Source organism: Amphibalanus amphitrite, unplaced genomic scaffold (genome assembly GCF_019059575.1).
Source record: "Amphibalanus amphitrite isolate SeventyFive unplaced genomic scaffold, NRLGWU_Aamphi_draft 001946F_arrow, whole genome shotgun sequence".
Classification (NCBI taxonomy): Eukaryota; Metazoa; Arthropoda; class Thecostraca; order Balanomorpha; family Balanidae; genus Amphibalanus; species Amphibalanus amphitrite.
The window spans coordinates 1-72089 of record NW_024883439.1 but is presented as its reverse complement, the minus strand read 5'-3'; the positions used below and the strand labels follow the sequence as shown (position 1 = coordinate 72089).

Sequence of the window (72089 nt, the reverse complement as noted above, 5' to 3'; positions counted from 1 at the left end):
GACGTCAAGATGTTGACACAATAAACATTTTCCTCATTTCCCGAATGCCATGATGATGCCAAAACGTCGAAGAAGCAATCATCCGAATGACAATGTGTGGATGCAGGGGCATAATTGTTTCCCCAGAACGGCAAACCAGCTTCCATTTACCTGCGGTACACATCTGAAATTACTCCTGTCAAAGCCATAGCCATGCTATTTCTCTGAAGGTGAAATTCAAAGCAGATTGGCGGTACCGTGATTGAATAACATGATTACTTGGAAGGCCTATATGACTCTTGAGAAAACTATCAGCATGTTTTCCACGAACGGATTTCCTGTTGCTGTTGCTGATTGCGAATGGAATCCAGCGTGATTTCCTACAAAGTACTAATAAAAATATTGGGAAACAATGCGAATTTATTGATAAGTGTGCAAGGGCATTATAGCCATATTCTGGAAAGATTGGCATTGATTGGAAAAAGATTGGAAAGAAGAAAGAAAATAGAGTCATGTTGCAAGTTCGCCACGTCGAGATTACCATGTTCAACAGTTGCACCGTTTCGGACAAAAAAGTTGATATCTACATGGGAACAAAAATATAAGTCAGTACGTAAGTAGGTACATAAAAATACTAGTACATTTTAAAAGTAAAAATCTAACCTCTTCTTTGAATCGTGCCAATTGCCAGCGTGTCCACTGTCCAATGTCAGTATCCTGTAGCGTGTCTACATGTTTGAATGTAAACAATATTGGTTTATTGTTTTATCCACGCCCCAAAAAGAACCCGTTGAGGATACCGCTACCATTTATATTCCAAAACCAGAAGCCGTGCTTATGTTTCATCACTATTCGTGGCTTATCTCTCTCAACCAAAGCTTTTGTTTGTGTGCCACCTCGGCAGCGCTTTCTGTGACTTTTGCAGGGCGCGTTTCGGAGGCCATCCTTCAGAGAAGCAGCGCAGCGGACCGCTCGGGACGCGATCCTGCAGGCCCGCGGGTGGCAGATATAGATCTGAGCTCTATATTGAGTCGGCCGGACCGGCCCGGCCGGCCGGCAGCCGCTCAGCCGCTCTGGGTCTGATTTGTGGCGCCGCTGGCGGGGATCGATTGCGGCGCGCTGGTGACAGTCGCGCCGCGCCGACTGCAGGCGCAGCAGAGATGAACAGAGCGGCCGAGAGCCACCAAAAGGTGAGCGCTAAGCTTGAGAGCAAAGATCGCAGAGTGGGTCGACGATCCCATGTATGACAGCAGAGCAGCAAATTTGGCACAATCGAGTTCGGGCTTCGCTACATAAATTAGGCATTGATAGCGTTGCAGTTGCAAAAACCGAAGATACTGAGGTAATGACGTGCTTTGTAGTAAAAGTTGCAGTTCACCATGGTTACTGGATAAAGCAGGGGTTATGTCTCATCTATCTTTTTTTTTTCTCGTTTCAGATCTGAAACCAACTAATGTATGCAAAATTTGGCATTAAAAGGAATTCCATAGATGATCGAATATCTATTGTCCACTTACACCAAAATATGACCCGTAATAAACCACCTTGCTTATTAATTACACTGGCGCACGGATCCCGGAACCCACTAGGCCCTAATCTCAAACACGTCAACGGCCAGTAATCCAATGAACGTCGACTAAGGTTTACGCTAATTGGTCATGGAAACACCGAGAGCTATGTTTGGCGCTTATAACACTCAAGAACGCTATAGCGCACACTCTGTCTTTTTTACCAGGAAAGGGGCCGTCATTTGAAACAAGAAACTTCCCTCGTGACTGTTTCGTTGAAGAAACAGCAGAGCGAAAAATGTTCCAACATACCTTTATCCACACAACAGCAACTCGTGGGTACAATAAAGTTATAATCGTACTCGCACAACTTTTACGTATATGTGATCACTGCTCATATACGTATGTAAGTACCGTTTTTAGCAATATCAAAGTTTTAGCATCCTACGCTGCTACCGAAGGGCGCCACATAGTCTCTTTTAGAGGCTGGGAGTGGCACGCCAATTTATGCTTAGCTCAGCCAATCTAGCTGTTTGTTCTCTGTCTAATCCATTCAGAGCCATTTAAGGATGGCCTTCCCTCGCAGGAAACTGAGCTTCGTGTGTGATGTTTTGCACATTAGGGCTCTAAATGGACAAAAACAAAGTACGAGGTGGACCACGTTTTAAGAAATAGTGAAAAATGTGTATTTACAGCAGTAAGAATGAAAGAAACGAGAAACACATCACTAATCAAAACATTCGGTTACCACTTTTGAAGACATGGTGATTATTCTTTCTCTTCGAAATGTTGTTGCAAGGCTTTTTGCTTTGTAGGACGTAGGTATTATCAGTTTTAACCCTCGCCCGCACATGGGGGGGGGGGTGGTTGCCACCCCCCCCAGGCAGTCTTTCTGCTCTGCACTCAACATTTTTAGAGCTAGAAGGCTGATTTTTCGTATAGCTGCTCGTCTATCCTTTCTTGATGTCCACTGAAAATTTCAAGTTTCTGTGATTTTTGGTTTCGGAGATATGACCTTGTTTTTCAGGTCATGTCATGACCCAAATGGCCAATTCTCAACATCTTGCGTTTGCCATGGGCCTTGTGAGCTTTTGACACCCTGATTTCGGCCTTTTTTGCCAGTCTTACCTCCCACCTATCACGGAACATGTTGTTCGACGATGTACAGGGGTCAAGGTCAGGGTCAAGGTCAACCTAGGTCATCTAAGATAATTGCGTTTTAGGCAAGCTGAATTTACTTTTTGTGAAGTTTTTTGACTGAATTTTTGGTAAAAGCTTCTCAGATCATGATTTCATGTGATATGGACCCAAAAACAATCGGTGCACACATCAGTATACACACAGACACACACAGACATACAAACACATATAATTGACCTTGACCTAACTTGACCTGAAATGACCTCAGCAGCAAAATTCTGGTCGGATAGTGTGACAAAGAGGTTCTAGCTGGCTTGGCACCAGAAAACAGCATCGTCATCGGTATTTGATAAGCAGCGCACTTGATATCCAACGGTGACCCAAAACAGCAACATTTTTTAGTTTGACCTGACCTGGAAGGTCAATGACTGACCTGAGAAGGTAAAACTGGGTATCATTGGATTCGTCTCTTCCCAAAGAATCTTTTTGGTTTTTACTGCTAAGCTCTATCTCCAACAGGAACGAAATGGCGCGGGGGGGGTGGCAACCACCCCCCCCCCCCATGTGCGTTCTAGGATGGGAAAATGGCATGTGCGGGCGAGGGTTAAGATTTGCTGGCTGAGCTCACATACGCATTATTTATGTGATTTCTTTATGTGATATTTATGTGAATTCTTATGCTAATGAGTTGTCTTTTTAGATATTTATAGTTTATGTTTTTTATTAACTGCTTATCAGTACAGAAAAATACGACAGTTTTACATCAATAGACTTGAAACAAGGACTCCCTCGGGGATTCCACTAACCATGTATCCATCGTAGGTCCAGCTGCCAAACTTCATGAAGCACGTCTGCTCGTCGAACGGAAAGTACTCGACGTCTATCTCGCAGTAGGACTTGTAGATAGCCGGCGGCTTCCAAACCACCCGGCCGGTGAAGTTGAGGATCGCCTTGGTCATGATGGTGACCTCGTAGTTGCCGTCCGCGCTGCCAGATGGAGAGGAGGGCGGTCAGATCTGTGGCTTACACAATGTTGACCTTACCCGTCTACGACTGGGGTCACACTACGAGTCACACTTCATGAGTCTGACAACAATGACATAATACTTCTAGTTAATGAGCATAGTGTGATAATGGAAAATAATTACAAGATAATTAATTAGTACTGACTGATAAGTAAAATTCTTGACATTGCCTCCAGTAAACGAAGAGCTGATATCAAAGAACTAGAGGAATAAATTTGTTAATAAGCAGATCGTACTACGTTAGTCATCGCCATTTGCGGCTAGCAACTGCATCGATTGTTGGTGGTAAAGTCACCGACACAAATCAGGCTCAGGAATCTTCAAGCCCAGAAAATCATAGATAATAGATTTATGCTATTTGAGATAAGAATTGACCCATTGCGGCCAACATTCCAAAATCACCCGTTGTTGCAGGAGATCGGGGCAATTGCTTATCTCGATACACCAGGGCGGCCAATCGCTCGACGGAAGTGGAAGAGTAATCTCGTCACCCTGTCGTCTCTATCTGCGTCGTGAATGGCCTACCGGAGGCAGCGTTCAGCAGAGATCGGCTCACCGACCCCGTTATCAGCGGACCCAGGCCGCCGGAGATGGAGCGGGCGCCGGCGGCTCCCTGCGGAAGGGTTGGGTCACCGATCTGACGGGACCGATGGACCAACGGACCGCACTGGAGCGGCGGGTCAACGGACCAGAACGACTGATTGGACCGGCCAAGAGGTACCGCAAAGGTATGACATCTTATGGTACACTGTGGATGTCTGGTAGGTACGAAACGAAGTGAGTGGAAGTCTGGTAGACCCGATTAGCAAACGACTTTGTCTCTTTGGCACTGTGCCTTTCGCATAGGCAATATGACGGCGTGGGCGCATGTGCTTATTACTGTACAATATGCATCCTGCCCACTGGTGCTAGTTGCCGATAAACAGTATGCAACTAATAAACAAACTGATCCGAGGATCAAGAGTGGGAACTGAAAGAGGATAGAACGAATTGAGGAAAGATCGGGCCCAATAACGTATAACTGACGAACCGATGGATCAGCGGCTGGTCAGGCCGACAGAGCGGGGGACGACAGCCAACCGGCGCCGGTGAACCAGAGTTGGACCGCAGAGCCGCCGCCGGTGGATCAAAGGATCGGACCACAGAGCCGCCGGCCAGAGCACCAGTGGACCAAAGGGTCGGACCACAGAGCCGCCGGCCAGAGCACCAGTGGACCAAAGGGTCGGACCACAGAGCCGCCGCCAAGTGGACCAAAGGGCTCGACTGCCGCACAGCCGCAGAGATAGCGCATAATGGATGAGCGCAGCTGTCGGTTTTCTCGCCGCCGGCAGAATGGCCGCCGTCCGATGGCGGCCACCGCCGAGAATTGAATTATGGACGGCGCGAGAAAACGAAGAGCCTGAGAGAGACCCACTTGGTGGCAGTCTGAACAGAAGGTGAGCTTCAGAGAGGAAGGTGATCGAGCAGGAATGGTCATAAATGCCGGAAAAGAAATTAGCTTTGGTGTAAGAAGGGATCTGGCAGGGACACTATAGCCTTTACATCCAAATTATATGCATGACACAACCAAAAATTGGGTAGGTATTTTGTATTGCGTAGGTAGGCTTTGCATTACTATGTTTACATAATATGGTCATTGGTCTGTCATTCCATCCATTCAAAACATTCGAAATAATATAATATAGAAGTGCTATTGCTGCAAAGCGGACAAGAAATAAGAAATAGAAATAACGAGGATCCTATTCCCAATACCTTTTGCAATTCGTCTCGGCATTGTAAATACCACCAACATCTCAATTCATACCACGGAGCTGTAGTCGGAGCTGTTCTCAGCATAGAGATCTTATATACATAGAGATGACATGCACTTAAAATCGTGGCGATTCAGTGGGTCTTTTTAAGCAACTTATTTTCAGCCAGTAGCGTGCCAATATGGCTGAGGCATTGTTAGTCTGAAGAAATTATTACGTAGCGAGCGAAGCAAGCGTAGTCTTTCGTAGATTAACGGAAATTTCTGAGTATGAGCGACCGGCCGGCCGTGGTTACGCTTTTGCGAGGCTTATATCTCAGCAACCACTTGACCGATTTATATTCGATGATTTTTCTAGGGTAGCTTCATTCCTTCTACCAAGTATTGGACTTCTCGATGCATGTGGGTGACCGCTTATGCACGTGCCACGTGCAAAACGAAGAGGTGTCAGTTTTGCAATTGTTGCAATATCTTGGTAACTACTTGGCCGATTGCGCTGAAAGTTGGTATGTAGGTAGGCACCCACTAGGCAATGCATATCCATGTGCCACAGTTGGGGTGCTGCCGCACGTGCGCACGTGCAGGGGTCGATTCCAGATCTCGAGAACGGCTGAACCGATTGTGCTGAAATTTGGTACATGGTTAGGGACCAGTTAGTAGGGTGCCGTGCAAAAGTCAGTTGTGACCCATTTTGCACGTGTGCACGTGCAGGGTGCCGCTTTCAGATCTCGAAAACGGCTAGGCCGATTGCGCTCAAATCTGGCACATCGCTAGGGACCGATTAGTCGGGTGCAGTGCACAAGTTAGTTGGAGGTGTCCCTTGCAAATTCGCTTGTCCAAGGCCCACCCTCTCGCTCGCTCCGTTGGTCGCCCCAAAAGGCGTTTTACTGGTTAAAAATATTGCTGTTCTTTCCTGGCTGATTTCATTCCTGAGGGAAGCAATGAAATTTGTAGCATGATTTCATTTTGTGTTTTTATTGAATTCCTTAAAAGCTCGCCTAAAAACATTCTCTCTCATTCAGGCTCTCATCAACCCGGCAGGCGGTGGACCTCCCGGCCACCATCCGCGCGGTGGGGGGGGGGGGACATTTTTTGCCCCCCTCCCGTATCTCCGAAACTACTGGACGGATCCGTAACATTCAAACGATGTTCGATAGCCCTGTCAAATTTGTCGACGGAACTCCAATTTCATTGACCTCGGGGTCACCGATGACGTCACAGGTCAGGTCAAAGATAAAATGTTTCGCGTACGTTAGAAATAGGGCGTACGTTGCCTAGTATATATGTTGCTATTAGGGGTCACTCATAATACCATGTCAGGTCACAGGTCAGGTCATCAAGGGTCAGCACATGAACCAACTTTACTATTTACTAGGGTTGTGCGATGCATGTTTTATGCCCCCCCCCTGACATGGTCCCCCCAAAAAAAGGTTACAGGTCTAAGGTCATTTGGGTCAGGCTCATGGAATTTTCAGGATAGGTTCCTTGAGATTTGGTCAAGTTTGGCGTTTTCGGTCAACCGTCGTGAAAACGGCTATTCTGAACCTTTCTGAGCACGGTACAAGCTCAAATATACTATGTTGCATGTTCCGATTCAATGATACATTAACCCTCGCCGAACCTATTGGTTTTCTACATACGCGCCGGCCGGGGGGAGGGGGTTGGTACGATTTCCCTCGCCGTTTCGCCCCTGATGAAGCTAGAGCGTCGCGGAAAAAACAAGCGTGTGCGCCGTTACAAGACGCAGGGACTGGTACCCAATTTTAAGGTCTCATTAGTCACGTCAAGTGACCAAGGGCCAGGGTTCAGTTTTTCATAGCTTCGCAAAAAACGGTCGGAGAGCCGCGATTTTGGCATCATCGTGTTCGCCTCGCTCAGGCGCGTCGAATGGTATACTTTTTGTTCGGGTGAGGTCAACTTGAGGTGTTGACCTCGCGTCAAGGGCAGGTCAGCTCCCCCAGATCACGAAGCTGGTTGAAAGAGGTCATGCTACATATTACTCGAATCGGCAGGTCTTCCTGAGTTTATTGGTGGCTTTCCCGACTCGCTAACTCAGTTTGATGGGGAGTTATTAATGAAAAACTCTAATGACCCAAGTATATAACTGCGATGAAAACCGTAAGCCTCATGCTAATAATTATATTCAAAATAGGGCCAAGAAAATAAGACATATTGGCCAAACTGAAAAACTGACTTTTGTCAAACCGTCTTACGGTTTTCATTGCAGTTATATTGTAATCATGAGCCTCAAAACCGCGCTTTTAATCATTTGGGTAATTTAATCAATGACCCAAGTGACCATAAATGACGCCACGCAATGTCAACAATGCAAAAGTGAAGCATCGGACCTTGCAAGGCGTGCAAGAAATCACGATTCCATGTGCTGGAGACAGTTTGAGATAGTCCTCAGCGCTAACATAGCAGTTTTCATTTTTCCCCATTGACTTATACCTAATGGTGAGGTCACGTGGCCGACCTGACCTCATGTGATTTTTAGGGAAAATCCGAGATATATGTACAAGTTGTGAGCAGGGCTGCGGAGTCGGAGTCGGAGTCGGAGTCGGTCGGAGTCGACAGTTGTGACCGGAGTCGGAGTCGGAGTCGGAGTCGATTTTAGAACCCCGAGCCGGAGTCGGAGTCGGAGTCACCGAAAATCTGTCGACTCCGCAGCCCTGCTAGGTCTGCGGAGTCGGAGTCGGGAGTTGGAGTCGGTCGGAGTCGACAATTCTGCCCGGAGTCGGAGTCGGAGTCGGAGCTGGTTTTTGAAAGCCGGAGTCGGAGTCGGAGTCGGAGTCGCCAAAAATCCATCGACTCCGCAGCCCTGGTTGTGAGACCTCTGGATGATACTACATCCTGTAAGTTTCATCTCCCTGTGAAAGTTCCTCTGGCACTGACGGCGTTGCGAAGTTGCGACATCTGAGGACTGTGCAGAGGTTCACTTATGACGTCACAGGTCAGTGACCTGACCTGAAAATGCGGTTGGTGTCACAAGATGCGGCTTGGATCAAAGGTCAGTTATGCCAAGTTTCACCTCTCTATCGCCTGCGTCTTCGGAGCTATCGTGAAAACCCCTATAGGGAGGCGGCACCCGCCCTCCCCCCCCCCCCCGTCGGACGGCGAGGGTTAATGATGCATGCAGTACCTTGATACGAGCATAAGGTTAAAACCACGTTAAAACATGCCTAATTTCATTTCAATAATAACGCTCGAAAGCGTCACAGCTAGACAAAAAAGAAAAACTGTACTTAAAAATAAGCGGATGTGAGCACAATCTCCTTGACCGAATCCTTACAAAATGCAAGTCACGGGCCATGGCACCCCAGAAAACCTTGCTTAAAAAGACCCACTGAATCGCCACGAAATCAAGTGCTTTAACATAGGCGTGTCATCTCTATGTATATAAGATCTCTATGGTTCTCAGTGCCCGTTAAATATTCCAGCGGCTGAGCTCGAGGCTGTTCTAGCAAATATTCATAAATCACTCTCATCCTCTTGTCACGCCGGGCGCCTCCAATATTTCCAGACGGAGTTGACAGACACCCACTTACGATTGCTGTTGTGACGAGATATTGGTTTCTGATGCTAGGGAGGCAGAAGTGTAGTGCAAAAATTCGACGTCACTTCATGCATTGCAATTTTACTATTCTGGTAGCACTTCAAGCCTCGTGAATTATTAACAGAATGGCCGCACGCTGTGCAGAGAGAAGTCACTGCGAAATGAAATGACCTTTTGTCCGACCGTGACTGAAGACAAACAGCGGACAGCGGCATTTGCGAGATGTCACACCACTTCACGGGCGAGCTCACTTATTATATAGGACGATGTCGGGAAGCCAGATGTGTTCTGAAGGGACGTGTAGCGTCTGAACCCCGCCATACTCTGACGGGTCCCAGGCCAGCTTGTAGTCGTTCCATTCCTGTGGATGGACGGGGGGGGGGGGTCAATGGCGGTATGCACCTGATATCAACGTCTCCATGAATCCCAAACTTGGATAGGTGCGTTCTGCGATCTCACTACAGATGTGGGTTGGATTTTTGATTTCATTCGATCTCACGGTGATTGATGAAAACTTTAGGATACGACAAGGGGCTCTTGTATGGTCAGCTCAGTGCATCCGCATCCAGCTTTAACAGTCAGTTTGCATCATGTCGTCGAGATCATGTCGAGATGAGTCAACACCCTGGTGCAAAGCATAATAGACTCTGAGTACAAATATTAGTAAACCTCAATTGGCATGTGTTGCCAAATCGGAAATAGCGACAACGTATCTTTTTCAGATGTCACACATATTTTCCTTAGCTGTCAATGTTCAAGATACATTGCTATTTTTGTTGTCCAACTGAGGCAGTTTAATTCAATTGGGCGGATATAAATTGGTTCTTAGGAATTAGATCTGCAACGAACAAATATGGTTTGCGTGCAGACCTTATGTACACTTCCTTCAGAAGTGCGTGTCTCCATACAGCAGCTTTGGAACTTTTTATGTTGTAATTCATTCTTGGGCAGTAAGAAGTTGATGTGAACCTATTTTTTTTTTTTTTTTGAAGTTACAAGTAGATTACAGGTTGCACCAGCTGCTCTCGAAGAAACTCCCCACCCACCCAGGCACGTCACCGAATCAGCCCCCTCTCTCCGTTCGATCGCGCGCATGGTTTCATTCCCGATGACTGGGAGGGGGAGGAGCAGGGTCACCGGCTATCACCCGGTCCGGATCGACACGTGGTGTCAGCGCCTAACGTCGGCAGACGGTCTCAGACGCAGACGTGACCGGCGTGCGGAGACGGACGGCGCCGGGTCTGCCGGGGAGCCGCCAAACACACATCGATCCGACCTCACCACCGCCGCCGCCGCCGCCTCCTCACCACCCGCAGCCGTCAGCCGGCGGCTGGCGACTTGCGAGTCGCGCTCCTAATTGCCTGACCAGCATGGGTGAGTAACTTATAACTTCAATGACAGCTCAGTAACTCATGATCCGATTGCGCTGCGTTCGTGTTTGAAATACTTCCACATCAAGGTGCCAGTTCGTGAATTTTGACGAATCACAGCGAAAGTCGTGTGCTACGACTACACAGAACACATAATGTTGGCCTCATACTCTTATTGTTTTTGTCAGTTAACGTATACCACTAACGTGCATGTACTCGTATATGTTTTGTTACCTATGAGCTTACATATAACGCGATAGCATAGTCGTTAGGTGACGATAAGTCATGCAATCCGTGATACAGCCTCAGGAGACAACGGCGGCACAGTTTCTTACCTGTTCGACCCAGACATTCGTGGTCATGATTTGACTCTTCATGTTCTGAAAAAACGGAAAACAATGTCAGATGGTGGTTACAAATAGATGCGTTTTCAGATAATAGTGTTATAGCCCAAAAGAGACACAAGACGTTTGGCATACAATATTGACATCCAGCCAGACAAGTAAAAGGCTATGCTCGCACCATTTGTACAATCTGAAAAAGTAGAAATTTATTTTGCAGCCATATTACTTATTTTGCGCACAACCGGGGACCTGACAACCTTCTTCGTGTGTGTTTTCGTTCCTATTACTGCGTGTCTTTTATGCCAGCGGTGCCGCTTCCACCAGTCTTCTCGCCATCATCGCGCCCCGTTTTTTACCCCATCGCATTCATTTCCTTTTCTTTCATCGCCTGCCCGCACCCCGCCAGCGACAGAGAAAGGAGTATCACAGGCGAGCGGGCGAGCCCGGGGATTCGGGGGAGATGGGGAGCGCCTCCCACCATCAAACATCAGACCTCGCCGCCTTACTCAGGGAGACACTGCGTGAAACGAGCCGGCGCGAGCCTTTTCGCCCGCCTCCCCCGGGATGTCTCACCGCGCTCTGACTCGTGCCCGTAATACCACCCAGTCTCCTCCCCCTCTGCCCTCGGTTCTCTGTCCTCTCACCGTGCTCAGAGCTCTGTCCCGGATCACTCGTGTAAGGGAGGGGGCGGACAAAGGGCCGCCGGGACCTGATGTGGCCGGGTCAGCACTCAGCAACGGTCGTGGGCGACCCGTGCCAGCCGCTTTGTATCTGCCAAAGGGTGGCCCGGCTGTCAGCGGCGCCGGCCCTCAAACACTGCAAGTATCGCAGGTATTTTTTCATTATTATTATAATCATTACTTTCCAAACAATATACTGAGAAGAGCTAGAGAGTACTCGTAGCCAGCGGTAAACAATGCTTGAAACTATTTCTGGGGCTCGCGATTGGCAGATAACATCTCACCTATATGTTATGACCGTTTTAAATGAATTACAAAAAGTTGATACCTTCTTATCTGACAATTGCATGAAAAGGAAGACGCACAATATGCACAAGGAAGATGCACATGGCGCCTGCTGTGATATTTTGATCTGTAAAAGGTCGCCACGCATTGCTTTGAATCCAAGGAGTGAACTGACAAATGTATCAAAGAACTTCAAAGGATCTGATGATTGGAAGTGGTCTCATGTATGTGAATATCAGGCACGTGCATGAAAATGAAACTTGGATACTGGATAGGTATGATACTATCTGATCTCACAGACTTTGGTCTCGGATCCAACTTAGTCATAGATTTAGCTGTCTGGAGGCATATGCCTGCGCCAAACCACATGGCAGGCGTGCATCCAGCTCTTTTAGACTTAGTTTCATGAGATAGCTTCCTTTCAATAAAAACTGCATTGCAACAAAACGACAACAAACACTTCCAAGTTCCAACTTATGTCCATCAGTCTTCGCTCCTCATATAATGGAAGGCTGTCCCGTTTATTTCATCCCGTGTCTCATCTAAACCGTTTCAGGGCATCGGAGTCGCTGAACCTCCCATCGCTTTGCGTCCGAGTTTCGTAAGGCCGTTTATAGGCAGTTGGCAGCTGCAGCTGCCGGAAGCTGCCGGAAGCTGCCGGTAGCTGCCGGGCCAGCTGTCGGACCTGTCTGGAAAACTTCCGAAGCTGGCGGAGCGGCCCGGAGCGGGCTGTCGCCGACACTCTGGTACCATATTGATCGTCGGCCGGCCGGCGGGAGGTGGGCGCTCGGAGCCGGGCTGCGAGAGCGGCGCCCGAGCTGCCGCAGCCCAGGGGAGCACGCATTGTCACCGACTGGTCACCAGCGCAGCGCCACCGGCTGCAGCCCAACCTTGGGGCGGGGGGGGGGGACTGTGGACCGCAGAGGGATGCAGGGGAGAGGGGTGGGGCGGGGAGGGAGGGCCAGCGAGCTGATGGATTGTCTGGGGGAGCCGGGTGCAGCTGATGGAGCCGCGCCGAAAACTATTAGATTGGTGAGGTGTGATGGTAGGGAGAGAGGCGTATGATCGACTGGTACCCTGAATAATTAAAAATCAACGCTTGTTTTCCGCTAAATTATTGCTTTTTACATTCTTGCGGTTATCTATTGTCAAATATATATTATTTGATCTATTTGTATCAAGTGTCATTGTTCTAAGATTTTCTTATTGACGATTAGATGAAAAAGACTGGAAACTTACAGATCGCATTCCATGATTCAGGATCCAAAGCTGAGCACCAGCTAATGATATGTCGCACTATTCATAACAGCTTTAGTCAGACAAGAAAACGCGTGTTACTTATTCATTGCAACGTGACAAAGGAATTATAAAAAAAAAACATATGGTCGTGGTTGAGGTCAGCTCAATGCCATTGTAATCATTGCACGGCCCAATATCATGTCGAGCCAAGGTTTTGTCTCCCTTATAGATGGCTCGCAGGCTCGCTGAAGGTTGGAATCATACACGTTCAACTATACCAAGCGGTGACTCTTCCAATATCCAAAGGCTTCAAAACTTTTAACTAGTTCCCGTTCTCAACGTGCAAAATTAAATAAGCTTTCTCCAAATACCAATTCTTTTCTGTTCTCACCCGAGTTTATATTGAAATGGCCTAACGTCGTAACTGCAAACTGCAAAGCCCAACCCTTTGTCTGAGCAGTGCTCTAGATGAATGTGGCAGCAGGAGATAAGGTCCAGCTTTCAAATAGACACGAGCCTCCACTTTGAAACTGACATAACTTGGCAGTCTATCAAATATATCCGAGCATGAGTTTCACAAAGTCTGCTTTACACGCTGGCTGCCATTTCCGTGGGCTGCGATCGGACGGATCGCCTGACCGACCAGCCCGAGCTGGGCCGGGCTGGGAACATTGGTCGATTGCTGGCTGAACAAAGTTGGCCAATGGTCGCCCCTCTCAGCGGGGCGTCGGTTCCGACAAGGCCTGGTCTCAGGAACCGAGAGCGCCCCTGCCTGTCAGCTCTGCAGGAAGACGCTGGCTGCGTCCGGGGCGAGGCTGAATAGAGGAGAGAGAGAGAGAGAGAGAGAGAGAGAGAGAGAGAGAGAGAGAGAGAGAGAGAGAGAGAGGGGAGGGAGGGAGATGATTGTGGTGGCACGATGCCGCAGTCTGACTAATGGCAACCACTTAGCTAGCCGGAGATAATTATTGGCAGGGAAGCACTGGTAGCGAATCGTGTAGTAACAACCCAGGACATGACAGGGTAGACACACCGAGCCACCCTGATGCGAAACAAGAAGGCCTATTTAGCAGCTGGCTCTGTACATACATCCATGCATATCTCATCATGTCCGACTGGTTCGATGCAGAACAGACCACTATGGCAAAAATGACAAAAAAGTTGCACAAAGACGGCACATAACCAGGAATGAGTGCCCCACGAAGGCAAAGCAAAGCAGGAGTGGTTAAGTATGGTATGAGCATGGCAGTTGTTTCTCCTGTTTTCTGTATAAGTGTATAATCACCACAGGCAGTAAAGTCAACTTTACTTAACCGTCGCCCGCACATGCCATTTCCCCATCCTAGAACGCACATGGGGGGGGGGGGGGGAGGTTGCCACCCCCGCGCCATTTGGTTTGTGTGTCCCTATTACACGGGATCATGAACTGATCAGCTTTTACCAGAAATGCAGTAAAAAAGTTCACGAAAAGTAAATTCAGCTAGCCTAAAATGCAATGTTTTTAGGTGACCTAGGCTGACCTTTTCCCTGACCCTGACATATGTACATCGTTGAATAGCATGTTCCATGACAGGTGGGAGGTAGGACTAGCAAAAAAAAAAAAAACTAAATCAAGGTGTCAAAAGCTCAAAAGACCCATAGCCAACGCAAGATATTGAGTACCTATTGGTCATTTGGGTCATGACATGACCTGAAGAACAAGGTCATATCTCCGAAACCAAATATCACAGAAACTTGAAATTTTAGTTGACGCTGAGAAAGGATAGAGAAGCAGCTATACGAAAAATCAGGCTTCCAGCTTTAAAAATGTTGAGTGCAGAGCAGAAAAACTACCTGGGGGTGGCACCCCCCCCCCCCCATGTGCGGACGAGGGTAAAAAAGTGCATGCACAATGGTTAATAAAGCCTTGCCGTATCATTAAAAAAAAACTTGCTTGCAGTACCTATTTCTATAAGGTTCTTGACTGTCGCAAGATTCACGGCAAGATTCAAGGTTCAACGAGTTTGACAGTGGTTTCAATTCAACAATAACATATCTCTTCGTGAACCGATTTTGTGTGGGGAACGAAGTCATGTCTGTTGCCCTGCTCCATATTTATACATTTATAAATACCAAGCAATGGCCAATGGTTTGTGTCCGTTTGAAATACAATTATAACTTGACGCATCGATATGAAGTGAAGTGTGAACCGAGCCATTTAAAGTTTCGGGTGACCAAGACTAGCAACAGTGGCTGCTGTTTTATGAGATCAATTTGACAAGGCGCCAAGCAGCGATATCGACCGTAGCTTCCAGTGTTTGAGCTGACCGCGTTCAATGGTGTGAGACCGCCGGGAGAATCCTCTCCCATATTATCCTCGCCGGCTAAGCTCGGGTTTCCGAGGACCCGCTGTTTGGGGATCGATGCCCGAGCACGGTTATTTTTCCGCCGCCCGCTGAGCTTCATCCAGCCACTGCTGTGATCGTTTTCAGCTCCTTAGTCGCGGAGCCACACCGAGCACATCAGCAGTCCAGCTGGCTAAAACAACGAAATTCCTAGGCATCACAGCCTAATGAAAATAAACGCGGACGTGCTCTCTCCGTGTTGCCGTTGATCGCGCTTCTATTGATGTCATTGTTCGAGTTGGCCAGATGGGACCGACAATATAGGCTAGTTATTTCAACAGGACATGCAGACTACAGAGTCAGTCCGAGTAGCGACCATGGAATTCAAACCAGACAACTCATAGGTCACTTGACCCAAGGGTTTAACCCGCGCACCGACGGGGGTCTGCGCCAACTTAGTACCGACGGGGGGGGGCGGATGACCGCCCCCCCCCCTGAGATCTCGAGAACGAAGCAAGATAGCGACAAGCGGTAAACGGCATCGGATACGCACGGTCAAGATTTACAATTTTTACAAAGGTCATTTTCAGGTCAGGTCAAAGATGACGTCACAGGGGTCGAAAAAGTCAAAATGGCGGCGCTGAATATGGAGAGAGTTTTTCTCGAATAACTTTCGAATTAGTCAAGATAGGAACAAACTAAGGGCATCATCGTGATCCTCTCGTCAATCCGCATCGAATGATATATATGTTGACCTCGAAAGGTCAAGGTCAAAGGTTGACCTCAGGTCACGTGACCTCGAGGTCATCATGTATATCATTCGATGCGTCTTGACGAGCTGAACACAATGAGACCATCCACGCGTCTGTATCTTGTTCCTGTACGGAGTTATTGGCCAAAAACCTTTGGTGACCTTTGATGACGTCACATGACCTCACAGCTGCCCAACAGCAAAACAGACCTCAAGGTAGTGAAGATTGATCGTATATGAAGTCATGTATGGTATATGGGGCCATTCCGACCCGTTTTAGTGGTAAAAACAGGGAGTTGATTTTTCCCCCATTGACTTATAATGGGGAGGTCGCGAAATTGACCTGACCTTAGGTCACCGATATCAAAATTCCGAGATATACAAATTGTAGCTACTAATGACCTAATAACATCCTGCGACTTTCAAAGGCCTCCGACATCTACTGTAGCTCTGGCACGGTGACAAAGTTGCAAAAAAGTGACTTGAGGTTGGGTCATTCAAAGTGACCTGGTGACCTGACCTTGAAAGGTAGGAGGTTCAAACTTGCACACCATGTGTAAAATTGATAAGGGAATAGTCATACCAAATTTCGCGGCGCTACGCGCCGCGGTTTTCCCGCTATTCGCGAAAAACCTCAGGGGGGGGCGGATATCCGCCCCCCCCGTCGGTGCGCGGGTTAAACAACGCCAGATGGTCGAGAGCAGGCGATTCCTTTGAAAAGTCGCCTTTCAAGATTTGGCAGAGGCGCTCTGTCTAGCTGAGGAAACTAGACTGGTTTATTGGCACATTTATTCCCGCAGATAAGACCATGCTGACAGCAAATGGCCTCATTATCAAAGGTCATAGATATGTTATCGTTATGCAGAATCCCTAAATGTTCTTGTTCGTGCTGAGTATCTACTGAAGATACCCAAACTATTTGCTCATTAGGCAGCATTGTTTTAACCCGCGCCCGGCTGGGGGTCCTGGATTTCCACGCCCTGCTGGGGGGGGGGGGTGTTCAAACACCCCCCCCCTTCTAACTCGGCTCCTGGGCCACGTAGCGATACGCCGAAGGCGGCGTTCGAAAGAGCGTCAAAAATAATGACGAAATCGCTTCGGTCAATTTTTTGGTCAGGTCAAAGGTCAGGTCACCAGAGGTCATGAAGGTAAAATTTCGCCGATTTCAAGGTCGAATGTCGACAATTTATTTATTTATTTATTTATTTATTTATTGCATGTCTTAGTGGGATCCAACAATGTTGGCTTTTACCGCCACAGTGTCAAAGTACATAAAGGACACGTATATCACACAGTCGTTGAAGCAGATTTCAGAGAACATGAGATAAAAATAGGTATGCCCACGCGAGTGTGATAAAATTTCCAAGAAGCCAACGCATAACTCGGGAACCAATAGAGCTACAGCGCCGCGGAAAAGCGCACTCGATAGCCCTATTAACGCCCTTTCTGAGTAATCTTCTCAGATTTGACCTAACGTCAACGGTTTTGCCTCCAGGGGGTAAAACTGCAAAAATAGCCGATTTTTTTCGAAAATAGTTTTTCTGCAATAACTTTTGACCCAAGCCTTGTACGAGCTTACTTTTACCGGTATCGTGTTCCCCTTGTCAAGACGCGTCGAATGAACTATAACTTGACCTTTAAAGGTCAACTTGAAAATTTGACCTCAGGTCAAGGTCATGACCTGACCGGGAAGGGTCATGTTGCATATCAGTCGATCCGTATCGTCGAGCTGAACACATCTAAGGCGTTTTTATCGCTCTAGCATGCCTCTATCAAAAGTTATTTGCGAAAAACTGTTAGATACCATTCGTGACCTAAGATGACCTCAGGGCATAAACAGGGGCCACGGACACCATTTTCATGTTCAGTGTGTCTAAACCACTTGTAATTCAGTGTTTGGGAGTGTTTATAATGTCCTTCGTCAAAAAGGGGCGCATTTCAATTTTCTCCCATTGACTTATAATGGGGAGGTCGCAAAATTGACCTGACCTTAGGTCATCGATATCCAAATTCTGAGATAAACATTTTGTACATGCTATTGCTCTTAGCAATCGCTGAAAGTTTCAAAGCGATCGGTCACTCGGTGTAGCTTTGACAGACATTGAAACTTTTTATGAGGTGAGGTCACTTCAAGTGACCTGGTGACCTGACCTTGAATGACCTTGGTCTGAAATTTTCACATGTGTAGAATTGATGTATGATAAGGTGTATCAAAAACGGCGGCGTTCCGCGCCGCCGTTTTTGAGATATTCGCGAAAAACCACAAGGGGGGGTGTTCAAACACCCCCCCAGCAGGGCGCGGGTTAATGCACAGAAACCCTGTTATTGCATATCAACATTCAACGCCTTTATAAATTCAGCTTGAATTGGGAGGGCACCGCTTACGTTAAGCACAGCTTGTTCGGGAAAATTCCAAAAACTTGTATTGTCTGATCGAGTAATGTCGAATTGAAAACAGAAAATTCGAGGGCCAACAGTGCACATCAAAATCGGACACCGTCCAAACACTGGCTGGCTGGCACTGGCAGCAATCACCTGGCAATCACTTCATGTTGCTGAAGTACCATATCCATGGTTAGAGCCAGGCGAGGACAAAGCTGCCATACAAGTCAGATTCGTCCACCCATACTGAACGCTATACACGACGAGCAAGCTGCGCTACAATAGTATGACATTGGCTTTTTATGCTCTTTCCATGGCGTTGTCAACGGTTCAGCTGTCCATAGCTCGCCAATCGCCCTGCATGGATCTATATCGCAGCCGGCTGTCCAGTAGTTTTCTCCGCGCTGTCCGCTTCCACACAGACCCGCCCTTTGTCCGAGGACCGTGGGGGCAATGGGGCCAACAAGCTCCTGTCATCTCTCATTTTGAAAATTTAATGGATGGTGACATATTGGATCCTTGGCAAGTGGGCTAAAAATGGCTCCATCGTCCTTGCGAATGCTTTTTGTACACTGGTATGTCAATAACAGCAGATTGAAAAGCACCACTCTGTGCAAAGTCCAAAAGGCTGAAGAAGCCGTTCATTCAAATAGGCGAAAAAAAATGCAATCAAACCAGCGTTTGCACGTAACTATCCTAGCTTCTTTTTTAAGAAGAAGTTTCTTTTTAAGAGAAGCATAGGATATTTTTTAAGTTTAGAAACTTAAAGAATATCCTAGCTTCTCTTTATTCTGGATGACTGGTGTCTGGCAGCTGAAATGGCTTCGGTCACCTTCTAAGAGAGACGGTACGGGTATAGGTACCTTTTAGGTTTATGGGTAGTGCCTCATGGCCCTCTGCCCCGGTGAATCAGTCTTGTCTTTTGTCTTTCAGTGCTTGAGTCAGTCCTCCGGGTCTCCCTACGCTAGTGCATGTGGGTCTCTCAGTTTTGACATCTGTGACTCGGGACTTCCAGTTCCGAACTAAGCCGTGGTCGGTGAGTTTTTTTATGCAGTCAGTGCAGTCGCTCAGTTCCAATGCTATCAGTGACCCGAAACTCAGTTCTCATGCGTGCTGCGAGTGGCCCGTGCATCAGCTCCAATGTCATCAGTGACCAGTGTTCGCCACGGGCCGGGCCAGCCCAACGGGCCATGGGCCGGGCTGGGCTACGGGCTGGGCCGGGCCCCCAAATATCATTAGTTAACGGGCTATGGACGGGCCGGGCCAAGAGCTTTGTGCACTATGGGTTTTGCGACTAATGTCAATTTAAGAAAATTTGGAAACTGATGCAAACAAAACCCACTGGGAAAATACAAAAACTAAACCAAATTTAAGCAATGTGAAAGAAAACCTACTTGATATTGAATTTTGGGAATCTTGAGAATTATCCAATATCACATCATGTCACACATAGGAGGGTTTTCATAAAAATTCCGCAGCCAAAAAGATCAGAGAATCTCTAGCATCATTAGTTTGTAATAAAAGTTAAAATGTAGTCATCAGAATAACTTACTTAGCACTGCAACTCCAAAAACTAAGAAGCCACTCAACAATGATGGGCTACAGGGCTACATTAAGTTTAACACTTATATATGGCGATAGTGAGACAATTCCAACACAGTCTTTTTTCCTTCACCGACGGCTTTTTAACGAACAGAACCTTAAAAGGATACTCACAAAACACACTGTAAGTAACGAGGAACTCTACAGAGTATTTCGCGGTGAAAGCTTCTTGAAATGTCCATAAATTTGTCAAAATAAATCACAACAAACCAGCCCCTTCTCAACAAAATTTGCAATCATGGCGGCGGCTGGCGGCGGCGCTATGTTTATGTGGCGGCATCTAGGTAGTATACACAACAGTATATCAAATAAATACGTTTTTTAAGTAAGTTTCAAGGTGAAAAACAAAATTAAACAAATAAAAAATAAAACCTAAATCACAAAGTCTGAAAACTTGAACGAAAAACAAAACAAAAACTTGATCATATATGTTTTATTATACAATTGGTCAAAATCGCTACCTGCCGCAGCTGCGACAATCAAGAAGTGTTCGCTCATTTTCGATTGATGATGATGATGCGTAAAAGTCGCAAAAGTACCCAATGACATTTCAAGCTTACCATGTTTTCTGCTTACGCTGCTAGCGATATCCATATCTTGAAAAGAGCCTAACATAAAATAGCAAGGAAAGTAGCAGATAGTTGTCCACAGAGATTCGGTTGACACGTGGGCATGAATATCAGTTTTGCTGATAAATGGATGGATTTTCTCTTTTTTTTGGAAGACAGTGCTAAAGTTAGTGTCACCTATTTTGTATGCTTTCTCAGGCTTTTGATATTGCAGCATCTATGGAGTGAATTTAACAGCAAGGTCAATCCCAGACAGATTCATCAATTCCCATAAGTCAAGCTTTTTTTCTGCTGGTAAGTGCTGGGAAGTATAGAGTATGTGGCAAATACTTCCTTCAAGTATGCATTAGAGTCACCAATTATGAATGATAATGTTCACACACATCAGCTTGCAAGATAACTTTACTCATAGAATGTAGTTAATATAATCATGTAAACTTTTTATAGGTGTGTAATCATGACCTAATTGACTGAGGTGCTTGCTGTTACTGTTAAAATTTGTGCCATAGGTGCTTGAAATGATTATATTCATTGAAAAGAAGGGAGTCATGATTGCCATGTTAATATTCATGCAATTTGAATTGTTCTAAAAATAGTGTAATCAATCATGCTTATTATAGCAATAGACTAAGACAATAACTAGATTGCTATTTTTGACGGGCCGGGCCGGGCTGGGCTTGGAATATTTGCCAAGAGCGGGCTATGGGCTGGGCCGGGCTCTGAACCCATGGGCCCGGGCCGGGCTGGGCTGGGGATTTTGGGGCCCGTGGCGAACACTGTCAGTGACCCGTGGTAACTTCACATGTAGCCAATGAACCACACAGCGCAGTAGTTACTAGTTAGTGACCTGTGTCCCTCAGTACCTGAGCTAGTGACCTGTAACTCTCACTCCTCAGTAAACCGTTGACCCGTGCTCTCGTGACCCGTCGGCTGCGTCGGCCGTCGGCGGCTGCTCTTCATCGCCGCGTCGGTCGAACACGAGACCGGTCGATGGCTCGTTTACGGTGGGAGCGCCGGCTCGGTACATACCCCGCCGTCCGGCCTTGCTCTCCATCTGTGTCCGGCCGAGCTGTCCTCATCAGCGGCCGACCATCCGTCGGGCTGCCGGACGCAGCCGCCGGCGAGCCGTCCGTCACCGCCACACCCTCACAGGCGGCACCTCTACTGGCCCACCGCTGAACTGGTGTCAGAGATGGAACGGTGTGAGGTGTAATATACACACGATGGAGCGTGAATGAACGCCCGAGTTGATAAGACAAAGCACCGCATGGGAGCCTATTATTGTTCCAAATAATAGCAATATTTATAGTTGTTATTTGGAATGATTGTAGCACATCATGATAGCGTGAATTATTGCACGTATTATAATACTACTTTTCCATATCAGCTAAGTTTATGCATTGAAATCAGTGTTTGAGCGCTGATTTATTGCGTTAGCGTTATATTCATCCGAAGTTGGACGCACTATTTCCATTAGCTATTCTCATTCAACGTAGGTATGCAGAATGAAACTGGATGGATTTACCTAGATGGGGCAGAGCGCTGAGAAAAGACTGAGGCCCGCATATCAAGGGACGTAGATAAAACGTTCTTAGCATGCAAATGACCTGGCATCGTCGTTCCCTCTTTTATTGTGCACAATCCGTACGAAATGAGATAGTGGAGAGAAACGCGCGTCTTTTTGAACATCATTTGTGAAGTGATATGGCTTCCTCTTGCCACCAGCTCTACCAACAGCACTATGGACAAGTGTCAGAGTAATCTTCTCATGCTTTGTAAATCCGTGGATACGGACTGGAGGCCATCCGGCAGGCAGCATCCAAACGTCATCATTTAGCAGCTCCCACCCAGCCAAATCTATAATTATAATAGTCAGGGGTAGCCAGTAACAGTTGGTAGCATTAGGCCAAATGGGCGCTCAAAAACTACTACCCCATAGGGTTTGCATGTTAAATCGACCTTTTTCAAGCGAGCTCCACACGTAAGCTAAAAGATAAATTGCCAATATTATTGTGGGGAAAGGTAGCCTAAAGCTTCCTCTACAACCTTTTTATCTAGCGTTTTTCGATGCGGAGGCCATAACAGGTCCAAAAAGCATTGGGCGCTGCCCGAGGTACCAAAAGCCCCTCCATGAGGGCACTAGTTCCTGCGCATGCGCACATTGCCTCAACCCTGTACTAGCGTAAGTTAGCGATACTGCTCACGGACTCGATCAGCCAATGAGCGTCCCCGATTACCTTACTAGATGTCGCTAGCATCACGCAAATCCTGCTTGCGAACACATTTTAAGAATGAAACAACTGCGCCACTTCCGCCTTCCATAGATTCCTTCCATCTTAGTATCAACTATAGGCTTTTCAACTAACTTTATTCTAAGTTTTAAACTATGGTTAGTATGTTATTTCTGGTTCATATAATTTAGAAATAACTGCTTTATGAATTTGGCTTTACTCGTCATAATGGAATACTCTATTTATTCCATATTCAAAAAAAACATATTACCTTCCATGTAACTCATCCAGGTAAAATGGGCGCTTTCCGCGTCGTTGGTGTACCCGTTGTTCTATATACCCTGATAATAGTGTACCTCATCTACAGAGTTGTAACTGCAGGGGAATGTGTGTAACTTTGTAAATAAATAACTCATATCTTGCACTAACAGTGGACATCAAAGCAAAGGGAAGATGTATCTCAGTAATAACGTCCAATGAATCACTTTGTAGCGTAAGCCTGACGTCCTCTCAGAAATAATTTTTAGCGAAATTGTAATCAACAGCGACATTCATCACTCCTTGGTACAAATTGGACTCGCATTGTCGCATGGACAGAGGAGTTTGGAGCGGTTACTGTCAAAAGTGCAGACGGCAATCGTCCACTTAGCCAAAAACACATGTAAGGGTCTATGCAGAGTCATGCCAGACTAAAGGCAAGAGTTTGTAATTTGACCGAAATGAAATTTCTAAATTATTTATGCCACATTGCAGGCGGGACTCTGTTATTATAGGATCATCGTAGATGTGGAAGATCTCGCGACGCAAATTCTTGTTTCATTATTTCCCAGTGGCTGGTGGCATAGATTCGAGCCATGTATACGGATGCTAAGTTTGTTTAGAGAAATTCTTCCAGTCGGTGAGAAGACACAAGCATACACACCTAGCATGTCAATATAGAGGTGTGCGCTCAATTCTTGCTTTCTGAATTACTTACATTTTGATCTTCACCTCTGACAGAAACAAAACAGCAGTCCTGAAGAGTAATGAAATGATGAGCCATGAGGCACTAGGCAAGACCTAGGATGTCCTGAGTTGGCTAGCGAAAGCCGAGTCCAATTCTGTTCCATTCGCCCTGATGATTTCTCTGCGGCCTTCGGGTGGTTGCTGTCAATTGAGCCCATCAGCGGGCCAACGAGCCACCTCCGCTGCGAGTCGGCTGACCGTGGCAGCCGGGGTCACCTTCCCAGCCCCACGACCCACGCCACTCACCACGTCAATCAGTTGCGAGAGCCGCAGGCCCATCTTGACGGTGATGGTATCCGAGTTGTTTCCCACCGGCCGAATGAGCCGGTTGTACCTGCTGAGCAGGTCATCGTATAACCTCTTGGCGTCCGGGTTGGCGGTGGCCACCAGCCATAGTGTGACTGCCACCAGGGCGGTCAGATACCTCCGATCGACACACATCGCGCACTAGTCTGCGGCGGCTAGCACCGGGAGGAGACGGTCCGCACGGCCACCTCCTGCGGACACCGGACACGGACACGGACACGGATACGGACACGGACACGGACACGGACACACTGGCGACCGGCGCGTCTCAGCCGGGCTCGGACGGACACTCGGCGACACTGTGACCGTCCGCTGCGTCCAGCCCACGGCGGGGAACACCCATCTCCGGCACGGCCGGCGCCCCGGACCAGCGCTGCAGCCGACTGGCGGCCGCGCGCGCCACCAACGCCGCCGACGCGCCGCCACCGACGCAGCGCCAGCTGTCGGCAGCGACGGCCGTGCTCGATACGCGGCGGCGGCGGCGGCGGCGGCGTGTATCGACACGGAGCGCGGCATTTATCTGCGGCGCGGCCCGGCAGCCCGAGGTGGTCGGCGCCGACTGCCGATGACGGTATTTCGGCACTGACGTCTCCTAATGGCTGACAGGTTGATGAGGCAGCTGATTGGCGTTTCAGAGACTTTTTAGCAGCCATCTGCCAACACAAGAGCAGCAGCAGTGGCCGATTCTCACTTGATGGCTCTGTATGTGTTAACGTTACCTCTGATTCGGTTGAGTAGCACGTATCCTCGAGATTATTCAGCTTCGTTCACAATATCAGCGTAGCTGAATAATAGCCGTTTTCACGACGGCCATCTGGTACACATTTGGTCAGATTTGGTGCAGATTTGGTCAAATTAGGTTCAGTGTGTTTCTTCGTAGCAATAAGCTAGGGTTGCGCTAATTGCTTACATGCCTTCTTTGCCATACTTTTAGACATTATCATCGACTAGAACAATGAAGTGAGCTCATTATTCAAATATATTTGCCGTAATAGAGTTAAGGAACAGATCTGAACAGACCTGGTCAAGTTAGGTGCATTCACCAGATAGCCCGTCGTGAAAACGGCCAATGGTATTTCGGTGCCTTCTTTTCATTGTGACTTCTTTTACTCCTTTGAATAATCTCATCTTGTCTAGCACAGCAACCACTCTGAGTTTTGATCGGTCAGCAGAAGCTGTTCTTTCATTCTACATATCTCTTTTTTTCTGTCTTGAACATCTCATGATAGCAACCTCCATAAATGCATAAAATCGTGTTGTCAAGGCAAATACAATAAACGAATATTTGTCAAATGATGGTTACCTATATCCGATCACAAATGCTTTTAGAAGTTACCGCTAATCCTAATCCTGCATATTTGCTAACACTATTTCTCCCAAATCTGTATAATTTTGCCCACCTGAGGAAATCCTCGCCAGCATCGCCTATTATGATTTCTTCCATCACAAGCCGAACGGTGGCGAAATAAACTTTCTGAAGGTCGGACCGATCATGCGTTCTTCTGGGCCTCATGGATTGCAATGCCCTGCAGGGGCACATAAAACTCGGCTCTGCAGAGCATTGAGCTATAAGTAGCGGTAAGCGACGATTGGAAGCTCGTCAAGGACTACTTCGGTGAATTTTGACATGTGTCTGAGCTTATGTCATCGAATGATTTTTTTGTTGATTTCAACCTGCGTGACGAGAGGATACTGGATACCTAAATCAAGGGATCATTTCAATATAAAAGCATTATGTGGAGCTACACTGCAAGATTTCTCCAAACATGGTTTGTAAGAATGCTTTCGAAATTTATTATTTTTCTATGGGTTTTGTGATGCTGGGCCGGGGCCTCAGGGCACATCACGCTTATCGTACCTACGTCTGGAACTGTATGCGAAAACACATCGCCGTGCGTGCGTCCCGAGCCTGGACGAGGATCTGTGACGAGCCCCTCCTTGGTACTCGAGGCGCGTAATTGGCCGGTGGAGCTACTCGGGCTCGCGCACCCAATTAACTAGGTCCTAGGCAGCCCGACCCGACGGAGAAAACAAATTAATCGAGTCTGCCGCCGGGCGAATGGTAAACAAACGAACTCGGCAGTCCGTGTCCATGTGTCCGTGCCCGTGTGTCCGTGTCCGTGTGTCCGTGTCCGTGTGTCCGTGTGTCCGTGTCTGTGTGTCTGTGTCTGTGTGTCCGTGTCCGTGTGTCCGTGTCCGTGTGTCCGTGTCCGTGTGTCCGTGTCCGTGTGTCCGTGTCCGTGTGTCCGTGTCTGTGTGTCCGTGTCCGTAATGCTATCCAATGTCGATTTCAGAAAAGTTAGCAAAAAATGTACCAAATTATGTTCACCAGCCGTTGCTACCACATGGGTATTTGGTCGTGTTTTGCAACGCATTCGAATCATGTTCCCACCAATAGCTCACTGCACCACCGTTCAGAGCAGTGAGCACGCCGGCTTTCGACTGCTGGTGACCAATTGGCCCTGCAGTTGCTGCGACCCTGTCACGCGGCTGGTGCTATTCACTGCAGCTATTTACTGCACCGTTCACGATGTCGGAGCCAGCAGCGGCGTCCAGCCACTCGGCCAATAAACTGTCCAGCTTTTGGCCAATAAGCTGCCCAGCTTGTGGCCAGACTGCTGCGGCGAGGTCGCGGTCACGGGCAGACTTCTTCGTAAACTGCTACGTGGGTATGACAGTCGCGGTACTCATCAGTGTCTTGGGACAGTGATGATTTCAATCCTTCATTGTAAATGGTTGTTTGATATTTGATAATTGATGATCTAGTAAATTTCTAATCAGACTGAAATAGAGTTACTTCGAATTGATACGGAATTACAAAGTAGATAACGTTTAATAAAATAACGTGATGTGCCGAGATCAGATGCAATATCTAAAATCTACTGCGGAAGATTTGCGCTCATCGAAAACATCTCTCAGGTAATGAAAGAAAATCCAATTTGCATCTGAACAAGCCACTCCTACTGAAGCGGCAAACGCCGGAAGATTTTATTTTTTCCGACTCTGAATTTCAAATTCACGTCTGTCGGCTATTTCATCCCGGTTTAAATGTGCAATCACTTTGTGTATTCGAGCCGAACTCTGGACAAACCCAGTCAAAGTGCCGTTCACCGCCCAATCAGGGCATTGAATGCCTCAGGCGACCCTCTGATGCACTTTCTGTGCCACGGTAAGTGTGTTTACTGTCGTAAATATCGCATTCATGCCACTCGCTGGACAAACAGTGTCGCCATATCTGTCTCAGAGCGGGATCAATCGAGCCTGACAAGAGCCCTGCACTCGGCAATGGCTCGCCGTCCGCGAAAACAACGATATTACTAGACCGGCAGCCACTCCTCTGCGCCCTCCTTGGGCGACGAATTACGGCCGCTTGCTGGCACACAGGAAATCTCCAACAAATGCACCCCATTACCCACCATCGCGGAATTGGCCAACGCTAATAATGGAATTGCATTAGGCAGCGCTGACTCCGAGTTCCGCCGATAGATGGCAGGTCAGTTCCACCGCTAGTCGCCGCCGTTGCCGACGGGCCGTGGTCGCCGTCGGCGGCGACGGCAGCGGCGGCGGTACTGGTAGCGGCAGTGAGCCAGGTGCGGCGGATGACGGCGGTCGAGCTGGCGCGCGGTGACGCCCGGTGACGCTGCTCGGTGACGGCGCGATGTTCGGTGACGGTGGTGTGACCAGCCCCGGGGGGCTGCTGCGGCTGCTGATGATGGCGGCTACCCTCTCGGTGCCGTCGGTCCGAGCCAACCCGGACGCCAAGAGGCTGTACGACGACCTGCTGTCCGACTACAACCGGCTGATCCGTCCCGTCTCCAACTCCACGGAACGAGTTACCGTCAAACTGGGCCTGCGGCTCTCGCAGCTCATGGACTTGGTGAGTGAGGGCGTGGCGAGTTATTGCTGCATGGAATCACAGATCAATTATAAAACAGAACCGCTATTTATTTTGGCATAACTATGTGTAACTGTTCCCTGAAGAAAAAGTAACATTTTGGTATTGACGAAAACCGAGTAAAGATCTGTGATTTCATTTGATCTCTCGACTAAAAGTTTGCTTTGGTTTTGATCTCAAAGAATCTCGCGTGAAAATAAAAGTGGATCAATGATCGTATTTGATCTGAAATCAAGCTCCGTGGAAGCTGTAGGTAGATTTTTTATCATCGTGTTATTGCATTTTGTATCGAAATTGTGCCGTCGTCAATGTGTATTCAGGTTTATCGTTATATCGAGAATCGAGATGTGATTAGATCTTTATCGGTTATTTCTTCTTATGGTACGTTCTCCGTAAGAGTACATATATTCTTCAAAAAATCAAGGCTTTTGCTCACCTGAATACTGCAAACTTTTACGGCATTTTTTTACAATAAGCAAAATTTTGAAGTTATATCAAGCTTACCGAAAATAATATGCCTAATATCCAAGAAGAAATAATAGAGGAAAAAGTAAACAAGAAAACGGAAACGTTACGGCGTGTAGCAAGTACATTGTGCATTCTATGTTGCAAGAAAAACAATATCGTGTGAAGTGATATCGGTTGAACTAAGACTTGCATGTGGCACGCAATCTGGCAATCAGACATGGCTCGTGCGGCGTGCAATCTCATCGGTGGATGATATGCATTGCACAATGTACAGTGCACACTGCGCATTGCCTTTGAATGTTGCATGAGTGAGACATCTATGCTTGTTTGAGCTCGGCTGAATGACCGATAATCAAGTAATCATGGGGATCATTGCATACATCCTCATCTGACCGCGCGACCGACTGCATCCTCATTCAAACCCCCGCACCGACAAGTGATGGCGTGATATTGGTCTCATTGTTCGCTCCTCAGTTAGAGACAGCAGTTATTTTTTTCCCACACAAAACATTTACGGGCTATCATGAAAAGTTGTAGTTTGTCGGACCCGTCCCGTGGTTCGTCTGTCACGGTGTAAGTTGAATTAATTCTCTCTGCAGGTGTGTTGCCGCATCATTGCGTTATTTGCCCTGGATGGGACGGCATGTTATGCCCCTAAATCTCGGTATTTCAGCTCCAGTATGAGCTAGACGAATGGGGTCTGAGTTCGTGCACAAGTGCGGGGTCAGCTTCTACACCTAAAAAAACTGTTGGCCCAACAGAGGTCAAAAAAACTTCCTACTCGCTTACATTGTAGGCGACAGAAGCTGACAGGCACCAGAGACATTTGGTGACAAAGTCACAAAAATGGTGAACACACTGCATCGCGTTTGTTGACGGCGTTTTCGCATACTGCTAGCGAACAGACTAACCAGCCAATCCGCGACGAGAATAACCTTGAACGGGACGGAGTGGACCAATCGGATGCTGGTGACACGAGGGGACAACGGGGAGCCAACGCTCCAGCCGCCAGCGAGCCTTCACTATGCGTTTTGTAGGCCCCAGGAGCCAACGCATCAAATATTTTGAGCGGGCCTTTTCGGCACACGTCTACGAGAGGTATACTATGATCATGGACACGTAACAAAACAGGTGTGGACTCTCGCGAGTAGCGCTCAGTGCTTGTCCAATTTGCAAACAAGTTTGAATGCCTTCAAGAAAGGGACAAGTTTGAATGCCTTCAAGAAAGGGACTGGCGCCGTGATGAAATGTTGTATTGTGGTTATCATTTTTTTCTGTTATAAGCAAGGCAGGACATAACACCGAAAGTAAGGAGTCTTGGGTTGTCTAATTTTGCTGGTTTAGGTACTTGTAAGTTGGACATAACGCTAGCCGGGTAGGCATCAAAAGCAAGGCTGTGTGGATTTGTTGCCTGATTTTGAAACACTTGCCAAAGTTGTCAATGAATAGATGTTTTTACTGTTAATATTGACACAGCTTTCATTTTGATTTTAATTTGTTCAGCCCGAGAAGAGCAGCGGAATTTCAATTTTCATTAGCTGGTAAAACTCCGAAAAAAACTGTTGTAGGTTGGAATGTAGATTGTAAGCTGGGAGGTTGTAGGCTGGTAGGTTTTCTGTTTTGTGTTGGTATGTTGGAGGTAGGTTGTAGGTTAGTTATAGGTACCTATTTAAGTTTGGGTCAGGCTTAATTGTTTTTCCTTCATTCCAACTTCTACTTTTTCTCTTGCGTAAAGTGTTTAAGAAGTCTGAATGAAAATTAAAAACATCATAACTTAACCTAATCTTACTTTCTACCCTACCACCTAATACCTACCAGCCTACAGCCAAACTATCTACCTTCTACCTACCTGTACCTACAAGTTACAACTTCCCTACCTTAAACCTGCCAACCGACAAGCTCCGAAGCATATAACCCACCTACCTAGCACCTACACCTATTTTATTTGGACTTATTATACTAATGCCAAAAATCTAATGATTGGAATTTTGGTTAACAATATTTGTGTCCTTGATGTAGAAAAGGAACCTTTTGCAACATGTTGCATAGGTAGGTATATTGTAATATAGATAGGCACCTATTATTTGTTATGCCATAACAGGTGTGAAATCTCACCATATAGAACACATAAATCTAAATGTTTTATGGAAAAATGTAAAATAAATGTCAGCATTTCTTAAATGGATCTGCACAAGATAAGTTACACATGCATTCAGTGTCCCAAAATTGAGTTTTGGCTGGGGTGTCAGAGGGGAATATTATCCACCAAAAAGAGGTAGAGGGTGGAAACTGCTGGTTAGATTAGATACAAAAAGAGTGAGAAAAGATCAATAGCATTTATTTTTATCCATGAGTATCTATGATCATAAACCAAGTATCCACATTCCACACAACTGCCTTTTGAGGTAACAAATTCAAGTTGTTCTTGGCTGAGAGTGGTTAATTGCTCTTAGAAATCGGTGATGAAAGTGGCAAATGAATTTCAGTATTAACACATTATCCAGGTTTAGGGCCACACTAACATTGACGACACGCCCTGTCGAGTAGAACTCCGAGTGAACCGGCCTAATGAATCCTATGATTTTTGAAATTTTACCACCCTAGGGCATTACACTTCCGGGGTATGCCTAGGGCATTTACACTGTGTCCCCTGCCACCGGCCTCCGGGGGCAGGGGACACAAAGGGGGTTGAAAAATTTTGTAGGCGACACAAAATAAGTTTTTTTGACCTCTGTGGCCCAACTTCTCTAAAATACGCATGCACGTTGTCGGGGACCGAACGATCCACACAAATGAGTTGAAGTTTCACGGTGCACGTTCGCGCATGCAGCTTTCGCTCTCCGAGTTTTCCTCCTCTTCTTCGTCCCCTTACTTTTTATGTATTTGGGAGTGCATTGTCGAAAAAAAAATGTGCCGATGCGCGCCACCCTTCCAACCGTCCGCAGCTTTCTCAAGTCCCACACTGCCCTCTCCAGTCTGACCCGTTCCGCCTGACGGCCGTTCCACCCCCGGCGCCACTGTCTCCCCATGACAATCATATAAAGGGACAGCTAATTGCGGCGTCTGTCCGGGCCGCGGTTATGGCCCGTGGCGCCGACCGGGACGGCCCGTCGCCCCGGCCCGGACCGCGCCCTAATGTCGGCCCTCCACGGTCCGTTTACCATTTGAGATGTCGGCCCGTTGTCGCCACCGTCGACTGCCGTCGGTCCGACGTCAGTGGGGTTTATTGCCCCGCTGACAGAGCAGACAGGCCGAGCGAGATCGGAGGGAATGGGGAGGGATATGGGCGTGGAGGACGGGGGACGGGGAAGCGTCCCCCCCCCAATAAAGATACATACGTTAAGCGTATGTATTGGAGTGGATTTCCGAGTGTAGAGCGTAGTGTATAGGCATTCGGTCATTGTCATGCATGTTCTATGCTGTGGCAATGCTCCTGGGGAGGGGTTCTAGTAAAATGTTACTATATCTTTGAATGTTTTTTTTCTTTTAACAATTGTTATCGTCCATAGCAGATTACCTACACACGGCCTTATGCATATAATACAGAGTGCACTCGTAATCGAATTACCTATCTGCTTCTTTTTTTATACTAAAACCATCTACAGTTGCAGCTAATCTCAGCCTCATTCCAGTAGCGGCGGAACACCTTCATTTAACCTTCCAGGCGGTGGGGGGATTTTTTTGCCCCCCCTCTTAGTTTTTTCGATATATCTCCAGAATCGCTGCGCCGATCGTCACCAAACTTTTAGTACCCTCCCGTGAATAGCTATTGCAAATTGTGACCAAAAATTTTTCCAAAGGCTATGATAGGTTGGTCGCTAATGACGTCAGGGTAACGTCATTTCTGCCATTTTCGACCCAAAAAGGGTTTCGCGGGAAGAGATGTCAGGCCTACAGCTTTAGAGATACAGGGTGAAAGTTAGAAGGGCTATAAAACTGCTATCTTTTTTTTGAAATTTTTTGATTTTCACCCCCAAAAATCAAAAAAATAAATGTTTGAATATAATAGCCGAAAAAGTCAAAAAGTTTTTCGAATTTCAAAAAACGAAATATATGTGATAGTTCCTACCGCTTTCTATATACATACCAAATTTGAGATAGATACCTCTTTTTTTGGCCAAGTTATAGCGAAAAAACTGTTCAAAATTGATGACGTCAAATTTTTAAACTCAATTGTTAGCAATTCTAGACCTCGTAGCGCAAGACAAAGACCACCATTAGACTCCCCGTGACGAGCTGCATCGAATCAATACCCTTTTTTTTTTTTTGCAAAACTATCAACTTTGAAATTTGACTTTTTTGACCTAACCTTGACCTGACCTCCACCAGAAAGTGACCTAAACCGTACCTGATGGTCTTATAACCAACACCATTGAGTTGGAAATGAAAAAATTGGTCATAAAAAACCTTAGTAATGTTGGGTTCATTTGGTGACCCTTGGTGACCTGACCTGTGACCTGACCTGGTATGACCAGTGACGTCTAATAGCAGTATATGTACTAGGCAAATGACGCCCTATCGCTGATTTTCGACAAAATGCGTTTTACTCGGTGTTATAGCGCTTTCCTTTCCCTAGAAGCCCCGTGAACGGTGAAACATTTTATCTTTGACCTGACCTATGACGTCATCGGTGACCCCGAGGTCAATGAAATTTGGGATCCCTCGACAAATTTGACAGGGCTATCAAACGTCGTTTGAATTTTCCGGATCCGTACAGTAGTTTCGGAGATACGGGGGGGGGGGAAATGCCACCCCCCACCGCGCGGAAGGTGGCCGGGAGGCCCACCGCCTGCCGGTTTAAGGGAGGGGGGGGGGGGGCACTGACGACTTTTGGTCCCATTCTTTCCATGCAACGCCCATAGGACTAATGTTAAAATGCTCAAATCAAGGGGGGGCACGGTGCCCCTGTGCCCTCCCCATTCCGCCGCCTATGCCTCATTTTAAGAATTTGCTATTGTTTCTTTTCTACCCCGATCAGTAGCAATTTACCTCCTGCGCGTTTTCTCTCCACATTTGTTTCCAATTTCCGGGGACTCTGAAGTCTGACGTGATACGATGGGACACTGACATGGTATTGGTGTTGTGCGGCTGCACTGTGGGGAAAACAAACACAAAATGAAGAAATGTGGTGGTCTTACCATGTCGGAGCCTGAAATGAGGAAATACATTTTTGAAGGAAGATAAGGGACGTTGCACTGTCACCTGCAAAGAGCGGCTCATGCGCGATGAGACCGAAGTATCATCCTAAATGTGGTCATCTGAATTCCAACACTATACATACTCATGTACTCATGCGCTCATGTACTCATGCGCCTACGGTACTTCTGTCCTCATCAGCTGTCAGCTGTCAGCTGTCAGAGGATGACATCAGCTGTCATCCTCATCCTCATCAGCTGTCCTCATCAGCGGCCGGTCATCCGTCGGGCTGCCGGACGCAGCCGCCGGCGAGCCGTCCGTCACCGCCACACCCTTACAGCCGGCACCTCTACTGGCCCACCGCTGAGCTGGTGTCAGAGATGGAACGGTGTGAGATGTAATACACACGATGGAGCGTGAATGAACGCCCGAGTTGATGTGACGAAGCACCGCATGGGAGCCTATTATTGTTCCAAATAATAGCAATATTTATAGTTGTTATTTGGAATGCTTGTATAGCACGTCATGGTAGCGTGAATCATTGCACGTATTGGGATACTACTTTTCCATGTCAGCCAAGTTTATGCATTGAAATCAGTGCCTTGAGCGCTGATTTATTGCGTTAGCGTTATATTCATCCGAAGTCGGACGCACTATTTCCATTAGCTATTCTCATTCAACGTAGGTATGCAGAATGAAACTGGATGGATTTACCTAGATGGGACAGAGCGCTGAGAAAAGACTGAGGCCATATCAAGGGATGTAGATGAAACGTTCTTAGCATGCACATCACCTGGCATCGTCGCTCCCTCTTTTATTGTGCACAATCCGTACGAAATGAGATAGTGGAGAGAAACGCGCGTCTTTTTAGCATCATTTGAGTAAGTATTGGAAAAAATGTACAAAATTCGGGCAGAAGAAAAGGAGAGAGAGAGAGAGAGAGAGAGAGAGAGAGAGAGAGAGAGAGAGAGAGAGAGAGAGAGAGAGAGAGAGAGGGAGAGGGAGAGAGCGAGAGCGAGAGAGAGAGCGAGAGAGCGAGAGAGAGAGAGAAAGAGAGAGAGAGAGAGAGAGAGAGAAAGAGAGAGAGAGAGAGAGAGAGAGAGAGAGAGAGAGAGAGAGAGAGAGAGAGAGAGAGAGAGAGAGAGAGAGAGAGAGAGAGAGAGAGAGAGAGAGAGAGAGAGAGAGAGAGAGAGAGAGAGAGAGATAAGTGATGCTCTACCAACAGCACCATGGACAAGTGTCAGGGTAATCTTCTCATGCTTTGTAAATCCGTGGATACGGAGACCATCCGACAGGCGGCATCCAAACGTCACCATTTAGCAGCTCCAACCCAGCCAAATCTATAATTAGTGTACACCTCATCTGCAGAGTTGTAAGTGCAGGGAAAGTGTGTAACTTTGTAAATAAATAACTCATATCTTGCGCTAACAGTGGACATCAAAGCAAAGGGAAGATGTATCTCAGTAATAACGTCCAATGAATCACTTTGTAGCGTAAGCCTGACGTTCTCTCAGAAATAATTTTTAGCGAAATTGTAATCAACAGCGACATTCATCACTCCTTGGTACAAATTGGACTCGCATTGTCGCATGGACAGAGGAGTTTGGAGCGGTTACTGTCAAAAGTGCAGACGGCAATCGTCCACTTACTTATATGGGTAAAACACATGGCGTAAGGGTCCATGTAGAGTCATGCCAGACTAAAGGCAAGAGTTTGTAATTTGACCGAAATGAAATTTCTAAGTTACTGAGACGACTGGACGGGAATTGGTTATTCGAGGATCATTGTACATAGATGTGGAAGATCTCGCGACGCGAATCATTGTTTCATTATTTCCCAGTGGCTGCCGGCTGGTGGCATAGATTCGAGCCGTGTATACGAATGCTAGGTTTGTTAGAGAAGTTATTCTAGTCGGTGAGAAGACACAAGCATACATACCTATTATATCAATATAGAGGTGTGCGCTCAATGCTTGCTTTCTGAATTACTTACATTTTGATCTTCACCTCTGACAGAAACAAAACAGCAGTCCTGAAGAGTAATGAAATGATGAGGCTAGGCAAGACCTAGAATGTCCTGAGTTGGCTCGCGAAAGCCGAGTCCAATTCTGTTCCATTCACCCTGATGATTTCCCTGCGGCCTTCGGATAGTTGCTGTCAATTGAGCACATCAGCGGTCCAACGAGCCACCTCCGCTGCGAGTCGGCTGACCGTGGCAGCCGGGGTCACCTTCCCAACCCCACGACCCACGCCACTCACCACGTCAATCAGTTGCGAGAGCCGCAGGCCCATCTTGACGGTGATTGTATCCGAGTTGTTTCCCACCGGCCGAATGAGCCGGTTGTACCTGCTGAGCAGGTCATCGTATAACCTCTTGGCGTCCGGGTTGGCGGTGGCCACCAGCCATAGTGTGACTGCCACCAGGGCGGTCAGATACCTCCGATCGACACACATCGCGCACTAGTCTGCGGCGGCTAGCACCGGGAGGAGACGGTCCGCACGGCCACCTCCTGCGGACACCGGACACGGACACGGACACGGATACGGACACGGACACGGACACGGACACACTGGCGACCGGCGCGTCTCAGCCGGGCTCGGACGGACACTCGGCGACACTGTGACCGTCCGCTGCGTCCAGCCCACGGCGGGGAACACCCATCTCCGGCACGGCCGGCGCCCCGGACCAGCGCTGCAGCCGACTGGCGGCCGCGCGCGCCACCAACGCCGCCGACGCGCCGCCACCGACGCAGCGCCAGCTGTCGGCAGCGACGGCCGTGCTCGATACGCGGCGGCGGCGGCGGCGGCGGCGTGTATCGACACGGAGCGCGGCATTTATCTGCGGCGCGGCCCGGCAGCCCGAGGTGGTCGGCGCCGACTGCCGATGACGGTATTTCGGCACTGACGTCTCCTAATGGCTGACAGGTTGATGAGGCAGCTGATTGGCGTTTCAGAGACTTTTTAGCAGCCATCTGCCAACACAAGAGCAGCAGCAGTGGCCGATTCTCACTTGATGGCTCTGTATGTGTTAACGTTACCTCTGATTCGGTTGAGTAGCACGTATCCTCGAGATTATTCAGCTTCGTTCACAATATCAGCGTAGCTGAATAATAGCCGTTTTCACGACGGCCATCTGGTACACATTTGGTCAGATTTGGTGCAGATTTGGTCAAATTAGGTTCAGTGTGTTTCTTCGTAGCAATAAGCTAGGGTTGCGCTAATTGCTTACATGCCTTCTTTGCCATACTTTTAGACATTATCATCGACTAGAACAATGAAGTGAGCTCATTATTCAAATATATTTGCCGTAATAGAGTTAAGGAACAGATCTGAACAGACCTGGTCAAGTTAGGTGCATTCACCAGATAGCCCGTCGTGAAAACGGCCAATGGTATTTCGGTGCCTTCTTTTCATTGTGACTTCTTTTACTCCTTTGAATAATCTCATCTTGTCTAGCACAGCAACCACTCTGAGTTTTGATCGGTCAGCAGAAGCTGTTCTTTCATTCTACATATCTCTTTTTTTCTGTCTTGAACATCTCATGATAGCAACCTCCATAAATGCATAAAATCGTGTTGTCAAGGCAAATACAATAAACGAATATTTGTCAAATGATGGTTACCTATATCCGATCACAAATGCTTTTAGAAGTTACCGCTAATCCTAATCCTGCATATTTGCTAACACTATTTCTCCCAAATCTGTATAATTTTGCCCACCTGAGGAAATCCTCGCCAGCATCGCCTATTATGATTTCTTCCATCACAAGCCGAACGGTGGCGAAATAAACTTTCTGAAGGTCGGACCGATCATGCGTTCTTCTGGGCCTCATGGATTGCAATGCCCTGCAGGGGCACATAAAACTCGGCTCTGCAGAGCATTGAGCTATAAGTAGCGGTAAGCGACGATTGGAAGCTCGTCAAGGACTACTTTGGTGAATTTTGACATGTGTCTGAGCTTATGTCATCGAATGATTTTTTTGTTGATTTCAACCTGCGTGACGAGAGGATACTGGATACCTAAATCAAGGGATCATTTCAATATAAAAGCATTATGTGGAGCTACACTGCAAGATTCCTCCAAACATGGTTTGTAAGAATGCTTTCGAAATTTATTATTTTTCTATGGGTTTTGTGATGCTGGGCCGGGGCCTCAGGGCACATCACGCTTATCGTACCTACGTCTGGAACTGTATGCGAAAACACATCGCCGTGCGTGCGTCCCGAGCCTGGACGAGGATCTGTGACGAGCCCCTCCTTGGTACTCGAGGCGCGTAATTGGCCGGTGGAGCTACTCGGGCTCGCGCACCCAATTAACTAGGTCCTAGGCAGCCCGACCCGACGGAGAAAACAAATTAATCGAGTCTGCCGCCGGGCGAATGGTAAACAAACGAACTCGGCAGTCCGTGTCCATGTGTCCGTGTCCGTGTGTCCGTGTCCGTGTGTCCGTGTCCGTGTGTCCGTGTCCGTGTGTCCGTGTCCGTGTGTCCGTGTCCGTGTGTCCGTGTCCGTGTGTCCGTGTGTCCGTGTCTGTGTGTTTGTGTCTGTGTGTCCGTGTCCGTGTGTCCGTGTCCGTGTGTCCGTGTCTGTGTGTCCGTGTCCGTAATGCTATACAATGTCGATTTCAGAAAAGTTAGCAAAAAATGTACCAAATTATGTTCACCAGCCGTTGCTACCACATGGGTATTTCGTCGTGTTTCGCAACGCATTCGAATCATGTTCCCACCAATAGCTCACATCACCACCGTTCAGAGCAGTGAGCACCCTGGCTGCCGACCTCTGGTGACCAATTGGCCCAGTTGCTGCGAACCTGCCACGCGGCTGGTGCTATTCACTGCAGCTATTTACTGCTCCGTTCACGATGTCGGAGCCAGCAGCGGCGTCCAGCCACTCGGCCAATAAACTGTCCAGCTTTTGGCCAATAAGCTGCCCAGCTTGTGGCCAGACTGCTGCGGCGAGGTCGCGGTCACGGGCAGACTTCTTCGTAAACTGCTACTTGGGTATGACAGTCGCGGTACTCATCAGTGTCTTGGGACGGTGATGATTTCAATCCTTCATTGTAAATGGTTGTTTGATATTTGATAATTGATGATCTAGTAAATTTCTAATCAGACTGAAATAGAGTTACTTCGAATTGATACGGAATTACAAAGTAGATAACGTTTATTAAAATAACGTGATGTGCCGAGATCAGATACAATATCTACAATCTACTGCGGAAGATTTGCGCTCATCGAAAACATCTCTCAGGTAATGAAAGAAAATCCAATTTGCATCTAAACAAGCCACTCCTATTGAAGCGGCAAACGCCGGAAGATTTCATTTTTTTTCCGACTCTGAATTTTAAATTCACGTCTGTCGGCTATTTCATCCCGGTTTAAATGTGCAATTACTTTGTGTATTCGAGCCGAACTCTGGACAAACCCAGTCAAAGTGCCGTTCACCGCCCAATCAGGGCATTGAATGCCTGAGGCGACCCTCTGATGCACTTTCTGTGCCACGGTAAGTGTGTTTACTGTCGTAAATATCGCATTCATGCCACTCGCTGGACAAACAGTGTCGCCATATCTGTCTCAGAGCGGGATCAATCGAGCCTGACAAGAGCCCGGCACTCGGCAATGGCTCGTTGTCCGCGAAAACAACGATATTACGAGACCGGCAGCCACTCCTCTGCGCCCTCCTCCGGGCGACGAATTACGGCCGCTTGCTGGCACACAGGAAATCTCCAACAAATGCACCCCATTACCCACCATCGCGGAATTGGCCAACGCTAATAACGGAATTGCATTAGGCAGCGCTGACTCCGAGTTCCGCCGATAGATGGCAGGTCAGTTCCGCCGCCAGTCGCCGCCGTTGCCGACGGGCCGTGGTCGCCGTCGGCGGCGACGGCAGCGGCGGCGGCGGTGGTAGCGGCAGTGAGCCAGGTGCGGCGGATGACGGCGGTCGAGCTGGCGCGCGGTGACGCCCGGTGACGCTGCTCGGTGACGCCGCGATGTTCGGTGACGGTGGTGTGACCAGCCCCGGGGGGCTGCTGCGGCTGCTGATGGTGGCGGCTGCCCTCTCGGTGCCGTCGGTCCGAGCCAACCCGGACGCCAAGAGGCTGTACGACGACCTGCTGTCCGACTACAACCGGCTGATCCGTCCGGTCTCCAACTCCACGGAACGGGTTACCGTCAAACTGGGCCTGCGGCTCTCGCAGCTCATGGACCTGGTGAGTGAAGGTGTGATGCGAATTGCTGCATGGAATCACAGATCAATTCTAAATCATAGCCGTCATTTATTTTGGCATGCCTATATGAGTGGGTGTTCCCTGAAGAAAAGGTCACATTTCGGTGTTGAAGGAAAACGAGTAAAGATCTGTGATTTCATTTGATCTCTCGACTAAGAGTTTGCTTTGATTTTGATCCCAAAGAATCTCTCGTGAAGATAAAAGTGGATCAATGATCGTAATTGATCTGAAATCAAGCTCCGTGGAAGCTGTAGGTAGATTTTTTCTCGCGTCGTGTTATCGCATTTTGTATCGAAATTGTGACGTCGTCAATGTGTATTCAGGTTTATCGTTATATCGAGATGTGACTAGATCTTTATCGGTTATTTCTTCTTATGGTAGGTACTTGAGTACATTCTTCTAAAAATCAAGGCTATTGCTCACCTGAATACTGCAAACTCTTACGGCACTTTTTCACAAAAACCTAAAATTTTGAAGTTATATGAAGCTCACCGAAAATAATATGCCTAATATCCAAGCAGAAATAAAAGAGGAAAAGGTAAACAAGAAAACGGAATTGTTACGGCGCGAGCATGTACATTGTGCATTCTATATTGCAAGAAAAACAATGTCGTGTGAAGTGATATCAGTTGAAGTAAGACGTGCATGTGGCACGCAATCTGGCAATCAGACATGGCTCGTGCGGTGTGCCATCTCATCGGTGGATGAGCATTGCACAATGTACAGTGCACACTGCGCATTGCCTTTGAATGTTGCACGAGTGAGCCATCTATGCTTGTTTGAGCTCGACTGAATGACCGATAAGCATATATTTCCAGTAATCATGGGGATCATTGCATACATCCTCATCTGACCGCGCGACCGACTGCATCCTCATTCAAGCCCCCGCACCGACAAGTGATGGCGTGATATTGGTCTCAATGTTCGCTCCTCAGTTGCAGACAAGCATTTATTTTTTTCCCACACAAAACATTGACGGGCTATCATGAAAAGTTGTAGTTTGTCGGACCCGTCCCGTGGTTCGGCTGTCATGGTGTAAGTTGAATTAATTCTCTCTGCAGGTGTGTCGCCGGCGCCGCGCCGCATCATTGCGTAGGTATTTGCCCTGGATGGGACGGCATATTATGCCCCTAAATCTCGGTATCTCAGCTCCAGTATGAGCTAGACGAATGGGGTCTCACTTCGTGCACAAGTGCGGGGTCAGCTTCTACATCTAAAAAAACTGTTGGCCCAGCTTCACTAAAATACGCATGCACGTTGTCGGGGACCGAACGATCCACACAAATGAGTTGAAGTTTCACGTTGCACGTTCGCGCATGCAGCTTTCGCTCTCCGAGTTTTCCTCCTCTTCTTCGTCACCTTACTTTTTATGTATTTGGAAGTGCATTGTCGAAAAAAAATTTCCGATGCGCGCCATGCTTCCAACCGTCCGCAACTTTCTCAAGTCCCACACTGCCCTCTCCAGTCTGACCCGTTCCGCCTGACGGCCGTTCCACCCCCAGCGCCACTGTCTCCCCATGACAATCATATAAAGGGACAGCTAATTGCGGCGTCTGTCCGGGCCGCGGTTATGGCCCGTGGCGCCGACCGGGACGGCCCGTCGCCCCGGCCCGGACCGCGCCCTAATGTCGGCCCTCCACGGTCCGTTTACCATTTGAGATGTCGGCCCGTTGTCGCCACCGTCGACTGCCGTCGGTCCGACGTCAGTGGGGTTTATTGCCCCGCTGACAGAGCAGACAGGCCGAGCGAGATCGGAGGGAATGGGGAGGGATATGGGCGTGGAGGACGGGGGACGGGGAAGCGTCCCCCCCCCAATAAAGATACATACGTTAAGCGTATGTATTGGAGTGGATTTCCGAGTGTAGAGCGTAGTGTATAGGCATTCGGTCATTGTCATGCATGTTCTATGCTGTGGCAATGCTCCTGGGGAGGGGTTCTAGTAAAATGTTACTATATCTTTGAATGTGTTTTTTTTCTTTTAACAATTGTTATCGTCCATAGCAGATTACCTACACACGGCCTTATGCATATAATACAGAGTGCACTCGTAATCGAATTACCTATCTGCTTCTTTTTTTTTACACTAAACCCATCTACAGTTACAGCTAATCTCAACCTCATTACAGTAGCGGCGGAACACCTTCATTTAACCTTCCAGGCGGTGGGGGGATTTTTTTGCCCCCCCCCTTAGTTTTTTCGATATATCTCCAGAATCGCTGCGCCGATCGTCACCAAACTTTTAGTACCCTCCCGTGAATAGCTATTGCAAATTGTGACCAAAATTTTTTTCCAAAGGCTATGATAGGTTGGTCGCTAATGACGTCAGGGTGACGTCATTTCTGCCATTTTCGACCCAAAAAGGGTTTCGCGGGAAGAGATGTCAGGCCTACAGCTTTAGAGATACAGAAAAATGTTTTCAACATAAAAGGTGAAAGTAAGAAGGGCTATAAAACTGCCATCTCTTTTTTTGAATTTTTTGGATTTTGACCCCGAAAAAAAAAATTGTGAATATAATAGCCGAAAAAGTCAAAAAGTTTTTCGAATTTCAAAAAAACGGAATATATGTCATACCTACCGCTATCTATATACATACCAAATTTGAGATAGATACCTCTTTTTTTGGCCAAGTTATAGCGAAAAAACTGTTCAAAATTGATGACGTCAAATTTTCAAACTCAATTGTTAGCAATTCTAGACCTCGTAGCGCAAGACAAAGACCACCATTAGACTCCCCGTGACGAGCTGCATCGAATCAATACCCATTTTTGCAAAACTACCAACTTTGAAATTTGACTTTTTTGACCTGACCTTGACCTGACCTCCACCAGAAAGTGACCTAAACCGTACCTGATGGTCTTGTAACCAACACCATTGAGTTGGAAATGAAAAATTGGTCATAAAACATGCATCGCACAACCTTAGTAATGTTGGGTTCATTTGGTGACCCTTGGTGACCTGACCTGTGACCTGACCTGGTATGACCAGTGACGTCTAATAGCAGTATATGTACTAGACAAATGACGCCCTATCGCTGATTTTCGACAAAATGCGTTTTACTCGGTGTTATACGGAGCCTATTTTAAGGGAATTTGACTGGGGGGGGGGGGGGGCAGCCTGGAAAATTGTCTTTAATAATCCATTAAAGGGACCCTCCCACCTTCAAAAAAGTTAATGAATTGGCATGAAAGTGATGTCGCTCGGTTCGGAAAGAGCAAAAATGAATATCTACCAAATTTCATCGAAAAATATTCACCGGTTTTCAAGATATTAGACTTTTACTTTTGTTTACTTTTTGGGATCTCCGCTGTTCCTAGCGACTTTATTTGAAAGTGCGGCATTTGTTGCGCGCAAAGCAGCATATACCACCGCGTGCTGCCAAACGTTTTAGTAAAAGATTTAAAAATCGTTAGATCTCCGCTGACGTCACAAATTCTAAGGGGGCATACCAATGCATTAGCCCCTTAAAATCCGAAAACTGCAAGTTTGAAATTCCATATCTCCGAATTAAAGCATTTTTCGATGTTGTGAATGCCCAAACCGGTATTTTCAGGCCATGGCCACCAATTTGGCTATCTCAACTAAAAACTAATGTTAAGGTGGGAGGGTCCCTTTAACCCTCGCCCGTATTGGTGTTTCCAGTAGCGAGCGTATAGGGGGGGGGTCCGTTGGACCCTCCCCCTTGCCGTTTCGCCCCTGATCGAGCTAGAGCTTCGCGGAAAAAACGACCGTGTTGCCCGTGATGAAAGGAAGCCGATTATACCCAATTTTAAGGTCCTAGGTCATCGGTTGACCTTCCAGGTCAGGTCATTGACCCAAAAGTCGGGAAAATCGGGACCTGTTAGAGCGTCGTAAAGAGTGGCTGCTATGGTTTTTCGGGGTGCTGATCACGAATATCATGTTAGTTATGATCATAGATGATGTCTTCATGCATTTAGGCCAGGTCAGGTCAGGTCAGGTCAACCAGTAAGGGTTTTGCCGGGTATTCGTAGTAGGTGGCAACCGCCTCTGACAGCTTCGTAACATGTTACGAAGGCACCAAAACTACTTCGTAAATGGTCAAATGGTTGCTTAATTCGAATTCAGCTCCAAAAACTAGCCTAGAAACATATTATAAAACTCGAAAATGTGAACCGAGGTCATCAAAGGTAAATGATCTGACCTGACCTTCCGGTGATCTTGACACCCACCCTAATGCATGGGAGCAACATCATATCCCATGTTTGAACGTTTGAAACCACGAAAAGACTGCAAACGCGCGGCTAATGCGAGGCGACATACGCCGAATCGCGACCTCGGCCAAACATGGTGCCATGGTGCTAGGCCGCCGGTGCATCTGAAAGAACTGTGGTGCCCCTGACAAGCCTGAAGTTCCAACGACAGGCCCGTGGTGCCTCTGACAGGCCCATGATGCCTTTGCGAGGCCGGTGGTGTCCACGTGAGGCCGGTGGTGCCCCTGGGCCCTGACAGGACTGTGGTGCTCCTGACAAGCCTGGAGTGTCCCCGACAGGCACGTGGTGCCACTAACAGGCCCAAGGTGTCCCAGTCCCTGCGAGGCCGGTGGTGTCCCTGCCAGGCATGTGGTGTCCATACTAGGCCTCTGGTGCCCCTGACAGGTCCGTGGCGCCCTTGCTAGGCCTATGGTGCCTCTGGCAGGTCTATGGTGCCCCTGGCGGGCCTGTGGTGGTACCCCTGACAGGCCCAAGGTGGTGCCCCTGCGAGGCCGGTGGGGCCCCTGGCAGGTCTGTGGTGCCCCTGGCAGACCTATGGTGCTCTTGCTAGGTTGATGGTGCTCCCAACAGGCCTGCAGTGCCCCTGACAGGCCGGTGGTGCCCCTGGCAGGCCTGTGGTGTCCCCGGGCCCCAAGAGGGTGGGGGGTCATGACCCATATGACCCACCCTTAGATACACCACTGGTCATTACTTACAGACTGACTCATTTGACATCCATTGCAAAACAAGTCACAGTAGTTACGTAGAATGTTTGTCACCCTGTTCCTTTATGCCCATTTTTATAGTGGGCAAATCTCGACGACTAGGGGGACAATTCTGTTGAGTGCGGGGGCATTTGCCCCCCCCCAGTTAACATGTTAAAATAGGCCCTGGTGTTATAGCGCTTTCGCTAGAGGACCCGTGAACGGTGAAACATTTTATCTTTGACCTGACCTATGACGTCATCGGTGACCCCGAGGTCAATGAAATTTGGTTTCCCTCGACAAATTTGACAGGGCTATCAAACGTCGTTTGAATTTTCCGGATTCGTACAGTAGTTTCGGAGATACGGGGGGGGGCAATGCCCCCCCCCCACCGCGCGGAAGGTGGCCGGGAGGCCCACCGCCTGCCGGTTTAAGGGAGGGGGGGGGGGGGGGCACTGACGACTTTTGGTCCCATTCTTTCCATGCAACGCCCATAGGACTAATGGTAAAATGCTCAAATCAAGGGGGGCACGGTGCCCCTGTGCCCTCCCCGTTCCGCCGCCTATGCCTCATTTTAAGAATTTGCTATTGTTTCTTTTCTACCCCGATCAGTAGCAATGTACCTCCTGCGCAGAGGTCAAAAAAACTTCCTACTCGCTTACATTGTAGGCGACAGAAGCTGACAGGCACCAGAGACATTTGGTGACAAAGTCACGAAAATGGTGAACGCACTGCATCGCATTTGTTGACGGCGTTTTCGCACACTGCTAGCGAACAGACTAACCAGCCAATCCGCGGCGAGAATAACCCTGAGCGAACTAATCGGATGCTGGTGACACGAGGGGACAACGCTGAGCTAACGCCCCAGCCGCCAGGGAGCCTTCACTGTGGGTTTTGTAGGCCCCAGGAGCCAACGCATCAAAGATTTTGAGCGGGCCTTTTCGGCGCACGTCTATGAGAGGTATACCGTGATCATGAACACGTAGAAAAACAGGAGTGGACTCTCGCGAGTAGCGCTCAATGCTTGTCCAATTTTCAAACAAGTTTGAATGCTTTCAAGAAAGGGACTGGCGCCGTGATGAAAGCTGAGTTGTTGTATTGTGGTTATGATTTTTTTCTGTTTTAAGCAAGGCAGGACATAACACTGGAAGTAAGGAATCTTGGGTTGTCTAGTTTTGCTGGTTTAGGTACTTGTAAGCTGGATATAACAACGCTAGCCCGGTGGGCATCAAAAGCAAGGCTGTATGGATTTGTTGCCTGATTTTGAAACACTTGCCAAAGTTGTCAATGAATAGATGTTTTTACTGTTAATATGGACACAATTTTTATTTTGATTCTAATTTGTTGAGCCCTAGAAGAACACAAATTTCAATTTTCATGAGCTGGTGGTAAAAGTATACCTACCAGTCCAAGGACTCCGAAAAAATGTAGTAGGTTAGTATGTAGGTTGTAAGCTGGGAGGTTGTAGGCTGGTAGGTTTTCTGCTTTGTGTTGGTATGTTGTAGGTAGGTTGTAGGTTAGTAGTTATGTGAGTTTGGTTCAGGCTTAATTGTTTTTCCTTCATTCCGACTTCTACTCTTTTACTCTTGCCTAAAGTGTTTAAGAAGTCTGAATGAAAGAAAAACATCATTACCTAACCTAATCTTTCTTTCTACCCTACCACCTATTACCTACCAGCCTACAGCCTATCTACCTTCTACCTTATACCTGTACCTACAAGTTACAACTTCCTTCCTTAAACCTGCCAACCGACAAGCTCCGAAGCATACAACCCACCTAGGCACCTACCTAGCACCTACACCTATTTTATTTTGACTTATTGTATATTAGTACCAAAAATATAATGATTAGAATTTTGGTTTAACAATATTAGTGGCCTTGATGTGGAAAAGGAACCTTTTGCAACATGTTGCATAGGTAGGTATATTGTATAATACATAGGCACCTATTATTTGTTATGTCATAACAGGTGTGAAATCCCACCATATAGAACACAAATTTAAATGTATTATGGAAAAATGTAAAATAGAATGTCAGCAATTCTTAAATGCATCTGCACAAGATTAGTTACACATGCATTCAGTGTCCCAAAGTTGAGTTTTGGCTGGGGTGTCAGAGGGGGATATTATCCACCAAAAAGGGGTAGAGGGTGGAAACTGCTGGTTAGATTAGATACAAAAAGAGTGAGAAAAGATCAATAGCATTCATTTTTATCCATGAGTATCTATGATCATAAACCAACTCCAAGTATCCACACAACTCAGTCCACCACACCTGTCCACTTGTCCAATTAGTCCACCACACCTGAACTGCCTTTTGAGGTAACAAGGTGTTCTTGGCTGAGAGTGGTTAATTGCTCTTAGAAATTGGTGGTGAGAGTGGCAAATGAATCTCAGTATTTCCCACCCAAATCAACAAATTTTGGGACACTGTAATAATACATTATCCAGGTTTAGGGCCACACTAACATTGGCGACACTAACATTAACATTGGCCTGATGAATCCTAGAATTTTTCCAATTTTACCACCCTAGTGCAACACTTATCCGGCCTCCGGAGGCAGGGGACACAAAGGGGGTTGAAAAATTTTTGTAGGTGACACAAAATAAGTTTTTTTGACCTCTGCTCCTGCGCGTTTTCTCTCCACATTCGTTTCCAATTTCCGGGGACTCTGAAGTCTGACGTGATACGATGGGACACTGACATGGAATTGGTGTTGTGCGGCTGCACTGTGGGGAAAACAAACACGAAATGAAGAAATGTGGCGGTCTTACCATGTCGGAGACTGAAATGAGGAAATACATTTTTGAAGGAAGATAAGGGACGTTGCACTGTCACCTGCAAAGAGCGGCTCATGCGCGATGAGACCGAAGTATCATCGTAAATGTGGTCATCTGAATTCCAACACTATACATACTCATGTACTCATGCGCTCATGTACTCATGCGCCTACGGTACTTCACTTCGAAGTTCGAACTAAGTGACGGTGAACCAAGCCGTCTTACCCAAGGCGTCGCGAACACCAAACGATGTCCACCATGGGACTGTGATCGGGTGGACCGGACAAGACTGGACTGGGATCTCACCTAACTACCAGACCAGGCGAGCCGTGGACTCCAGACGATGTCCACCGTACCGGACCGGACCGGACCGGACTGGACTGCGATCTCACCTAACTACCGGGCCAGACACAGACGATGTCCACCGTACCGTGATCGGGTGACATTTCCGCGCCGTCGTCTGATGAGCCGCCACAGCCGGGTCGTCACTGGAAGCTGCCAGCTCCAGCCATCAGCGCCGGTGTCATTACTCGCTCCGTCACTGGCGGACAATGGAGGCGGGCGCGGGCAATCGGGACGGCCGAGACGAACCCTGTCCCCTCCTCCGGAGCAAGTCCTGTCGCCATGACACGGTCACTAGCGGCTGCAGCCCAGAGCAGGACGCTTCGCGAGGTCTTGTTCCCTTTGCCGTCACATACCCAATTGCTCCCCCCCCCCCCCCCACCGTCATTTGGTCACTCTAAAAAACACATCATTTCGACGCCCACTAAACTTTTACCTCTTCCAAGCATCTCACTCGAACCAAATCCCTCGCGTTCTTACTCAACATTCAACTACCTCCCTCATCTGACAACTAGATACGTTACATTATTTTGCTTGGCAGTGCATGACATTTCGTATGGCAAGTCATCTTATTCTAAGGAATCATTGCTCAACGAAGTTTCAGACATGGGATGCAATCTTATTACGCTCATCAATAGAAGTAAGCAAAACACGGTAACTAAGATTGTAATATGATTAAAATTTGACAAAAGAAAGGTCTTTGGGCGCTGTGTATATGATGTCGTCCGCTGTGCCTCGGCATCCCGCTCGATGAACGATGGTAGTTTTACACCGCACTGTCTGCACAAACAACTTAATTGAATTTTCATCCACCAACGCCCCGAGGCCTGTCCTCGCCGTTCGCTGTAGATAGCGCAGCTCGTTTCCTCTTTTTCTTTTTCTGCGACAGGCCAGGATTCGTTCGGTTCGAGCCTTCAATACCCATTAGAGTCTGAGCCTCGCCCTCCGCTGTGTCTTGGCTGGCCGAAGTGCAAACAAACTTGTTTTGATCGGTCTGGCGGTGGCGTCTGCAGTCAACCCCGGGTCGAGGCTAGATGGCAGCCGTGGACCCACACTCCCACGCCGCCGTCAGCAGCGCTGGGGAGGGAGAGATGACACCCGGTTGGGATGCACTGCATTGGGACGGCATTTCCACAAACAGCCCCTCAGAGCACAGGCTGAGCCTGTTTCCGACCGGATACGAGACGGTACGCTGACAGCAGTGGATGCCACTCCATTAGCAGAACCCAGAATGAAACTGGCGCTGTGTCCCGCTAACTTCATCGTAAAACTCGATTGCAGTGAGCAGAGAACACTAATGGTGTTGTTGTCAGTCGAGTGTTGTTTATTTGCCTACAACCAGAATCTTGAAAAGCGCGATGTGTTGAGAGAAGTGAAATATGGTCATAAAACATTGTATGAGCACGTGTCGTATATAAAATAAAAATATATGCCCTACACAGAATGGGGCTTGGCATGAATGGCGTGGGTAAGAACGGACAGTTAGGTACGCATGCTTGAGCTGAATCTTTGGTTGGGACTTCAGGCATTCTGTTCCTTTTACATAGTCCTTATAGAAGCAGAGGCTTCTGAGAGGCAATTGAGGTCAATGGTAATTATTGCAGGGCAGAAGTTTTGTTTTATTCAGTACATAAGTTTTGTTAAACCTAATGCATTATAATAACTTCATGGGTTGTTATGGAAAACCAAAGGTCCATTTTTGAACTACTTTTTATGCACATTGTTTACGGCCACATGGTTTTATTTCCGGGCTCAATTTTACAAAGCCTGATCTGGCTTGTGCAGACTGTTTTTTTTTTGCGCCGCCGGAGCTGCACCCTCCATCTGGTGCCCACCACAGGGGGTCCAGTGGACCGGAATCGCCGCCGGACAGCGGCACGCGCTGCTGATCCCGCCGTCGGCCGCTGCCGGGCGCCCGTCGTCGCCGGCATGTTTTGATTGGCGGCGGCGCTGTCGCCAATATCAGTCCGCCTTGTGTCCCCGACAGGCCGTGTCGCGGCAGACGCACGGGGCGCCGAACCCTCACACCACTGACAGAGAGAGAGCATTCAAATTGTCTGATAAAAGCGACAAGCTAGAATATAGATAGCCATTCTAAAATTGTTGGTAAAACAGGCTTTGAATCGTTTCTCTGTTTTTAGGTCCCGACCAGTCAACTGTCCGTTTTATTCACATGCAGGAAGCATTTCTTGCTATACCTACGCTCTGGGTGGTTCTACAAAATATTTGTCAGCTTTTCTAGCCTGCAAAAATAAACAACAGCTTCAGGAGGTAAAGCACACATATAGGCCGCGCCGCGGTGCGGTCGTGGCATGGTATACTGTCCCGCAATACATGTGTGTGCTGCGGCGCAGTCTATGGCTCAGTCGTGAAAGAGGGAGGGAGCATGGAAGGCGGGCGACCGGCGAGAGAGTTGCAGTGCTGTGAAACTAAACTGGCCGAAAAAAAGAAAATAATGTTTACCCATCTCTGTTCACCGCTAAAAAATTAACTAAAAAGTCATTTGTGTGATTTAGCAATCCAAGGGCTGTTGACCATCGGTGATTTATTCCCTGCTACTGGAAAATAGGGAAAATGCATGTTTACTAGACGAATTGTTTTGGCATATACCAGTTGTAGGGTTTATGAGCAAAGCAGCTTATTTCAGGATATATGCAATTGTGGCCGTGGGGGATGACTTATTCACAGTTTTTCTTTTCCCTTGTCACGATCTCTTTTGGTCGGCGTTGATCCATTCGGCATTGTCAAGTGCCAAGAGCATAATAACTGAAAACACACCTCGTTACCTGATGCTCTATCGGGATGCATTTAACTTTTCTCCATTTATATCTCACTTTACAGCGTGACGCACCTGAAATACTTTTGTTCAAAACTGATGCTAATATTCATCCACAAAACAGCTCCGTCATTGTTTTACAGCTCGCGCAGCCCAAACTTTCCCTGAACTCCTCACCAACTCGGCTCTGAACAGGCTCTTTTCTCCAGCCTCGCCGTCTCGCTGGCGGTGTGTTTCATTCGATACGGCGGCGTCTGCCGACTCCGTCGTCGCCAGTAGCGTCTTAATGCAGAACAAACACCGGTGTTCTGTATCCAACTGAGGCAAACATGGCGAGCAAACAGAGGTCGACGGCGAGCGCGAGGTGGCGGCGGCGGCCGGAGGAGTGGCCGCTGTCATCTGCGGTCACCGGGGAGAGAGCTGGAGAGAGGAGGGGAGGGGGAGGCGGTTGATGAGCCGTGGAGGCGACACTGGCCGCCGGCGACCATGCTGCAGCCATGGCCGGCCGCCAGCGGTGGTATCTGACCGCCACCAGACTGCCGAGCGGTCGGAGGGATTCCCAGAACAGCCAGACCGAAAGACGGCGGCCTTTAATATCTGCCCGTCAGCCGATATATGAAATGATTGTTTGACATGCGTCCTACATCCACAAATATCAATATGAAATGGAGTTTGCGTTTGCCATGAAGGAAAACGTGATGTATGCAGTTCTGTTCAAGATTATTTCAACTTTAATGTGCGAGTATATAAGCGTTTATGCCCTGCACCATGTGCAAGACACTAATGCATCTGCAGCAGCAAGATCCTATCAGAATCTTGCTGAAACACTGGTTCAAATGCATCAGCGAATCGTGAATCTTGTGAGAGATAAAAAGTTCATCCTCGAATTATCTCAACTTCTATCTTTTTTCCAGCGAATCTTTCCCCACTTTCAAAAGATTTGCTCCATCCATGCAGGCTATTTCATTACGCCTATGCCTCTGTATAGGATGTAACCGAATTTCCATACCTACATTGATTTCTCTCAGCCAATTCGCTTGTCTCCAATTCCACTAGTCTGGATTATCCTTCATTTGCATACAGTTCCCACTGGGGGACGCTCAACCACAAGTGGTGCACGGATCAGCACTGGCGGTTGGTCCGCGGTCCATTCCTCTCATTGTATGTGAGTGCTCCCTCATAACGACCCTCTGGCAGTTGTAAGCTGTGTCATCGGTGGATTAGGCAGGGTGGTGACGTCATCCGAGCGATTTGACGTCACTCAGCCGTGACGTGAATGCCGTCCAGCCGTGATGTGCCGTATGCCCACAGGATTTCTTAGGCGAGTGAGATTTATCACATTATCAGCATTCTTCAGTTTTGTGTTGAAGGCATCTTGATTCTTACATTTTCACTGCTTCCGCTTAATACAATGTAAAACAATTGTCTTTCCTCTCTCTCATTTTCTCAAATTAGACACTAATATGATCAAATCGGGGCCTGTCAGTGCTCTGACAAATTATCTGTCTGCATGGTTGAGTTTCCATCTCCCATTTACCGAGACGGGAGAAAGTGGCTCCGTTTTCGGCCTCTGTGGGAGTGGGAGAGCACGGAAGGCTGCTCCGCCGGAGGGGAGGGACGCGGAGGAGAGGAGGGCGGCCAGTCGGCCTGCCAGAACGGTGTTGATTGGGTGTCGATATTACCGGCGCCGACGGTGGGAGGGGGTGGGGGAGGGGGTAACGATCGCCGGCCGAATTGTCCGTCATCTCCTGGGCATAGTCCATCCATCAGAGAGCGGTACTATAGTGCACTGACCGCCGAGACCGACCGACCGGCCGGCCAGTGGTTCATGTAGCAGCAGTATAGTTTCGTAATGGCGTGGCTAAAAAAGCGGTTACGTACAGATCCAAGGACTGGTGTATTTAGAACAGCATTATTTGTCTACCGGAATATGCAATTTTTCATACGTTTGCAGCATGGACAGACGAATGCATGACGAGCCAGTTTTTGTTTGCATTATACACCTGCAAAACGATTCACCGTGTCAAAGGATTGTACTGTACAAAAATGTCTCAAAGTATAAATTTCGCAAGGAAAAGGCTTTGCTAGTGAGAACCACCATGCATTACGCGAATGATTGCCTGCCAGATCTGCGTTCAACGTATCTTTAAAAAGTCTCACATATGCTAAGTGGAAGCCCATTTAAGAGGATCATTATATAATGAAGTTTGAGCGCGCGTCAAAACTCCTTTCTAAAAGGCGTTAATATTGCATCGAACTTTTTAATGGACAAACTTGAGCAGGCGAGAGAATAAATGGGACGCAAGCAAGTTCCGAGTTTAGTCAAACACTTCAGAACATGATTAAGGAACTAATCGAGATCGAATCCAGCCCATTGCGTCGCCGCCCACCCTCACTGTGCGGTGCTGGCAGCCGGACGCCGAAGCTCAGAGCGCGGACAGTTCCTCATCCGTCGCCGGCCATCCGTCTCCCAGCAGCTGTCGCGGAGGGCTCACCTCGGCGCCTCGGTTCGGAGCGATTAGTGGAACTGTGGTGGGCCTGCGGTAGAGGTCTGCACCGGCCGGCTGCAGCCGCGGCTGGCTGCAGCCCCACGGCTGTGGGCCGGGGCGGCTGCAAATATCTCCAAGAACACGGCTACGGCTGTGGCCACGGCTGTGATATTTCCAGCTCAATCTTAAGTGCTAAAATATAAAATTTTAAATCCTTAATCTTACATTCTAATAAGCAGTCTAGCCTGTAAAAATCATGCAAAGGATGCCCAGCAACATTGAAAGTGGTGAAGCCTTTGAAAACCTGTAATGGTTTTACCATTTGTGTACCGCTGCAGGCTATAAGATCGTGTTTTACTGTCATAGGCTCTCATATTTTACACATTGTGAACGCGTCCATCATTTCTTGTACTTTTCCCGACACATGGAAGCTCGCTACAGTCGTGCCTTTGCACAAGTCCGGTGCCAAAGATCTACCAGGGAATTTTAGGCCAATCTCTATTTTACCTGTGTTATCAAAAGTGTGTGAAAAAATTGTTTGTACTCAGCTGTCATCTTATCTCGCTCGCTGTCACCTTTTAGCTCCGTCACAGTATGCTTACCGATCTAGACACTCAACGGAGGACGCGCTGATCGACGCGGTGGAGTGGATGACGCGGCGTGTCGACGATGGCGATGTTGTCGCCGTCACGTCCATTGACTTGAGCCGGGCGTTTGACAGTGTTGACCATGACGTTCTGCTTAGAAAGCTGTGCTGGTATGGTATTGATCCTAGATGGTTTCGTGGCTACCTGACTGGTCGACGGCAGGTGGTGAGAGGTGGTTCCTTGTCCTTGCCTCTTTCCCATGGGGTTCCGCAAGGTTCCCTAGTCGGTCCCATCCTCTTCAGCATCTTCACAAATGACCTTCCATCCTATCTTCCTCACGGTCGCCTCATCTCCTACGCCGACGACACCCAATTACTTGACTCGGCCCGTCCTAAAGATCTATCCATCCTTAAATCCCGACAGGAGGATACCCTCCGTGCTGTCCTCTCCTACTTCACATCCAACTCCTTAAAAATGAACCCATCCAAGACCACTCTGCTCCTTGTCGGCACTGCCCAAAACCTTAAGAAAACCTCATCCTTCCACCTTAACCTGCCAGGCTACTTACTAACACCCTCGCCATTTGTGAAGATGCTGGGAGTGACCCTAGACCCCACCTTATCCTGGGAAAAGCACATCTCCAACGTTGTCAAAAAGTGCAATTCCATCCTTATATGTCTGTATAAAATTCGCCATCATCTCAGTCCCGACATCCTTAAGCTCCTTATCCAGTGTCATACCTTTCCTCACATCCTGTACTGCCTCTCTGTCTGGGGTGGCGCCGCTGCATGCCACCTTCACCGTGTGCAGAAGGCGATGAATTTTGGTGCGAGGGTTGTCTCTGGCGTGCCCAGGCATCACCATATATCGCCGATCCTAGCTGCGCTGGGCTGGTGTGACGTGCGCGAGCTGGTTGAGCGCCGTGACTGCCTCGGCGTCTACAGGGCGCTGAGGGACCCGCACGCTCCCGCGGCGATCCGCTCCCTGTTCGTCCCTCGTACAGCGGTTTCCCGGCGCAGCACCCGGTCGACTGAGGCGGGCGCTCTCGAGCTGCCTCCATACCGCCTGTCCGCGTCGCGCCGCGCGTTTTCTTACCGAGCGGCCGCGGCGTGGAACCGCCTGTCGCCGGCTGTCACCGGCTCTGTAACCCGCGCCGAGTTTCTGCGCCGGCTATCGAACTAGTCGAGGGTCTGGTTTGTCCGACTTTGGACCGTGTTTTTATATACCCATCTCTTGATTGTGATTTACTGTGATATTGACTGTGTCATGTTTTTATCTATGTACTCTGACTCGGACTAAATATTAAGCCACTATGTGGAAATGTCCTCAATACACCGAACTTGAACTTGAACTTGAACTTGAACCATTTGCTGTGGGGGAGTTTGCACTCTGGTACAGAATACTAATTATAGGTACCAATTGTTCCTTCATCATCAAGAGCTTGACAGTTTCAGAAAATGCAACATGCTGCATTGTCACATCCCTCTCAAATCAATCTCACCTGGTCATTAGGAAAGCACCTTACAGCTATTGAAGACGAGCGTTCAATAATTCTTTCAGGTAATAGAAAAAGAAATCACGCCTCGGTAAAGGCAGGTAAAGGCTTCATAAAATATTATCTAAAATAACTCTTATAAGCATTTCTGGATTTTCGGCAAGTCCAATTACATAATATAAAACTGGCGCTTTATGTTCTAACTGGTGTGTTAGTGACCGCTAACAGAAAATGCTGATCAACGGAGCCAATGGAATTAGATTATAAGTGAGCATGAACCTTACTTACGGCTAATTCACATGATGGTGAAAACCTTGAACACGTAATTCACATGACGGTGAAAACCCTGAACACAATATTTCTTACGCGAGCTGTTGACTTTACTAATAAAATGACGTCTTCTTCTGAAAATGTTAAAATTTGATACCTAACCGTTGTTTGAGAGCAATTTTTAACTATATAGCATTAGTATTTAATAATTGTAATTTTTATGGCTGTTTATAGTGACAAAAAACAATTTATTGCCACTTCTTTGCTATTGACGTCATTAAAAACTCAAGTAAAATTTTTGATTGAAAGGCAATTGTGGCTCGCACGTCCTTGGGGATTTGAGCGAAGATCATTATTTGGAAAAATCAAAATAGATGAATGTTTTTCTTTCTTGGATGCTCACTAGTGTTTTGATGCCTTGCATATCAAATTAGTTTTAGACTTGCTCAGAAGGCTGCGCTAAGCCTGGCATATCACACCCCAGAAAATATGCAAGGTAAGAAAGAAGCAAGAGTTTTGACTAGACAATCACTGTTTGACAGTCCATCAACTTCAGTTTCATTTTCCATACCTAACATTGATAATGAAAAGCACCAGGGTCTGTTCTGTCCCACAACCATGCTTCAGGATTTGGCATTTGATTTCTACACTGCTAGTGCTTCTATTCTGGTTCGTTGTTTATGTTTTCTGTTGATGTAGGTATCTACCTACCCATCTTTCTTAACCCCTTGCAAGGGCTTGTGTAGGCATGCGTTGCGCATCAGGCTTCAGGCCTTCGGCCTAAAGCCAGATACACAACCACTTAACCTATGATGCTTCATGAGCTTGAGAATCTATAGCCCATTGCAATGTGCTTTTTGCTATATGTTTCAACTAAAAACAACTTAATATTATATACTATTTGGTTGCATTTTATTGAAAGTATCAACGGCCGGCTGACGGCTGGCTGCCCACAGTTTGCCACGGCTGTGGGCGGCTGTGGCTGTGGAGCCACGGCTGCGGGACGGCTAGGCTGTGGAAAATTGCAGCCGTGCAGAACTCTAGCCTGCGGCGGTGGCGGTGGCGCGGCGTCGGGTACACTGGGATGATCGATGCTGACACAGCATTACAAGATCCACTGCCAACAGGCAGGCGCGCACCCTCGACGCTGCGAAATGGCGCGGGTGCCTGCCCACACGGGTCGGGACAGCCTTGGATTGTCGCATGTGATAGAGTCATGATGACAATAATGCCCTCATTACGGTCCGAGCTGTGCGTAATATCATACGGTTACCCTACAAAGTCTACCAATTTTCTGTTAAAATTTGAATAGCAATCAGTATGTAGTGTTAAAACACAGGTTGTGAAATGTTTATTCGAGTGTCCGTGGCACAGCTATAATTAAGTGAAAATCAATTAACACATTTTACACAATAATCAATTTTACCAACATCTTTCGGAAATCATTTAATAATTTATCACAAAAAATATACTGAGCTATCAATGGAGCTTTTACAGTATTTTTTCCATTCATTTCCATATTGATGTCAGATTGTTCTACTGTGGTTTGATATATGTTGAATGTTGATTTGTCATTTCTATTCAATGTTCATTTTTCACACTCCCTTGGGCTGCCAAAAGCCCAAAAGACGAATGAATTTAACGCGGAAATCCCGAGTCTGGTGCTTTGGTAATTGACATTTGCATGCTAGAATAGAGCTATGATAACTCAATTTCCTTCCGAGCCTGCTGGCGTTGATTCCGCCGACTAAACTAAAAATACTTCATGAGCATACATCAAGGTAAAGGCTTGCTTACCCTTTCCACCATATAGCTGGAAACAGCTGTATGTTACTCAGGCTGACATTAGCCGTTTTCACGACGGTCACCACGGCGGTAGAATCTCCCTTCACCTCATCTTTCGAGCGAGCTGGAGAAAGATAACAAAGGATTGTGTGTCATCAAAAGTTTTACCAATGTAACAATGAGTTCGCCTCATTACGATAAATGGGGCTGAAACTAAAAAAAAAACTATGACTATATCGAGTCAAAATCAGCAATTCAAATGACTCCTTCATTTGAACGTGTCGGATTTCCTCTGATGACGTCACCACGGCGCCTTTATTTCCCTAGTGAACCAGCCTGAGTAGTAAAGGAATCTTGAATGAATCTGGCCCCAGTCAGCGTTTTACCAAATGAGGGCACTTAGCATTCAACACGATGGAACTGACCCGACAGCGGCAACTCGTGTGTGGCCTTCCTCTTTGATATGCGCCGCCAGCGACAGAGACGCAAACCTCCCGAGAGACACCGGCCCCTTCAGGTCCGGCCTTAGTATTGACAATAGCCGCCATAGCGACAGGGGGTTGTTGCCCCCGGCGGTTTCCGTGACCTTGGCTGACCCCGGGTCGGGGGCCGTCTGAGGCCCCGGAGGGGCTCCCCAGAGAAATTACTGACGCCATCGCGGCGGCCCTAACGCTGCGCTCAGCCGCCCACAAGAGGGAATGATTACATTTGGTAGCACCAAGCAGCACATTCCCAAGATATATTGTGCGTTGTATTGTTGGGTGGTTACAAGACGGCATACGCATCTATGTATAGTCGACTACAGAATGTTGTTCCACTCCTCAGAAGCATCAGTTGATCGGAGCGCTAAGTTGTGCCGTTTATCACGCAATTAAGCGTGTCGATTGTGAGCATTGGGACAAAGCTATAATTTGCGAACTCAGCCCGTGTGATGCGGCACAGCCTACCCCTCCAGGCAAATAATTGCCTGTGAAAAGTGGAACATTTTTCTGTAGTCGACAATACACCTTCTGTGTCGCGATCATCTCCGCATTCTAGTGCTTTAATGCGTTGTACTTTCAGTGAAAAGGGTAGCATGATGGAATGATGATCAATGCAACAACTTTGGTTTGTTTCAGAACCTCAAGGATCAAATCTTGACAACGAATGTGTGGGTGGAACACGTAAGTACAAACGGAATCTTACTTCATTTCTATAGCCAACTTTGTCCTATCTCCGCATCTGTCTGTTGCTCCTCGGTCTCTCTCTCTCTCTCTCTCTCTCTCTCTCTCTCTCTCTCTCTCTCTCTCTCTCTCTCTCTCTCTCTCTCTCTCTCTCTCTCTCTCTCTCTCTCTCTCTTTCTTTCTCCCTACCCTCTCTCTCTCTCTCTCGTCTTTTTTCTCTCCCCCAATCCCTCTTGCTCATCCTCTTCCGTTCTCTCTCCCTCTTTGTCGCTTCTCCTTATAAATGGTGTCTCACCGCGTGCCTTGCCTGCGTTACTGCATTTCACGCTGCTGGTCCTTAGGGACATATTTATTTACTGACGAAGCGCACCACAAATAACTGTTTTAGATTTACGGTGATGTTTCCCCCCAGTCCGGAGATTTAGACGGGCGGTCGTGCCCATGCCATCTGTCTTCCTCGGGCCGGCCGTGTGCAGTCGGACCGGTTGGGAGGACTCGTTAAATGGTCGCTGGGCTGCTCAGTCGACCGGCCTTATTAGCGACACAGGACTCGGGCGGACAATATTTGAATAATGGCCTACCGACCCCTGTCCGACCGACCCGCCGGCCTGGAATGGAACGGGTGGGCGATCACTCGTCCAACCAACGATGCTCAACGATGGGGTTCGGTCACCTCAAGTTTTCAACTATAGCCTCATCATTTGAGCCTAATGCTTGTTAACCCTCGCCGGCACAGAGGAGGGGGTTGATGCAACCCCACCCCCCTAAGGTTTTTCGCAAATAACTCGCGTAAAAAGCGGCTGATCGTGACGAAACTTTCAGTACCTTCGCATTAATCAATTTTACACCTACCCTGAAAATTTCATGACCCTGACCCAAATGACCTTTGACCTGTGGCCTCTTTTCCCTGACCATGTTTGGCCGAAATCGCGATTCGGCGTATGTCGGCTCGCATTAGCCGCGCGTTTGCAAGCTTTTCGTGGTTTCAAACGTTCAAACATGTGATTTCATGTTGCTCCCATGCATTAGGGTGGGTGTCAAGGTCACCTGAAGGTCAGGTCAGGTCATTGACCTTTGGTGACCTCGGTTCACTTTTTCGAGTTTTACATGTTTCTAGTCTAGTTTTTGGAGCTGAATTCGAATTTAGCAACCATTTGAACATTTACGAAGTAGTTTTGGTGCCTTCGTAACATGTTACGAGGCTGTCAGAGGCGGATAACAGGTACTACGAATACCCGTCACGACCTCTACCGGTTGACCTGACCTGACCTGACCTGACCCGTCCTGGTCTAAACGCTTAACGACATCATCTTTGATCAAAACTAACACGATATTCGTGATCAGCACCTCGGAAAACCCCTTAGCAGCTACGCTTTACGACTTTCTAACAGGTCCCGATATTCCCGATTTTTTGGTCATTGACCTGACCTGGAAGGTCAACCGATGACCTAGGACCTTAAAATTGGGTATCATTGGCTTCCTCTCGTGACGGGCAACACGCTCGTTTTTTTTCCGCAAAGCTCTAGCTCCATCAGGGGCCAAAAGCGAGGGGGGTCGTACCAACCCCCCCCCCTTTGTGCCGTCGAAGGACTCAAAATGGCCTGTGCCGGCGAGGGTTAAGAAATGTTTGAATATGGTCATTCACCCGCCACGCTGGATCAGAATAACGATCCGATAATTCCTATGAAGTTCAACGAAAAAGAAGAAGAAATAGCTGGTGATTTTGCTAGTGTTTCTCATGCACAAACCACTTCGATGTTAATTTCATGTGGCCACTAAGCCAAACATATACCAAACTGCAATCCACACAAGTTTTATATCCTGCCATACGTTTAGATTCATCCCTTGGCACAGTCTAAGCGGCCTATTATGGCCCAGAATAGCCCATTTAACTAGCCAACTAATAACAACGCATGACATGATGGGGTCGTTGCTATTCGCGCGGCGTTTGCGTCGGCTGCGGTCGCCGGGTTGGCCATGACCGCCGGCGGGACACGACCATATTTTACTGGCGCGTCAGCCGTGACCCACAGCCTGAGTGGTCGGTCGGTCACCCCCCCCCCCTACCCCTTCCCCGTCAGCTGTGCCCGACAGCGACCCGTGACCCCTGACCCAGTAGCCCGCGGTAGTGGTCGCTCCCCGTTCCCGGAGGCCGTAATTCAGCAGCAGCTCTGGTGGTGACATGTCTGGCTGCGTAAAGTTGTCAGCGGGCATATCGCGGTGCCAGCTGGACGAAAGAGGTGTTTAGAGGCCTGTATGTTGTTGGGGACTTATGTCCGTGGCATTGTATTGTAGACGTCGACCTTGGAGATGATTATGTTATTACTTTTGAAACGCGTTCACAAAGTAGACGAGCAGTCGACTGAAATCAACGATTGTGAATTTTGAACTACAATGTCTCATGAAATTGTATACCTACGCGAATATAGGTATATTACACATATGCAGTTCACAACAGGCTCAATTCATCTGCCCAGTCGCAATAACGGAAATAAAGGAGTCCACATACAATTATGATGGGTAATGCAGAGTAAAAGAGGAAATAAGATATAAAAATCCGTATCAAACTAAACGTTGTTGCTTCATATTCACATTGACATTGCAGAAACATATTGTAAGTTGGACGTCATGAACGGACCTACATAAAATTTCATGAGGCTCTGGTATGTGCTATAACCCAATAAAAATGGTATTACTTGAACCTGTGGCCTTTAGGGGTGTTTGGAACGCCCTCAGGTTTTTTGCGATTATCTCAGAAGGAGAGAGAGAGAGAGAGAGAGAGAGAGAGAGAGAGAGAGAGAGAGAGAGAGAGAGAGAGAGAGAGAGAGAGAGAGAGAGAGAGAGAGAAGAGAGAGAGAGAGAGGGAGAGAAGAGAGAGAGAGAGAGAGAGAGAGGAGAGATAGAGGGAGAGAGGAAGAGAGAGAGAGAGTGGGAGGGGAGAAAGTTCACTTTTTAATTTCTTTCTTTTTTACTTCATTTTATTTTATTTGTTTGTAGCAAGCTGAACAAATGCCAGAAGCAAATGCTTACCTAAATCAGTTCCAAGATTCTGCGACAAAGACGCAGAACAATTTACTTGCTGTCAATATTGAAAGATGATACATTCTAAAAATAGGAAATCAAGCAACTAACACTGATGAGCTGCAGTTGACCATACACCCGCTAGTGAATCAACCATCTCTCTCCTTACCCATCCCAACCTTCAACTGCAGATCTAACACCCCCCCCCCCTCGCCGCGATCCCGGTCCTGTCCGCCGTCCGGCGTTATTTCTCCGCCGACATCGGGTCATGTCTTCTACAATAATAGCTGGCGGGGCCGCCTCCCTGGCGACACCCCGCACGAGTGCCTCCAATTGTCGGGCGCTGACGGCTGCGGGCGGGTTTGCAGTCTCAGCGCCCGTGGCACCTCGCCCTCGTCCGTGTCCGGCACACCAACTGCACGGACCGCGCCCAAATTGGCCCAGTTGGCGGCGGAGCCGCACTGATTGCAGTCTGTACAGGCTCACACCTCAGGCCAATTGGGGGACTTGGTGCGGAAACTGCAGTTCAGTCAGACTTTCAGTGTAATGGTCTCAGGGTGATGGGTCCAGCGATGCCAGTTGTTAAAACATATACGATTGTATAGGGTAGGTGCATAGTGGCCTCAATGTGGTCAATACTCATACATCGGTTCCATTCTCTGCATTTGTGTAGCATTGATGATAACGTTTTTCGTTGTATTTTGCACTAGCAGGACCCTCACTCGTTTGTGTGTATAATTATCCCAGAAACAGTTATAACAGTCCTTCACCACAAAAATATAAACAACTATTGTCTTTCAAGTCTTAGGCTTAAGTCTTTCAATCTGTTGCATTGTACAAATAAAACTATTGATGCATTGCATAGCTAGTGCTACGTTGAAAAGAAAGGTTTGCACGCAGCTATTCTATGGACTACTTTATCGTTGTTAAAGAAATGGAGTGAATGTCGACTGAATGCACCCGCTGGCAGCCAATCCAAGTAAAGTACGTGTATTTTGTCTTCATGAAGTGTGCTGTCTGTTCCTCAGGAGTGGATGGACTACAAGTTCACATGGGACCCGGAGGAGTACGGTGGTGTGACCGAGCTTTACGTCCCAGCCGAACACATATGGCTGCCAGATATCGTCCTGTACAACAAGTAAGATTGATGGCTATTGATCTTATCTGATCTGATCTACTTTATCGGGATAGATGTCATGGAACTCACGAAAAAATGCTGCTGTTTGGCCCCCACCATTCCCCAAAGGAGTGTCTGGCATCTCAAACGGGTTTTCCATATGGCTCAATACGAGCTCGCTGGTTCAAACGAATTTAATTCAAGGCGAACCTTTTAGAAACAAAAATTATGTAAGTGGATGATAAGAATATATGATTTCAAGCTTTTACGACTAGACATTACAAGGTAGGAACGTTTTTCGGCTACTAGTCGTTTATTGTTTTCGTTTCGAATTTTCGACCTTCGCATCGAGGTCGTTGTCAAGAAACATATGTTTCTTGACAATTCGAAACGAAAACAATAAACGACTAGTAGCCGAAAAACGTTCCTACCTTGGATGATAAGAACATTGTCATATTTTCACAAGGATACGTGTTCAAAAGAAAATTGTTTCCGCTGAGCTATTATGTTGAAATGTTTCTAGTGTAATCACTACTGACATCCATAATGAGGCCACCCACCTTTAAATCCTCTCGTATTCTTAGGCTCCATACGACTTCCCATCCTCTAGCCAGCTCTCTCAATATCCGAGAACCTGCTCAGTGATCACCCTTGCTTCTCTCAAGTACCTGTTTGTATTTGTTGTACCCTCCCTCCAGCGACCTACTTTCCCGTAGCTCTCAATTCTCATGACTAATGGTAAAGTAATCCTGTTCTTGACGGCTCGCTGGCTCGTCCTCAACTCCTGCTAACTGCTGATCTGTTCTTTCCAGCGCCGACGGAGAGTACGTCATCACGACACTCACCAAGGCGGTGATACACAGCGGCGGACGGGTTGTCTGGAACCCGCCGGCCATCTACAAGTCCTACTGCCAGATCGACGTCCAGTACTTTCCCTTCGACCAGCAGCAGTGCTTCATGAAGTTCGGCAGCTGGAGCTACGGCGACTCGGTGAGCTAGGAGCGGACCGTGGCGGCGAGCTGAGTAGACACACAGGATAATGAATGCTGCTATTAAGGTTGTGAAATGCGCTATTTTACAAAAGGATTGGCAATCTTCAGTCGTATCTTGGGCTATAACTCAAACTAGTTACGTTTTAGACGATCACAGGGAATTAATTCGTCTCCTAACCAATCCTAGTTTAATTTCTTGTACGTAACAGCAAGACTCCGATTTCTGCAAAGGCAGGTGGCCTACCTATTTCCAAACTAAATAAAAGGTCTTTGAAGCAGTCTACTGTTGGATTTTGCGCTCCAGCCTGGACAGGCGGAAGCTGCCGTCTCTGCCACCTGCGACCTGCGATCAAAGGTCACCGCTCTGTAAGTTTGTGCGCGCCGTGCTGCCAGCATACCGAACTAGGCGCTCGGCGCACCGAGCCAGAGACTGACGCTGAGCCGCAGGTGATGACCGGGACGGTCCGAGGATGGTTCCCTGGAATACGCCGCCACACAGAATGCTGATGACCTCTGGGACGCCTCCCGTGCCATAGGGACACATCATGGAAATGGAGCTTTTTCTGTAGCGTGCGTCAATGATCGGATACATCTGGGCATTACAAAAGAGCTTTAACTTTGTATGCAGACATACGCGGTTTTATTACAGCAATTAGGAGATACTTACTTTTATCCGGGATATGAACTCACTTTATTTCAAGGAAATAAACGCATAATATCGCTGCCACCATGGCTGAACAGTTTCCAAGGCGACCCTGGGTGCATCAAAATGCGTCATATATTTTCTTCTACGTTTTTAGCTTTCTTCAGTCTATTACTTTCATATATTTCCCATTCCCATCCCGCCTCTAAAACCAGCCTTCCACTGATCTCACCACCCTCCACCATCCATCATTGCTCCCACCGTTCATGCACCCTCCTCCGGCCACAGCTGCACCCTGCCTCGGCCTCTCGTCGGCGCGTGTTTACTGTCGCGCGCCGGAGCCGGGTGTCGCCGCTGAGCGCGCACACCTGGCGTCGCGGCCGACGACACCTCGTCGACGGCGACACTTGGCGCGCGTCGTCGCCGACGGACGAGTGTTTACAGGCCGCCGCGGCCGTCCGAGGGCCGACCGGCGTGCTGACGACCGCCAATCTTGATAATGGCCCGCCGCCTAAAGAAAACGGGCCCAGACTATAAATAAGGCCGACGGGAACTTGGTGAAGGTGTTAACTGATGTTGGCCTGCTGCTATAAAAAGCCGTAAAGTGAGAATGATACAATCAGAAATGGGTTTGTGCCAAATTCAACAATGTTTCGGGGAAGCCCTTGATACATTGACAAATATTCAGTATCCGGCTTTTGCACAATAAATATGGCGTACCTTCCCTTTCCATCATGTTTGCAACACAAATTGTTCTAATATTAGCTAGCGCACGCCTGTTTGAAAACAACTTCATTACATTACCTTATGTAGGCTGCATGCTTCATTGCTTGATTACAGACAGAAGCATCCAGGAACATTTCAGCGGCAACAGCGGCGGAATGGATTCGGAGTGCTGAGTCCACAGCGGAGCGGTAGCGATGTCGGTGGTGTTTGCGGACGGATTTCAGCTGCCGTCGCCACCGACAGGTCCTGTTGGTGATTCGTAAGAGCTGCCGCGGGGCAGAGTGGCCGGCGGACGGCGGTGACAGATGGACGCTGGAAATGATGCGGAGCAGCCAGCCCCCTCGATACACCCGCAGCCAATCGCCGCGAGTGTGCAGGCTGCCCTGCGGCGGTGTTCGTTCCGAGCTGACCCCTGAGAGATCCGCGGTGTGAGCGATATGACCTAAGGCGCAACTGACAGGCGGTGCCGGGATGATTTAATGTGCCGGTCTATAGACCAGGCAGGTGTAATTTATGGTTTTACTCGGCAGTAAAATAGGGCTACAGTTCGCCAAAACATTTAATTTGTTCTTAAGAGGGCGCCAATCAACTTCGCTTTGAAGCCATACGTCTCTGAAGTGAAAACTTCAGAGCAGTTAATGATAACCTCTATGCGTCGTTATCAGCACCATAACTCAAAGCGTGCTAAAGTTGGCAGAAAATTCCGTTCATTTGTCAGCCGGGGCTGCTGCGCGCTGCCGGCTCCGCGGGGTGCCTGGGGCGTCCGTCCAGAGACGGTCCCTGGGGTCGCAGCTGCGATGGCCCGGCTCCAGCCGGGCTGCCCGTTACTGTAACGTAGGTGGGCCGTTCAGAGGCGAGGTCCGGCCCGGAGTGGGAAAGACAAGGGCCGAGTCGACGAGTTCGGGCACGGCGAGAAGCTCAGGTAGGCACCGAGTTCGCAAACAAGGCCATATGGAAGCCAGAAGACGTGGACAGAATCAGACGGTCAAAATAGGTTTTCAGTGGTGAAATCCGGACGTGCAAGTTTTGAACTCCAGCCCTTGTAGCAGTTTGCGAGCCGTATGCTGTCAAAACACATTACGGCCATATTTGCGACATAAACGACCCTTTCCAAACATGTGAGGAGACGGCAAATCAAAAGGCCAGCTCTGCTGTATGTATGCTCGAGGTCTGCCAGACTCGACTCCGATGCTGCACGGTCCCACACGCAAATGTGCTTTGTCACGCCCTTCGCTCCGTCCCCAGTTAGAGCCCCCTTTCTCCTCCCAGCTCTTAGATCCATGCAGTGGAGGCCAGTCAGGTCAGTCGAGCTCAGAGTGATCAGACCACCGGGTCCCGGTCCCAGTGCCCGGAACGGTCCCGGTCCCAGTGCCCAGAACGGCCCCCGCGGACGGACCGTGAGCCCAGCCGTCGCCGTCGCCCGCTATTGGCGCCGGGGCGAGCCGAGACGGCCGCTCGGACGGACCAAGAGGCCGGTCGACGGGGCTCTGTATAATGTCAGAGGGCCGCCGGAACAAAGGCTGTGCTGGACGGACGGAGCGTGCGCGGCATTGCCGCCATGTCGGTGGGGTGCGCGGACGACAGTCGCCCTGCGGGGCGGGTGGCGTAATGAGGCCCACGACAGGCCAGTCCGGGACAAATGACTCATTACGGGAGGCTGCAGAGTTAATCAGTGGCCATGGGTGAGACGAACAGGAGCGATCGAGAGACTTACTAGCCACTAGGGTCGAAAGTGGTATGCTTTTAAATACTAGAGACGTTGGAGGAGAATGCTTCCAAACGCTAACTGAGAGTGCAGGGAAGAGAGCAGTAACATTTGATTGATGCTCACGCTGTACTCTGACTCAGTTTGCTGACCATTCTGACTTTCCTTGTTTGCCCTCAGATTGACCTGCGTCACATCAACCAGTCGGCCGAGTCGAACCACGTTCAGCTGGGGATCGACCTGAAGGAGTACTACCCCAGTGTCGAGTGGGACATTCTCGAGGTACCCGCCACCAGAAACGAGAAGTTCTACCCGTGCTGCACCGACCCATTTCCAGGCATGTTGCGCTGTTTTGATACATGAGCTCCTTTAGTCTATGTGTAAATGTGCTGCTGTGTCCAGAGCAGAGTCAAAATGCTGAGGTTTACGCTTTAGTGCAAATGTTGATATGCACATCAGGCTTACTATAGCGCACATTTTATAGGCATGTATGTAGTTCCAGCACGAGCCATGGACATTAGGGATGGGACGGCCGGTTGATGGCGTCTCGGGTGATAGCCCTGATGACGTCCGGGCTATTTTGTCGCCACAATCCCGCCGGGTCATTATCCCGCGACCGTCACGCTGTGGGCGTGGCCGCCGGCAGGGGGCGTGGCGACCAGCCGTCACCTCCTGAATGCTGCCGTCCCCGGAAAGAAACGCGCCTCATCCATCAGCGCTCTCTCATTTCCGACAACACACCAGCTGGCTCCATCGTCAGCCATTACTTGCTGGAAAACAATACTTGAGCTATCGCGCCCGGCAGAGCATTCTGATTCTCCGGTAGCCCAGTCATGTCTGGGAATAGTGACTTAGGAAATATGCCGCGCAGCAAAGCTCAGCCAACTAGCAGACAGATGTGCAGATTGCACCTTTGATCTTACAAATGCGATCCGAGGCATTCTCGCTATTTCACCTGGCTTTATTGATCGCTCGTATCCAATGTTGCCCGCGCGCGTCAGACGCGGATGCCAGGCGTTAATGTCAGACATTGGACGCATCTGGTGACGCCGCTTGTGCTCAGGTGTCCCAACACAGGTGTGTTCTGACAGTCGGACATTATCACAGATGTCGTGTAAGTCCAAAACGAGCTCACGGACATGTCTCTCTGGACCGTTAGAGAACACAAGTGTGATCATGATAAGTGGCCTACTTTCAGAAAAAAATGTCAGAATTTCACTGAGAACATAGACGCAATTAGCATCAGTTGTTCACACGCAGTTTCTCCGTTATGTTGCAGATATCTATTTCAACATGACGCTGCGCAGGAAGACGCTGTTCTACACGGTGAACCTCATCATCCCCTGCGTGGGCCTCTCCTACCTCTCCGTCCTGGTGTTCTACTTGCCGGCCGACTCTGGGGAGAAGGTGGCCCTCTGCATCACAATCCTCCTCTCCCAGACCATGTTCTTCCTGCTCATCTCCGAGATCATGCCGTCCACATCCCTAGCCGTACCACTGCTCGGCAAATACCTCCTCTTCACGATGATACTTGTCAGCATTTCTGTCATCTCCACCATCGTCATCCTGAACATCCACTACCGGAAGCCGTCCACGCACCGGATGGCGCCCTGGGTGCGGCGCTTCTTCATCCACCGGCTGCCGCCGCTGGTGATGATGAAGGTGCCGGACTCGTCGCCGCCAAACTCGGCGTTCGACGAGAAGCCGGCCGGCACCAGCAGGAGCGGCTTCTCCAGCGCCTCCTCCGGCATGGACGAGGGAGCGCGACTGCGGGCGCTCAACTCGTTCGACGACGACAGGCGGTATCCGTACGAGATTGAGCGGGCGATACAGAACGTGAAGTTTGTACACCATTGCTGGAAGATCCAGGATCAGTATGATGAGGTGAGTCAGAGACACAAGGGTGATGGCGATGCTTCGGTTTTTATCTGTTTTATACGCTTTTCTCAGGAAAAGACGTGTATTTGGATGTTTTATCAAAATTTTCATGCAAGAAAACTTCATTGTATCAATATTTTTTACTCTATTTTTGACAATGTTAGTTGTGACCACTACAGTTCGGAAAAACGCGCACCATTCAATATTGCAATCGCTGCTTCGACCGAGCAGCGAACCGTACCAAATTCTGTCCGCCATATAGCGACACGAAGCTTCTGTCCCTCCAACAGATGCTTCATGCTCTCCATCAAGGGAAGTCTTGCTGACACGAGGGCTGAGTCGTCCACTGGGCTGTGTTTTGTGGCGTGGCAAAATGCCACATTTCCTTGAAATGAATGGCTCATAGAGGCTGCCATGAAACTGTGCTATTTCACAGAAGAGCGATCGACCCTGCCGCCGCACCAACAGTAACTTTTACTAGACGTTCGGACCACCATTGACCAAAACTTCACTATCACGGTGCACATCGAGTATGAAACACAGAACAGTGAGCCAGATAACGTCTAGCACTAGAATATTGGTACGATTGGTTTATCCCAAATACATATTAGGGTGGAAGCCCGAACAGCAATGTTCACAAAGCTGGTCGCTGGACTTCATATACTCGGTCTTTAACCCTAGAACGCCTAGGGGGGGGGGGTTGTATCAACCCCTCCCCCCTGAGGTTTTTTCGAAGTGCACGCTAAACGGCTTGTCGTAGCGGGCTGATATTTTCAATACCCTCTGGGGCAACCTTTGCGCATCTTTTGCCGAAAAAAAATTGATCGGGTCATGTCAGGTCACGGAGTTATGACGTCATAAGAGGTACAGCCTCCGGCCGACAGTTACCAAACGTGTGCGCCGAATCCCTAGGTTTTCTGCCGGTGATACCCACATTGTTTGATGGATCATGATGAAACTTCCCATGCATGTTGGGGCAAGCATTGGCTATCGTGTGGTGCAAGAAAATTGACCGGGTCAGGTCAGGTCACGGAGCTATGACGTCACAAGAGGAACAGCGTCCGGTACTATTTTTGAAAAGCGCCCGAACCACTATTTTGCTAATTCTTGTCACCTCAATGGGAATATGCAGCAATATTAGCTTCTATAGGGAGCAAATGGACCTCCCAAATCCAAAAATACAATCAGATTTCAAAAGTTTAAATTTTGATTTTTCGAATTTCTGCCGCCGACTGTGACCTTGCCGACTTCCGGCGCTCCCAACGCGCCATTTTTAGAGCTAGGGAAACGAAATACATACCAAACGATAGAGAATTGATCAAGGAACACGATAGTGAAGATTTCAAGTCGAAATCTCCCACCGTTTTGCCGCAATCGCCGCGGAAAGTTGAAAAAAAGTTTGATTTTTTTCGGAAAATTTGACATTTGACCGGTCATAAGTAGGTCAAATGTTGACCTAGGACCAAAAAATATACCACCAATCGCGAGATCTCGTTGAGAGCAATCCGTTGGTTTTTTCCGCTAAGCTCTACGACCTTCCGTTTCGAAACGCCAGGGGGGGTCGTAACAACCCCCCCCCCCCTGGTCGTTCGTGTTATGAGAAATGGCCTGGTCGTGCGAGGGTTAATGACGTTGTAAGTACACCAGACAGCAATAAAGGATGTGTGCGACTTTGAAAGCAAACCTTACAGTCGCATTATCTTTTTTCAAATGAAATCCAGTATTTCCTCAATCTTTTTACACTTTGCCCCAAGCAGTGTCCTTTTTCTCGATACCGGCGAGGGATTCGGTTGTCTATTTTTCTCGTCGATCCCAGTCGGTTGTTTACCACCAGAACTGCACGGCCGGACGCCATTGCCACATACCATTTATCTACCCTCTCTCCCCTTCCCTCTCTTTCCCTCTCCTCCTCCCTCTTCCTTCCGCGAACCGTCATTACCAACGATCAATGGCCACGCTCAATGACCGTCAGTGCCCGGATAGGGGCGTTCAATTTGTCGGCCGTGACGGGTGCCGAATGACTCTCCGCCAATCGAAATCGAGCGGTCCTCCCGTGAGACGCCGCCCGGGATATTGACCGGAAAAGGGCGAGTTTTGTAGCCGCCCCGCAACAGAGCGAGCTGAGGGGTGGGGGTGGGTGGGGGAGGCCCATGGAAGCTCTCGGAAGGTGTGGTAGCCCGATACCCCGATATGATTTTTATTCTTATATGATTGAGGTGCTATTAAACATTGAGTCTCTTCCTTTAGTACATCTATTGATAAACCGTTTACTTTTTTCAAAGCCACATGTGAGACATAGAAACGTCCTTGCCGTGCCTGTTAGGGCCACTTAACATTTACCCTGAATCAACAATAAATCAGCCACCTTGTCCGAACTTTGGTCGTTATTCGCGTCCAACTGTTCACAATCGGTCAAGGCACCACCACCGCCGCCAATGTCTGCAACGTGCCAACTACCTGAGTAACTTCCACCATCTCACATAAGCTACGGTCAGAAGAACTATCAGCACCGAAATCACCTGTTACCACAAGCACCACTGGCACAGCCACCACCAGAGGGAGAACCCATGCACCCAGCATCACCACCACCACGACCATCAGCACCACCACCAGCACCACCACCAGCACCATCGTCATCCAGCGCCGTCGCTCCGTCACCACCGCTGCTCCTGCGTGGGGCGTGCAACAGCCGCCTATCGATCCCCCGGCCGCCCACCCAGCCGCCCTCCCTCCCGACCAGTCGTCCGTCCGAGCGCAATACCGACGGCCGCTCCGAGAGACGAGATCTGCTCCCGATCGCGACTTATCAGGCGAATGTAGTGTTTGAGTTTTGGACACTTCATGACTCACGACTTCGACTCTGATTCAACACCGACTCCGACTCCTAATCAGCACTAAATTCGAATATATAAGTTTTTGCCCTGGCCCCGAAGTTTTATTTTTACCTGAACCCATCTCCTAGAAGCGCTCATCACCCAACTCTAACTCAAAATTTTACCTATGTAGCCTCCTTCCAACCATCCACGCAACACCGACTCTGCTTTTAATCCTAATCCACTAAACTAAACTAAACTTTTCCAGCTTTGATTCTGAATTCCACCTAATTCAGCTTCACTTCTGCTCTAAGTTTGAGCTCAAATTTTCGCCCCACTCCAACCTCCTCGCCACCGCCTTCGTCCAGCTCAAAGCAGCACTCTGACCCTTTCCCCTTTCCATGTAACAGGAGGACCAGGACTGGGCGTTCATAGCCACCGTGCTGGACCGGGTGCTGCTGCTGCTCTTCAGCGTCGTCTCGCTGCTCGGAACGTTCGTCATCTTGTGCGAGTCGCCGTTCCTTTACGACACTACGCCGGCCATCGACATTCAGCTCTCGGAGGTCGCGCACCAGATGGACATTTTCGGCGATACGTGAGCGCGTCTGGCGCCGGGGGTGGGACTGGGGGGGGGATGCGTGTCGCCGGCTGCAGCACAGCGGGATGCTGTGCGTCGACTGCCATGGCGCCGGCCGGCGTGCTGTTTTCGTCGCGCAGCCGGATCGTCGTGCGGACGATGAGCTTTGTGCTCGCCGATATTGGACGTTATGCCGTTGTTGGTGGTGGAGTGGGGTGGTGAGGGGGGCGGGGGCGGCACAGTGATACG

At 48.3% G+C, this 72089-nt stretch overlaps 2 protein-coding genes across 2 annotated transcripts in view; one reads left to right on the top strand and one right to left on the bottom strand.

Annotated features, from left to right (window-relative positions):
* Positions 1-24435, bottom strand: part of LOC122375881 (acetylcholine receptor subunit alpha-like 1) — a 28535-nt gene extending 4100 nt beyond the window's left edge. The window contains exons 1-4 of the mRNA XM_043355454.1: positions 23984-24435; positions 10664-10708; positions 9210-9319; positions 3434-3614 (exon numbers count right to left, since the gene is read on the bottom strand). Coding sequence (XP_043211389.1) covers positions 3434-3614; positions 9210-9319; positions 10664-10708; positions 23984-24178 — 531 coding nt within the window. The 5' untranslated portion in view covers positions 24179-24435. The remainder of the gene's footprint in view (positions 1-3433; positions 3615-9209; positions 9320-10663; positions 10709-23983) is intronic.
* A 15048-nt stretch (positions 24436-39483) lies between these two features.
* LOC122375880 (acetylcholine receptor subunit alpha-L1-like) lies at positions 39484-71868 on the top strand. The gene is made up of 7 exons (XM_043355453.1): positions 39484-39751; positions 58324-58368; positions 62418-62527; positions 63319-63496; positions 66753-66909; positions 67852-68456; positions 71674-71868. The coding sequence occupies exons 1-7, from the start codon at positions 39533-39535 to the stop codon at positions 71860-71862; spliced, it is 1503 nt and encodes a 500-aa protein (XP_043211388.1). The 5' UTR covers positions 39484-39532; the 3' UTR covers positions 71863-71868.
* The last annotated feature ends 221 nt before the right edge of the window (positions 71869-72089 follow it).

Coding starts and splice junctions, on each gene's coding strand:
- LOC122375880 (XM_043355453.1), top strand. CDS start 39,533: ATGTTCGGTGACGGTGGTGTGACCAGCCCCGGGGGGCTGCTGCGGCTG. Junction 63,497..66,752: donor GCTGGAGCTACGGCGACTCG/GTGAGCTAGGAG, acceptor GTTTGCCCTCAG/ATTGACCTGCGTCACATCAA. Junction 66,910..67,851: donor CTGCACCGACCCATTTCCAG/GCATGTTGCGCT, acceptor GTTATGTTGCAG/ATATCTATTTCAACATGACG.